Source organism: Chenopodium quinoa, unplaced genomic scaffold (assembly GCF_001683475.1).
Source record: "Chenopodium quinoa cultivar QQ74 unplaced genomic scaffold, ASM168347v1, whole genome shotgun sequence".
NCBI classification, from domain to species: Eukaryota; Viridiplantae; Streptophyta; class Magnoliopsida; order Caryophyllales; family Amaranthaceae; genus Chenopodium; species Chenopodium quinoa.
In genome coordinates, this window is record NW_018743691.1 from 1,784,975 (window position 1) to 1,857,063 (window position 72,089).

Sequence of the window (72,089 nt, forward strand, 5' to 3'; positions counted from 1 at the left end):
GTTCGCACCCGGCCACATAGCCGAGTACGTTGACCTAGGAGTTCGGGGCTAACTGCCATAACCCCAACTCATACCCATCCAAGATCCGCTGAACAGCTGGATGTAGTGGGAAGCGCAGCCCAGCCTTGATGGCCGCCTCGTAGCAGCCAAAGCAGGCGCCATCATAACTGGTACCAGTCGGCCATACGACTGTGTCTTCTGGATCCGGCACGAACACTAAAAAGCCGGGGCCCATTGTGTGGTTTGCGATAAAGCTCTCCACTTTCTCTTGCATGGCCGTGATCCGGCCCCGAGGTACCGTGCAGTAGTAGGGGGTATTTTGCTCTCGGTGAGAGGCGGATGGCTCCGCCCAATCGTCCCCCTTCTCAACTGCGTGAGAAATCCTCGCCTCTTGTAGGCGACTGTTTTTCTCTTCTGTGTCCAGGGAAGCATGGCCAGAAGAGCTAGACTCGGAATCGTCCTCTGACGAGTCCGAAGAGGACGACTCTTCCCCTCTCCCGGAGGGGCCCGCCTCCTCTCCTTTAAAAGGAGCAGGAGAGAATGTAGAATTGTCAACTGTAAAATGGGAAGGGGTCACTTTGACTCCTCCCTCAGAACTGTCGGCTTTCAAGTCGCTTTGTTTCACTTCCACATCTGGCGCCTGGTCAGATGTTTCACTAATCGGTACCCTGTGGGAGGAGCCGTCTGAGTTTGAGATCCTGGCAGTCTTTTTTGTTTTGGCCATCATGCTCTGCATAGACACAGATACAGTCGGACTTTGTATAAAGGGCAAAGATGGGTCCAGAAAAGGGCAGGCGGCACTCCTAGTCCTAGATTCAGCCGTCCCCGGTGACCGGCTGATCACTAACCTAGGTCGTGTCGTGTGCTTCCGTGGTGCCATTTCAAAAAAGAATAAAGTAAAGAGAAAATTAAGAGTAAGAGAACCGACGGTTACCTGAACGAGTGACGATTGATGAAGTTCTGAAAATCCTTTGCAGTCGGCTTGTCAGAGCAGGCGGTAGGCAGAAAGGGTCCAAAATGTCAGAGCAAGTTCAGGGGTCCGAATGTTCTCTCACAAAGTTTTCAAGTGTGAAAATGACCGAAGTCAACACTCCTTTATATAGGCGAAGTGAGAAGGCGAAGGGTCACTTCCAGAATTCAAAAATTTGGCGGGAGAATCTCTCGGCCTCTCGCCGAGTGACACCTGTAGCAGGCCGTCGCCTGTTACAGGGCGATACCTGTCACAGGTAACACGTGACCAGTCACGTGCCACCTGTGAGGGGCAAATGATTAGGGGATTTTTCCCCACCAATCACCATCTGACAAGTGGACCAATCAGGTTCCGCCATGTGTCCGTCACACGGGCCAATAGGAGCCTGCCACGTGTCAAGCAATGATCCGTCCACTATGGACCAATTACGACACGACACGTGTCCTTCCCATGACACCTGGGATAACCGGTCACCTAGGCCCAACTTCCGAGGGAAGCCCAATCAGCCCAAGGTTAACCTAAACCTAGATTGACACGTTTCCCGAGGTTATAAATACCTCCCTTAATCCTCATTAAGGGAGATTACACTAAAAACGCAGATTACACACATTAAACACTCTCACCTAGAGAGACCCAATCACTTTAATTTCCGCATTAATTACTCCTTAATCAAGTACTAACTTGACCGTCGGAGGCGGATCTCCAATCATCCGGAGCATCCGTTTGTTTTGCAGGTACAGGCGTCCGGTTCCAGTCTCGGAATTGTAACTCTCCCGCAGGACATCAGAAAACCCCGAAACAATACTTGCTAGAACAGTATTTGAAGATAAGGAATTGAAGTGTACAAAATTTTAAATTATTCTCTTGGAGCATAGGACAACTCAACAATTGAAACTTGAAAGGGATAGAGATTTTTGCTAGGTTAACCATTCCCAATTGCTATTTAAACGTTGAAGTTATCCCAATAAGATTAGGCTAGCCGACTACTAGTGTATTAGCATGCACATCGTGCTAATTTTATTTGATGCATATGGAGTTTATATTAATTTTTTCATACAATGACTTGATTTTCAAGGTATATACTACCTATGTTCCAAAATAACTCGTAACTTTAGGTATTATTTGTGAGATATAAAATATACTAAAGTTGCGAGTAATTTGGACCAGAGGTAGTCAGGGCCGTAGCTGACCCAGGGCCCACGGATAAAGAGGGCCCATTTTTTCTTAACTTTTTGTGTATAGAACAAGGTTATATACATTTTGCGTGCAGTAATAATTGTATTTTCTAATGTGGCCTGGTGGCTGGGTAATTTTCATTTAGTTTCGCAGGTCGGGTTCGAGACTCATTAGTTTCACTTTATTTATTTTTTTCTTTAATTTATTATTTGTTTTTTTTAAGAAAACTTTTTTTTTCTTATTAAAAAAAAATAAAACTTACATATACTACCAAAGACCCATTGAAATTGGAAATGCAATATATATTGTTTAAACATTTGAATTTTTTTCCAATTTGAAAGATACCTTAATTCATATTTCAATACTATTTCTATTCTTATAATTTCATTTAATAATTCATCATTTAAAAGAAAAACCCTAGCCTCTCTTTCCTCTATTCTCTCTCTAAAACCCTAGCCTCCATTGTTGAATTTCGGAGGGGCTTCCATCGGATTTACCGGTGAAAAGCCCCAATCGTTGTTTCTTTTGTGCTTTTTCTCTTGCTTTAGGTTTATAATAATTCTTCCTCTTCTAGAAGGAATATTTCTCTCTCGAAAGACAGGGTTTTTCTTCCTCTTTAGGAGGATTTGGCTCCTTCAAAAGACCGGGTTTTTCTTCTCTCTTTTGAGGGAGGATTTGCTTTTTATTTCATGGATTGCTATAGAGTTGTTACATGGGTAAAGTTTTCATGGATGACTACGTACAGTTTGATCATATTTGTATATTACACGTTAGAATTATAAATCCTTTTACTTTTCAATTTATTTTTCCTTCTAATAGTAAAGTTTCAATTGTACATAAAATAGTTCACATGGACTAATCAATATTTGACATCGAAGTTAAGTTACATAAATAGGGTCAATTTAATTTGCCTTCTGGGAAATTCAAGCAACAAACTATTAGAAAGAACAAGAAAACTTAGGGCTTGTTCACATTTACTTAATTTCAGTTCAATTCAGTTCAGTTTAGCTCCAATCAGTTTAGTTTAGTTCAGCTCATTTCAGTTCAGTTCAGCTCCAAATTTCCTTCTCTCATAAAATATATGTACTCAATTATTTTTATTAGAGTTACAAATATATGTATACGTGCACAAAAAACTAGTATCGGAATAATCGATCATACTCAGCTTATTTCCTAAAATCAATTAGGCCATTGCTACTCAATTCAATTAAGTCAAATGAGATTGGGTGTGTTCTTTTTAACTTAATTGTATTTATATGAACTTATCTTAATTTATGGATATTTATTGATACTTATATGAATTTATCTAAACTTATTGATACTTATTGATACCTATCTGAACTTAACTAACTTATTTTGTGAGAGGGAAAAGTAATACTCCGTAAGTATGTTCTTTATTATTATTATTAATATTATTTTTTATTGTTATTATTATTATTATTATTATTATTTATTGTTATTTATTAAGGTGGTTTTTTTTTCAAAATTCCCTTTACAGTTTGTGTGAATACCACTTTTTCATACTTTACTACTTGTAGTTTCATTTGGCTAGATATATTCATATTAGCCTTTGAAAGTTCCTTTTGTATTTTCTCCATATACTTTTTCTAATTACAAAACACCTTATTTTTTTTTCACAATAGCAATAATTTTTAACAATAACTATAGCAATTACTATTACACATTTGCTTATACTACACATTATCAACACTTGGTTCTACTTTGATGGGTTATCACGCATATAAAGAATTTAACATAATAGTTCTCAAAACTAAACAGAAAACCCAACCTAAGCAAATAAATCGAATTAATAACACATCTATTATAATTTAAAAATAACTACACTCCATTCGTGTTTATTGAGCTAATCGCGATGTCTCAACTAGTAAATGTAAATGTAGCATTACGTGAGATTTCATCCACTTGAACACAAGTAGTATTAACAAATTATTCAACTTATAATTCAATTGCAATTATTACGTAGTCAATGCTTCATATGTATGTACTCCCTATTATTGTATGTCTAAGACATATCCCGGCCACTTATAAGATTTTGCTTGGTCCTCATCAATGTACAATATTCATCAGGATAAAATTTATTAGCATATATTTATATAGATAAGATTAAAATTGTTATCTTTGTATATATACAACCGCAAATAATTGTTCCATTTATATGCGGATGGTCTATAAATATACGTACTCAATTATTTTTATTAGAGTTACAAATATATGTATACGTGTACGTCCACAAAAAACTAGTATCGGAATAATCGATCATACTCAGTTATTTCCTAAAATCAATTAGGCCATTGCTAAACTCAATTCAATTAAGTCAAATGAGATTGAGTGTGTTCTTTTTAATTTAATTGTATTTATCTGAACTTATCTTAATTTATGGATACTTATTGATACTTAACTTATTTTGTGAGAGGGAAAAGTAATACTCTGTAAGTATGTTCTTTTCAACTTATTAGGGTGTATTCCTTTTAATTTATTTGAACATATCCCAACTTATTTAAACATATCCGAACTTATCTGAATTAAATTGAACTTATTTTGTGAGAGGGAAAAGTAATAATGATATTCTTTTGTTCGTAAAAAAAAATGATATGCTTTTCAACTTATTAGTACTTATCTAAACTTATCTTATTCAATAAGTACCGAAAGTAATTTGAAAAAAACATAGCCTAAGTATTGAAAATAAGTTGAAAAAAAATAGCCATTGACCGTATTAATAATTGTCATCAATATAAACTATAAATTAGAGTTTTTGTTAAATAGTAAACTTAACATTGTCATCAATCTATAACTAGAAGCTGGAAAGAGTTTATTTTGCATTGTCTTTGAAATTTTGAAACATTTAATTTTACTCAACTTTTGTGATAACGTACTTATCTACTTTACTGGTCAAAAAAAAAAAGGACTTGCCTACTCTACTCTACGTTTCAACTAGACTACTCGAGTAGCAGTACTCTATGAGTCATAGATAGTGAGTAATATAGATGTTAAAGGAGGGCATAGGGGGAACCGAGGAACTAGGCGGAGACAAGGGGGTCCCCCGCTTAAAATAAAATTGGTTTTCTATATACTAGTTGTGGCACTACGTGCTACGCACGCGGGCAACAACTTGGTTAGTATATATCTAAGTATTGTTAAATAGATTTTTTATCAATTGACGTTTGGTAGGTTTAACTACTATACAAATATTTACAAAATACAAAAAAGTGGGAGAAAAAAAGTATAGACGTACAAACTGAATATATTATTTTATTTTACAATACAATTATTGTATTACATAAGTACAACTTGTTACAGAATAAATATTTAAATTTCGTAAAATCTATAATATATATATATATATATATATATATATATATATATATATATATATATACATACACACTAATCTAAATACATATATGTTATAAAAGTCCTTACATAAATATATTATACATAATATAAACTCTATATGTATGTATGTATACACACACACACATTTGATATTAAAGATAAATACATGTATAAATATAATTTAAAGCTTAAGTTTAGTAAAATTTGTTGACATTTGTTGTAAAAGTTGTTTATGATTGTGTTCTTCTAATTTCAATTGATAGTAGTTATAGTTGCCAACATCTATATTGTAAGTTTGTTGAAGAAATTTGAGTGCTTGTTTAGCAGCGTTTTGTTGTGATGGACCAATTCGAGTAGCTGGTGTCCCAATAAATCGTACATGACATGGGACATTAGGAATATCATTTATATCTATATAAGCTTTTACTTCATCGTTGGTGACAGCATAAATACCGAATTCTGCTTGAGGTAATCCCAGCTGAAGTAGTATATCGTGTAGAATTATTTTGATATTTGTTTCCAAAACTCTCCGTGGTTCATACATTATATGGTGGTTAAGAACTTAGTATTTTAATGTGATCTAATGAAATTTTTACGTATGAAGTGAATTTGCAGTAGTTATTGTTTTAAGAGAAAATCTAAGTTTCTATTTCTATTTATAGGCATACTTTAAAAATCTTGTAGTGATCTTTTATTACGTATTGAGTTTCAAACATGCGTGTCAAAACTAAAAATGTTTTATAGTACACATGTGAGACATGTATTATGTTTTATGCGTATTGCACAAGTGTCTATAATGTAAATTGTAAAATTTACACGTGTGTGTGTGTGTGGTATCTGTGTGTATTCATTTCTAATTTATTATTTTAATCTTATGTGCTTAGAATATGTTATATTAATTCTATGTATTTGGTATTCCAATAAATTGTACAGGATTTATTATATTGTAGAGTAAAACATTAAAATATGGTAAATACGTAAAACAAATGGTTATTTAGTGTGAATCTACATATAGAAGTACATATGTATTCAAACAAACATTATTTATTATATATTTAAAAGTTGAAATTGTCTAAGGAAACAAAGTTTGTACTGAAAGCGTGAAATTATATACATATATATGTTCATAAACACGTCTGGAAATTATTCTACATATAAGCTTCAATGATGCGCTTAGCTTTCCAGCGGAGCTGTTGAAATCCTTCTCCCAACATGTACGTCGTCATCTCTATGGTAAGCTCCCTGTCCTTCAAAGCTGTAATGCAACTGTCTACAAGAGATCTTTGTTCCTATAATTGTGTATAAAATGATTAATGATTCATGTAAGTTTGTTTGTAGTTATGAATGTAATATTAGTTAAAGCATACATACTTGTAGTGTGAGCGTAGCCATATGATTAGCATCATCATTTATCAGTTGTTCAGCAAGATGACCAAAAAGTGTGATTGGTATATCACCACTGTCGTCAGCAAAAGTAATATGCAGCACAGTTCTACAACGTGTATAATTATGCATGATTAAATATTTAATAGGATAAAGAAAAGCAGTGATTGTATGATATGTTATTAGTAGTGGTATATCAATTACTGTGATTCGGATGTTCCTACGTGTGGAGAGCTAAAAGCACGACAATTGAACACTAACCCTCTTTCAGTTTCACATCGTTTGCTGTAGACATTACATGCATTGTATACAATACTGCTTTTGTTTGTAATGTCAAGTGACTCGTCCGATGATCCGTACTGTTTTTCCAGACTTATACCAAAGAAAATGCAGATGTAATTATACAAAACATTACGTTGTTTAGTTTAATTTGTGTAATGAAACATACTATGTAATTTACCTCTTGCTCAGGTAATTGTGAAATTGGGATTATTAATTCAGGTTGTTGAGAACATTCTGCTGTTCTCGTTGCGAGTGAATTTTGAAGGACTCGAATTTGGTCCTTGTTGTTCACCGCCCTGTAAATCAACAGCGTAAGTTAAGTAATAATTAATACACATATGGAATTAGATTGGAAATTTGGTTTACCAATCTCGGAGAAGTTGTGCTTCTAGAGTACTTGGGTTAATTTTCAGTGAGGAAGCAAAGGTCGTGTTGAATGAACCCTCTGTAAACATATATGGCGCAGGTAGTTAGTGAAAGTGTACTTATTATGTTATAATTATTTGGCTAAATTAGAAAATAACACCTGTTAAAAGACCTAATTTTGTTTTTAACACCTTAAGATTTCGAAGTTTAATTATAACACCTGTTAAAAAATAAAAATTTTGCTTTCACCACCGGATAACAGAAACTGTGACGGAATTTTTTGGTGGGGCCCACATAGTCGTTTACCCTCCAAATTCCATCCCCTTCAATTCGAATTTATCTTCTCTGTCATTTATTACCACCCAACTAATTTTGCTTCATTGAATTTCGTCTGCAAATCTTGAACAACCAAAATTACTGCGAACATTCAAACCCTATACTGATTGTTATGATTGAGAAATTGAGTTGGAAGAGGAGGTGTCAATATTGGAGCGAAACAAGTCAGTGAGATTCCGTCAGCCATTTCCAACATCCAAAAAGCTTGGACTTTTTCGTGGATTCTGACAGCAACAGGAGTAAGATTCCAATACAGGTACCTTTCGAACCCTTTAAAGTAGTTTTCAACAAGTACTGTGTGCTGCATTATGCCATTTGTGTGGGTGTAGTAGGGTAATTTGGGAAAAAAAATTAGGAACCCTAAGAACAGTAAAATGGGGTAATTTGTAATTAAAGTTGAATTTGATTAAATTAAGTATGATTTGGTGTAATGTGTGAATTATTTAGTTTAAATCATTGATTTTGTTGACTGTTGACTGGTTTGTCATTGTGTTGGTTTAAATATGTTTGATTGTGTTGATTAAAGTATTGCGGTTGACTGTGTAATGGGGTTATCTATGTTGGTTTTTATTGATTTGCTTTGCATTTGTTTATTAGGTAGAAAAATGGCCGACAACGAAGATGGATTAATTGATATAGTATTTAGAGTAGGGGGTGCTTTTGTTACTAAACAAGTGTCAAAATCAAAGCATTTGCTTTGTTGGTGTGGTGGGTTATGTTATTGGAGGAGGGATGTGGTAGTGGATAAGATAGATTTGCATTATTTGAGGGTAGCTGCTGTGCATGGGTTTGTGAACTTTAATGTCCATGTCCCACCTAACTACAGACTTTGGTATAAAGAAAGAGGTAGGACCTTTAACACAGGGAGAAGGGAGTTAGTAAATGAAGAGGAAGTGAAGGGGCTGCTGGAGACAGTGAATGGGGAAGGGTATGTTGAAGTATTTGTGACTGTTAATGAAACATTAAGGCCCATACATGAGATCCAGGTCCAGTCCACTCCAGTAAAGGCTGAGAGAAAGGGGAAGAAAAGTTCAGGTAAGCCTGCTGTAGTTAGGAAGAGCCCAAGAATTAACAAAAATGAGCCTAAGGTGAGGGAGGGTGAAGAATCTCCTAAACCTAGATCTAGACAGGGGATAGAAAGGGTTGAAGGGGTTTCTGCTGAGATTAAGGGGGTTCCTGGTAGAGGGAAGTTGTTGAGTAAGGGGAAACAAAAGGGTAAAGCTAAGCTTGAAAGGGGTTCTGGCAGTGTGAAGGTGTTGGATAAGGGAAAGGGAAAAAAAATCTGTAGGCAAAGGATTGATTTTTGAGGATAGTAGTGAGGGCAGTGAGACTGGGAAGGAAGATGAGTTTTCTTCAAGTGATGGGAGTGAGATTGACATAACTTGGGAGCCTGGAGAGGAGGAGTATGACAGTGGGGATGAGAGGTGGTTTGTGCAGAATTCTGAAGAAATTTTAGCTAAGGTAACAAGAAGTCTTGGGAAGCAGTTTGATGTACATGATGAGGGGGTTTCCAAGGATCCAAAGGCAAGGTTGACAGATAACTTGGATGTGAATGAGGTACAACTACAAGAAGAAATTGAGGGAGAATCAGATGACCTAAGGAGCTTGGATGGTTCATCTGATGAAGAGGACAAAAGTCCATGGTTTAATGACAAATCTGACTTCTCAAAGCCTGTTATACTTGTTCATAGGCTTAGGTTTAGCAATGCTACAGTGTTGAGGAAAGCTTTAAGAGTGCATGTCATACAGAATAGGTATGAGTACTATAATTTACACAATGATAGTACTAGGATTACTATTCAGTGTAGGAATAGGTGTGGGTGCAAGTTTGACACAAAGACAAGTAGGATGCCTTTGTGTATATGCAGGGGTGGAGTGAAGTGTAGTTTCAAGATCCATGCTACTAAGTTAAAAAGACAACATACTTGGCAAATAAAAACCATGAAGTTGGAGCATAAATGTGTGAGAAGCAGGGAGAACAAGAAGGTCACAACAGAGTTCATTGCTGAGAGGTATCTTGAGGAGTTCAGAACTAACCCATCATGGAAGGTTAAGCAAATCAAGGATAGGGTGCTTCATGACTTGGGGGTAGAAGTGACCTACTACAGGGCTTGGATGGCAAGATGTAGAGCTAAGTTGATCATTTTTGATTCAGCAAGAGAGCAATATGCTAGGGTATGGGATTATGGGAAGGCTGTAATGAAATACAACCCTGGGTGTGGTTGTAATGTTGTGATTGATGGCATTGAAAAGCCTGAGCCTCCCTTGTTTATGAGGATGTTTATTTGTTTAAGGCCTTTGAAGGATGGGTTCTTGAAGGGTTGTAGGCCAATTATAGGGGTGGATGGCTGCCACTTGAAAGGAGCTTATCCAGGCCAGATTTTAGTTGCAGTCTCCAAGGATGGGAACAACAACATTTACCCCATTGCTTGGGCAACTTGTGAGGTTGAAAACAGGGAGACTTGGGTCTGGTTTCTAGAATCCTTGATGCAATGCATTGGAAGTGCAGATGGGGCAGGCTTCACCTTCATGTCAGACAGGCAGAAGGTAATATTGTTTTGATTATTGTAGTCTTATTTTATGTCCTGTTCTTTATTGTTTGAAGTGTGACAAGTAATTGTTGATGATGTTAAACAGGGACTGGTTGAAGCTCTGTCTGAAGTTGTGCCTAATGCAGAGACTAGGTTCTGTGTTAGGCACATTTGGGCAAATTTCAAGTTGAAGTTCACTGGATCAGTTTTCAAAGAGCTCTTTTGGAGTGCTGCAAGAGCAACAACATTTGTAAGTCTCTAGGTGACCTTAAATTATTTTGAATAAGTAAATGCATGATATTGTTCCTGTTCATGTACCTACTTCATGTAATAATGTTCCTGTTGTGTATAAAAGCAAAATAAGAGCAACAACAGTTGTGTATGTTATTCTTTCATGATAATGTTCCTGTTGTGGTTGTAGGTTGAGTTTCAGATAGCCATGCAACAGATTAGGGAGCTTGATGAGGATGCTTACAATTATTTGGAGAACATCCCCACTCATCACTGGTGCAGACATGCATTCAGTGACAGTTGCAGGTCCAACATGTTACTAAACAACATGTGTGAGACTTTCAACTCTGTTATCAGAGATGCAAGAGACAAACCTATCCTCACCCAAATGGAATGGATGAGGAGGTACATGATGAGGAGAAATAATGAGAAGTGGGAGGACTCCAAGGAAATAACAACCAACATCACTCCATATGTGCATAAGCTATTTCAGAGGATGAGCTATGTGGCTAGGAATTGCATAATTGAAGCTTCCAGGGATGACACTTATGAAGTGCAGCTGAATGATGACCAGGTTCTAGTTGACTTGCCAAATTGGTCTTGTTCCTGCAATCACTGGCAATTAACAGGCATCCCATGTATTCATGCATTTGCATGCATAATGGATCAGAGGGTTGATGCTGAGCAGTTTGTCCACCCCTATTACACTATGGACACTTACAGAGCAGCATATGAGCCTGCAATTCAACCTATGCCAGGCCCAAAGCATTGGGAGAGAGTGAACATGAGAGAGCCTCATCCACCAGCATTCAAATAGCAGCCTGGAAGACCTAAACAGAAGAAGAGGAAGCTAGAACCTGGGGAGGGAACATCTGCAACAGGAGGGGAGCAGGGAAGAAAGAGGAGGAAAAGTCAGTGTAGGATTTGTGGTGGATTTGGCCAATATCCCAAGACTTGCAAGGGCCCACATGAACCTGAACCAACTGAGCAGAGAACTGCAGGAAGGCCTCCTTTAAATTCACCTTGGGTAGTTGAGCAAAGGAAGAAGAGGGAGATCAAAGCTGCTAAGAAGGTATGCTGTTGGATTTGTAACTTTTCTTTTGAAATTTGTGATGAAATTGGATGTTGATACTTGTTTATTGGTATTTGTGTTTAATAAACAGAGTGCAATAGGGGCTGGTCCAAACAGCATTGGGAATAGGACTTTTCCCCAAGAGCAACCTAGCTGTGAACCATTGAGTAAGAGGAAAGGTTCACACAGTCAACAAGGGCAGCCACAAGCCAAGCATCACACCACCCCCTCTTCCAGCCAACCTGAACCCAATGCTACTGGAGTGCAGACAAGGAGGGCTAAGCTGCTGACTTCCAGACAAGGAGGGCTGACACAATGATGTTTGAATTGTTTTTCTGAACTTTAGTTGTTGGTTGTATTTTCTGAACAATCAGTTGCAATATTTGTAGCTTTACTTTTGGGTTTAGGACAAGGATCATGTTTTGTTAAATTAATACTTTGCTTTAAGGCTTTACCAGCCAATTTTGTTAGGCACTGCAACAACAAATTTGATCAACAACTTAAATGCAATATCAACTACTTAGGTACTTACTTAATTCATTTCTTTCATAATTGTGTACATTAGTTTGCTTGCAATAGTGGTTCACTGCCACTTATAAATCATTACATTACCATAATACTGTTTCATGCAATTACTAGCATTACAAGTTATACTTAATGCATTACAAACCCCCTAATAAGAAGGATCACTAATATGACCAAACTAATCCCAACAGCAAGACTAAGAACAGAGTGATCTGATCTAGCATTCCTTCCATGCATCTCTCTGTTAATCTTGTTCCTGTCAGAGTTTAAAGCCTTGCATTTCATTTTCAGCCTGTCCACTTCATTCAGCAAACACCTCAACTGTCCACCAAGATCATCAACTTCCCTCTTGTAATCACTAATTTCCCCCTTCAACAGTTTCTTATCTAACAACAAATTGTTGATCACCTCTGTTTGCCAGGTTGTCCCATCTTGTTCATCCACCCATTCAAATGCTTTACAACCTCTGCTCTCAGTTACAGGATCGTAGAACTTGCATGTTCTGAACTTACGACCAGGGTTCTCCCTTGTCCAACTGGTAAGCTTTGCAAAGGGAACACCACATTTGCACTTCTTCTCCTTTGAAGGTGAGAAACTTGTAGAAGACATTTCCTGCACCAATTTGCCATCCATAATAAGCAAAACCATTCGTACTATGAAAAAAATACAATTGAACCAAGGGAATTAAACAATCACTCCTACAAATCAAAACCCCCAAATTATTTCTACAATGAACCCTAATTTCATTTTCTCGCAAATTACAGCACAATTAACACACAATGAACCCTAACTATTTATGAATTACATGACTATTGCCAGATGCGACCTGAATTATGCATTTAAGTCAACAACATATAGATTAATTTACGCCTTATTTTTGAAAGATAAATTAGGGTTTCTAAAGTGCTATTGATGCAATTACCTGATTTGATATCTACGTCCCCCAAACAATGATGGTAAAATCAAACAATTTCGCCAATTTGTTAGTCGAATTCGCAAAATGTGAAGCAACTTTGTGTAATCAGCTCAACAATTCTACATTAGTGAAGGATGTCGTAACTATATAAAGCAGTTTGGAAAAAATAGCCGTTATTGTGGGCCCAGCTAACAGATCCTCTAACGTTGTTCCAATTTAGGTGGTGAAAGCAAAATTTTTATTTTTTAACAGGTGTTATAATTAAACTTCGAAATCTTAAGGTGTTAAAAACAAAATTAGGTCTTTTAACAGGTGTTATTTTCTAATTTAGCCTACTTATTTTTTTATATCATATACCGTCAAAAGTTGATGCTTTGACGCGAGAAACTTCTATAACAGGCATCGTATCTATAATATCAACAACATCGGCAACTTCGTTGTGAACCAGAGTAGTCCATGCTGATAGCATAACAGGTTTCATGCTACAAAAAGTAGAAGAAATTAAATGTTCCACAAGAATAGTAATAATTAAGTTAAAGTACTCTTGTATTGAAAAAGCATTTTACATTATTGTAATATATATACACGTACTTGGAATCTATGATCTTAATCCTACGCACTTCATTAGGCAGTCCGGAAGTCCTGGAGTGAGTTTCTACATTGTATATGTGAATAGCAATCTCAATAATATCTAAGGAAAAAATACAAAGAACTTAGTTGTATATGTCAATTAATTCATGTGTATTTACGATGCACCTAAAGTAATTATAATATCTGAATGGGTATTAAGTAATATTTACTTATTCGATTAGATGTGCCGACGAAATCCAGAGCCCGATTAAGTAGAACAAAGTACGAGCTTGGTTCAGGTCTTTGTTGTGTGTCAGAAATTCTTGTTGAAGAATTGATCGTCATCTGATACAGCTGATTGTCTCTAACATACATGTCAGGTATGCGAGTTATGATACAGTTGGTAATTTTGTATTCTCTGTCTTCAATAAGAAGATTATGAAACAACTCAATATCTCGTTCAAAGATCACAGCCTTCACTTGTGTTCCCTGTCAATTTCAATGTTAAGTAGTTGTTAATTATGCTGACATAATTAATATTTTATAAATTGTGTATGATATACCTGTGCGTCTTCAAAAATAAGTTGTTGTAAATTTGTCGTGCCTTCGCGAGATTTTTTTGCCGGGTGCTTCTTTATTAATGTGGCTATTGTAGTAAAATTTCGGCTTTGCTCTGTCAAATTAGCAAGAGGAATTTGTTGAGCAGCCATTATGTCGTTGTGCAATCTAAATTGAACCTACCATGCATCAATGTGATGTAAGTAAATATTACAAGTGATAAAATTATAATATCATGGTATAACGTAAGTGAAAGGAAAGATAAGTATGTTCACTCTGTGTTGAAGGAAAGATAAGTAAAATTACAATATTCCAGCATACCTTAAAATCTCATAACATACAACATTTTTAGTGTTTCTCATAACATAAGTAAAATTACAATATTCCAGCACGCCTTAAAATCTCATAATATACAACATTACAATGTTGAAAAATTATAACGTAAGTAAAAGGAAAGATAAGTAAAATTACAATATTCCAGCACTCCTTAAAATTTCATAATATACAACATTTTTAGTCTTTCTTATAATAGAAGTAAAATTATAACGTAAGTAAAAGGAAAGATAAGTAAAATTACAATATTCCAGCATGCCTTAAAATCTCATAACATACAATATTTTTAGTCTTTCTCCATCCATGTGGTTCATCCGCAGAGGGCTTTATCAATATTTGAACATGTTTACCTTTTTTAGCACGAGACAATGCAACATATAATTGACCATGAGAAAAGACCGGTTGTGGTAAATATATGCCAACTCTACCAAGCGTTTGACCTTGAGACTTGTTAATAGTCATTGCAAAGCTTAGGTTGATTGGAAATTGTTTGCGAGTAAACCTAAAAGGGTACTTGTAGGGAATAATTTCAAGCCTTAAAAATCCCACTAGCTTGAACCCCACTGTGATCATACACTAAAGTACGGTGGCGTCCAAAAGGGAAGAAGATAGAGCAAAAGAGTTGCCAAAATAGTGGAAGGGTGTCAGTTTTGGATAAAGTTTCATGTCTCATTCATATCTTTTTCGTTATAACTCGGATTTAATATTATAATATATCATTGGAAAGATAATTTCAAGATCTATCCAACCATATAAAATTTGGATAAATATTATGAGGCACGAAAATAAAATCTGAATATATTCCACTTCGTACAAAACAAGGATTCTTAAAAGGAGTAGTTTTATTCAATTTCAAACCCTTCAAAACATAATTATCAATCCTAACTCCATTAGGATTTAAAAGAAACTCCTAGAGTATTCTAAAAGACTATAATCAATCCTAATAGCTTTAGGAATGATAATTAATAATAGGCCCTCCTCTAGATCATTGGGTCGCATATAAAAACCAAATCGGGCCCAGTTTAGTATTTTAGCCATAACTTCCTCGATATTCATCGGAATTGGGCTTATAATACATCGTTGGAAAGGTCTTTTCAAACCCCATCCAACTACACTATTATTGGACCCATATCATGGACCAAACAAACTGGATTGGCTATTTTCTTAAAATAAGTTTTCAAAAACAGAGAGAAGAGAAAGAAATAAAAACTATCCGCAACACTAGACTTTCCACACTTTCGCTTCATTCCATTATGATTCGACGCGAAAGGTACTCATCACTGGGTTTTGTTTTGGGGAGACACAAATGGGTGTCTACAGAAGCCCCCACTTTGACTGAGTTTGGAGAAACGCAAGTTTTGAAAACGAAAGTCAAAGTATCGAAAGGGACGGAGAATGATTCAGAACGTTCTACGATCCTAAATCACTCTTGCAACGCCGATACCTGCAAAACTAGTGTTAGTTAAACAGATAAAAGAGTTAAGAAACGCGTATCTTGCACCGTCGACCACACGTCTCTGAAAGTAACCGATTGTTGCTGTCGCTGTTTTGATAACCTCCTGCAAGCTAGAGAATGCCATCCCGGTTGAAAATTGTTACGCCTGTAACTGCTTCCAAATTAGAAGACTGCTTCGCCTGAAACGATCCTCCTCCGCATTGATAATATTCCACATCCAAGGGAATACTACCGAAGATTGCTTCTCTTGAAACAATCCCCATCCGCATTGATAATACTCCACATCCAAGGGAATATTACCGAAGATTGCTTCTCTTGAAACAATCCTCATTTGTTTGTGACAACTCTCCACAATCTAGGGGACACCATCTTGCTGTATGTTTTGACGATCTTCCGCAATCTAGGGAACGCCGTCGATCAACGTTGCTACATCTCGAGCCTTTTCTCGAATCATAGTGACAACCTTTCCAATCATAGCAAAAGTCGTTGAAGACCGCCTCATCATGAACCACTCTTCTCATATCTTGGTGACAACCTCCACAATCTTAGCGAACGTCGTCGAAGACCGCCCATCTCGTGCTATCTTCTCAAATCTTGGGTGACAACCTCCACAATCTTAGCAAATGCCGTCGAAGACCGCCCATCTCGTGCTATCTTCTCAAATCTTGGGTGACAACCTCCACAATCTTAGCGAATGTCGTCGAAGACCGCCCATCTCGTGCTATCTTCTCAAATCTTTGGTGACAACTTCCACAATCTTAGTGAATGCCATCTTGCTATTTCGATGTTCACTCGTCTCTGAACAAAAGAGTTTCCTTTTTGTTATGTCCACGTGTCTCTGAACAATAGAGCTTTTGATGATATGATCTTCTGAATGATGTGTCCACGCGTCTCTGAACGAAGAGCTTCGAGACTTGAACGTTTGTTGCGATAATATTCTGAAGAAGAAATTTCCGAAGACCAACGTTTGTCGATCTCTAAAGCTCGCCTGAACTTTGCTTCTGCTAAAACCAGTATGTCGGTGTCTCCGTGATTAGGCGCTTTAAGCTAAGTGAGACGATCTTTCATCAGGTCGATCACTTATTGCAATTGTAATCAAACTGACTACTTAATCATGTCAAATTGCTTATAGGGGCTAACTGGCGTACCTAGGAACCCGAAACTGCTGTATGAGGTCGAAATTACCTTTCTGATGAGAGGCTTCGAGCTCTGTCGCTGCTGAAATATCTCTGGCGCCAAGAATTGACTCTGTCGCCGAACGCTGTGATAAGGTCTTCCCTGTTCTGCTACACCTTTATTTATTTTGACTATAGTTTTTTGCCAATCCCTTTAATTATCTTAGGGTTGACCTAAGGTTTAGCATTGCTTGACTCATTGACTTGACACGACTCAAGGCATAAACTTGACTCAATATGATTGACTGACTCGAGGTTGACTCGACTCAAACTGTTTGACACATGTGTTAGACTCAAATCAAAGTGAAATGACACATGTGACTCGTGACCCGTGTGTGCATAGTAATGTGATCGTGCAACTCAAAAATGCAAAAAAGAAAAAATTTTCCGTCATTTTTGTGGAGGGTACCGACTTTCTCCCAAAAAAGAAAGACATGAAAAGGAATCGAAGTGAAGTTTGAAGATGCATGTTGAATGAGCTTAGTCAAATGTCGTTTGATGCTATCTCTCAAGGTGCAAGGATTAACCCATCCTAGGCTATCTCAACTGTTGACTCCATGATGAAAGTATTTGGGTAACTTAGGCACGGAGGCTAAGTACTTCATACTTCGATGCAATGATGATTATGATTGATGAGTGATGTTGATATGACAAGGCATGCTTCAATGTTGTGTTAAGATTTCATGACAAAGGGTTCCTAAGGGAAGTATATTTGGTCATGTATTTGTGCAGTGTGTGAAAGTGACACTAAAGCTAGGCCACAAGAGCTAAGTGTGTGGAAAAATATTATTTGTTAAAAGAGTCAAATGGTGGTGACTCTTAGGCTAGGTAAGCTAATGATGTAGGGATCAAGCTCCCAAGTCTAGCTCTAAGTGAATAGGGATGAGCATTGGAGATCCCTTGATATGATCATGGTGTAAGTGTGTGAATATGAATGCATTTTTATTACGGCCGCACCTCGATGTGAGGTTGCCTACGTATCCGTTAGGAATCAGGCTGAACGTAGCTCTAGCCGAACCTCGCACAAGTGTATGTATACCTCAAAAAGGTCTTTTTAAGGGTTGTCACGTGGTTAGGCTAAAGGTTATAGAAAAAAGGGATAAAGGCTCAAAACCCTAGATAAGCCCCCAAGGTGTGCAACCTTGCTTTTGAATCTTTATATTTTTATGCTTGAGTTTCTACTCTTTTTTAGCTTTTTTTTTTATTATCTTTTGCTTTAGCATTTATTTTATTTTTAATAAGTGTGGGTAATCCCGATCATGCGGTCTATCACTCACTTGGCATTCATGTTTCTCAGGCACGGTACCGAGCACTCGATAAGAGACGCAATCTGAGACGTGTTCTTATCGAAGATATTTTCATGTCAAAGACATTGGAACACTTGCCCTTTTGTACACTTTTATTTTTTTTTTTTGCTTTTTTTATTTATTTTTTGCTATTTTAATCTTTTGATATCACTCAAACTTTTTTTTAGAATTGCACAAGTTACACACCATCCCATCCCAAGGTTAGGTAGATGTAGGTTGAAGAAATGAAAGGGTCTATTGTTAGACGAGGCTCAAAGTGGTTTATGAAGAAAAGATTGTAAATTTGAAAGGTGAAAGGAGATATGATGTGGCTACAAGGGGTGCCTTAAATCATTGGTATACCTTGTGCTTAATTCGACTATTTTTTTTTTTTTTTTTTGCAATGTAATGAAATGAAATGATCATATATAAGGAAATAAATGCTCATTTTATTAAAAGAAAATAAAGAATCTACAAAATTAATCTAAGGAAAGGAAAAGGTGCCTATGCTAGACTTATTGGGGAAAGAAAAAAAAATGAAAAAGAAATAGAAAAAGAGGTCACGAAATCTTGTCGTTGAAGCTCGACTCTTGTCTTGTGTTGTTTCCTTTATCATCACTCGCTCTTCTTGTTAACTAGAGGCATGGGAAGCTTGTTATTATCAATCAAATGTTGGATAGCCTCCTTTAGCTTCCAACAACTCTCAGTAGTATGACCCTTACCTTGATGGTACTTGCAGTGTTCGTCTGGATTCCAACTAGGCAATCTCTTTTCAGGTGCGGGATCTTGAATAGGTCAATGGGAGTAATGAGTCCTTTGGCATGGAGTCGATCGAAGGTAGTATTGTAGCTCATCCCAATGGGGGTGAAGTCTTTCCTTAGTTGCTTCTTAGATCCTTGGTTATCTATGGCTAAAACTTCACTGAGATCAAAGGTACTAACATTGTTACTAGAGTGGGCATTTTCGGAAGAAGAAGGATTGTCGTTCTTCTTTCCTTTCCAGCCACCGTGGTTACTATTGTTAGTAGCTTTTTGCTTTGCGAGGTCATCTTCGATTTCAATTCCGATGTCATGAACGTCCTTGAAAGTATTCAAATTGTGTTGATATTTTAAATGCTTCGAATATTTTTCTTAGAGATTCTTGATAAACATCCTCACAGACTCCTTTTCGGTGGGGACCTCAATCATCTTAGCGGAAGTTTCCCTCCATTTATTAAAGAAAGAAGTAAAGCCTTCATTCTCTTTTTGTCTTAGCATCTCAAGTTGTCTATGGTCGGTTTCAACTTGAATATTGCACTTGTACATATCAACGAAAGCGTTTACTATCGATTCCCAGGTAGAGGTTTTCTCTTTGTCAAGGGAGAAGTACCATTGTTGGCAAACGGTTTCAAGAGATAGTGAGAACAGAGAGGGGAAAACCTTCTTATCGATACTCTTAATGTTTATTATGGTTTCAAAAGCTCTTAGATGAAAGTAAGGATTATCTGTTGCCCTGAATTTAGGGATGTCAGTGGCGTTGAACTTATGCGGAAGAAGTTCTTTGTCCAGCGAGACCCCTTGTGATGTAAGCCCTTGAAACTTGTAGTCGCTAGACAGCTTGCTTAGACTCTCTTGCATGAGGTCCATCTGTTGTTGCTTCACGGGATCATCGATCTTGAGTGCGAGAAGCTTCAGTGTCTCAGTCACGGTAACCAATTGGTTCCTAAGATCATTGACTTCTTCTTGACTTGCCATTATCCTTTTAGCCTTCCTCTTTTGACGAATCAGTTTATCAAAAAGTGAGACTTGAATAAAGGTATTGTCCTTGATTAATCGCCCTTCTTTCCTCGACCAAGTACTGTGGAAAAGGAATTTGGGGATATTCATTGTTAATTATTTAACTCAGACTCTAGTCAACATGCAATGGAAGGAGGATGTGAAGAAAAATGGAATAGAATGTGAAAAAGAATGATGGAGGTGGAGGGATATGAAGAATTAGGAATAGAATATACCCCCAACTTAAATGACGGAAAAAAACCGACTCATGCATGAACCTAAGACATGGTCATGGTGATGTGTACTCAAAGTGTATTCTAAGACTAGTGAATGTAGGTGACATGTTAGGACTCTTGTCATGACCATGTGGCTAGACTATGTGACTAGACTCAAGCAAAGACTGAGTTAAGACTTCACGTATATGCATTAAACTGGACAGACTGTGGTATTTTAGTCATAACTTTTTATCTGTGACTTTGATTTGGATGAAACCAACGCCACATTAAAGATAAACCTTGGGGCTACAGATCCATTGGTTGTACGACTCGTAGTTCTTTCTAGAACTCCGGCTATAACCAAAACAAGTTGACGCTTGTGCAGTATACGGGAATAAAAATCCGGGTTGACTTAAAGGAACTATGACTCGATTTTAGGTATATTTATTAGCTCAAATTAATTAATTAATTAATTAAACAAAGTCTTTTAGTCATTAATCAGTTTATTTAGTCTTAACAAAAGTCAAACAAACGGTTAGGAAAAATCACATAGAGTATGCACAACAAATAATGCACAATTAGCCAAATAGGCACAATATGATGCAATGAGTTTGCAACCTAACCATGGCTCTAGTTCTCTAAAGTTCGGGATATGGTTTAGTCAATAGAGGGTCAATGGTTAATTGTCCAGATGCACCGCGCGGAAGCCTAACCGTGAAGGGTTGGCGCGAGTGGATGGGACACCACGAGCTTTAGAAAAAACTCGCTTCCATGGTTTGGTGAATTCAACATCTCGGATGTACCCTTTGTTGCACGGAGCGTTCAATCGGGTAGATGGAGCATGAATTCCCAGAGGGTTATGTCCATATGTAGAACACATATGGGTTTCAGAAAAGTGAGAAAAAATTCAATCAGGAAGTAGAATCGAGCAAACAATACGAAAAACTAGTCGAAATTAGAACGCATATTTCTGGCTCGGTATTAAGGGAAATTGGTGCCAGCAATCAGAGACTGGCGCCAAATTTTAACTGTAGCGCCTGGTGCCAATGCTGGCGTCTGGAGCTACGACTAAAATTCTGGCGCCAAGCTCTGGCCCCTGACACTACTTCCCACATGCCTCAGCAGCTTTCTGTGCTCGATAAAATTTTCCAGTTTTGCGCGGTGTTATTTCGGTCCTAGTTGTGAAAGATATTTCTCAAATTTCCTACGTGTAAAATCCTATGTTTTTAACTCATTACGGATGGTCTTTCCAATGAGATTTTTTTTATGCATATGACAATAAAGTTAATCAAAATTACGCACATGAAATACTTAGAACTTTTTGAGTCTCATCCACTCATTCTAAATCATTGCCGAAAAAAATTCAGGAATTAAAATAGAAATCCTCCCCAGTGGAGTCGCCAAAAACTGTAGGAAATAATTTCAAGCCTTAAAAATCCCACTAGCTTGAACCCCACTGTGATCATACACTAAAGTACGGTGGCGTCCAAAAGGGAAGAAGATAGAGCAAAAGAGTTGCCAAAATAGTGGAAGGGTGTCAGTTTTGGATAAAGTTTCATGTCTCATTCATATCTTTTTCGTTATAACTCAGATTTAATATTATAATATATCATTGGAAAGATAATTTCAAGATCTATCCAACCATATAAAATTTGGATAAATATTATGAGGCACGAAAATAAAATCTGAATATATTCCACTTCGTACAAAACAAGGATTCTTAAAAGGAGTAGTTTTATTCAATTTCAAACTCTTCAAAACATAATTATCAATCCTAACTCCATTAGGATTTAAAAGAAACTCCTAGAGTATTCTAAAAGACTATAATCAATCCTAATATCTTTAGGAATGATAATTAATATTAGGCCCTCCTCTAGATCATTGGGCCGCATATAAAAACCAAATCGGGCCAGTTTAGTATTTTAGCCATAACTTCCTCGATATTCATCGGAATTGGGATTATAATATATCGTTGGAAAGGTCTTTTCAAACCCCATCCAACTACACTATTATTGGACCCATATCATGGACCAACCAAACTGGATTGGCTGTTTTCTGAAAATAAGTTTTCAAAAACAGAGAGAAGAGAAAGAAATAAAAACTATCCGCAACACTAGACTTTCCACACTTTCGCTTCATCCGATTATGATTCGACGCGAAAGGTACTCATCACTAGGTTTGGTTTTGGGGAGACACAAATGGGTGTCTACAGTACTTGTCCGTAGCTGATGGCTGTAATGGGATCCGAGGTATAAAAACACGTTGACCGCAATGATGTCCCACAGTTATCTCAGCATCAATAACATTGGGGAAAAAGGCTCTGCATACTATTCTGGTACCGTTGCATAAGCCTGATGTTGGATCTAAGTTTCTAAGAAAAATTATTGGACTGCCTACCTTTAAAGTCAAATGATGAGGCGGAAGGCCGGATGGGCTAGGCTATTAAGAAATTCAGATGGATATTGTTCGGATGAATTATCTATGCAGCTGTCGAAACTTTTGTACTCATAAGCTCTTCCTGGCTGTTGGTGCACTAAAAGAGAATTTATCTTTGTAGCATGTTCATTTTTTGGAGTTAAAATAGCTCTTTTTGTTGCAGTCGAAGAATCAAAAGTTGTCTCCGAAATATTAGGGTAGATGCTTTTTGCTAAGAGTTCCAGAGATGAGTCTTCATTGTCATATGGTATGACTAAAGGTTTAGGAAGCTCTATATTTTTCCCATCTTTATAAGGGGGCACACCATTTCCAATTTGTAAGACAAGATTACTAAAAGTTGGGTCATCGATTGCTCGCATGTTTTGAGTTAGATGGATTTTCTGGAGTGCGTACCATAAAGGAGACATCACAAAACTCGTTGCAATAACCTCATTCAGACTTCCTTTAGGTATAACAGGTAGCACTTGTCGGAAGTCACCGCCAAAAACAACAACTTTTCCACCGAATTTCAATTTGTTTGAACAGTCATCTTGTAGCAATCTATCAAAGTACTCAATTGTTTGACGCTTTGCCATTGGTGCTTCGTCCCATATAATAAGTTTTGCAAGACAAATAAGTTTTCCTAAAGCACTTTGTTTGGAAATACTTGGACTTGGAACCTCATCAACATCTAAAGGTATTTTGAATCGAGAATTTGCAGTTCTACCTCCAGACCGACCAGATGCAGCAATACCAGAGCTCGCAACTGCTAAAGCAATCATTTCTTTTGCTCTTACATTAGCGAGTAATGTAGAATATAAAAAAGTCTTTCCTGTACCACCAGGGCCGTCAACAAAGAAAGTTGTCGGCTTATTATCAAGGACTGCATTGTAAATTATGCTGTAAGCAATTTTCTGTTCACTATTAAGTAAATTGACAGGATTTATTTCTTCGGGATGAATAGGAATCTGGAGCTCTTCTTCGATTTCTTTCATTCCTTTCGCTAAGTCATCTTCTTCAAGCTCTAACAATCCAAAATTGTAGGTGTCAAAAGACTTTCCCATTGACTCAACAAGGTAACAAATGCTTTTTATAGTTAATTTGCGAGCCTTTTTTTGTTTGAAGGGAAGTTATGGTTATAATCTTCAGAAAGATATGGGTAAAATTTTTCCCACAGGCAGTTTGGATCATCGGGATTGCAGTATACCAACAATGTAGCAAATAGTCGTCGTAAGGCAAAAGGCATTTGACTTTGGGAAGCTTCTTGTAGGCACTTATCTATAGAATCGTCTGCTTCGAGTAGACCTCATTGAAATGCTGCTTCTCGGAATGAAGAATATCTTACGTTGTTGAAGGTCAGCAAATGATCAAAATAGGTTAGACCACGAACACTTGTGAGTAGTAACCGCAAATAAAAACGTTCACCTTCTGCTAGATTTGCATGTACAACACGTCCGATCGCAGTAGTTGTTGTTTGACGGCGTCGCCAAATTTTTTCACTTTTTTTGGCACGCCATGTGTAATGTTGAGGAAATTCTTGGTACAGTAATGTGCGAGCAAAGCTATCAACTTGATTCATCTAAAAAAAAGCAGTTAGCATAGTTCGTTGTCTGCATGAGTCAGATGCAACAGTCTGTAACCTTTCTTGTGAATGGAATGTCACAGTTTGCATATTTGGCAAATATACTTGCAGAGAAAAAACGTTTGGATGTATACCATTCAGCGGAAATCTGATAATACGCCAAGCAGCTTCTGGGGGCGATATCCATCGCGCAATCTGAAAGGAAGAGATTTCATCACCTATGCTTATGTTGTCGGGATTAGATAAAGCAAAAACAACCCGATCGTGACCTTTGTATATATACTTATACAGATATTTAACTGCCTTTATTGTAGAGCACACTTCTACATTTATATGGCAGTCATATTTTGCTGGTAAATACGGATTATATGGTATTACCCACCTATTATCAAGTCGTACTCTACGTACCAAATATTTTTTTCCATCATTATGACGTCGGTATATAGGGTATGAATTATGACCTGTCGATGTCGTTTCAGAAAAGCTTCGAGGGTAATGGATTTTACACTTTCCATCTCGCATGTATACATTTCCAGGATTATCATTTCCACAAGGGCCATGCATCATATGCTTTAAAACAGCTTCATAAAGATGAGCGTTAGTCTTTTGTTCGGGTACCTCTGCACAGACATGCTCATCGTATTGGTCTGAAGTTCTAATCTTAGATGTTGAATCTAAAATGATGAGAAAGTGTACATGTGGTAATCCTCTTTTTTGAAATTCAATTACGTAAACATATGCTGCAACCTCACCAAATAGTTTCTTTTGGACAATATCTTTTTTCAATTCTGCTAATTTTGCGTGGAAAACTCTTGCTATTTGATCAGGTCTGTTTTGCACTTCCTCGTGAGGTAGCAGTTCATCTGCAATTTCAGGCCATGAAGGGTTGCAGGTCATGGTCAAAAAAATATCAGGTTTTCCGTAGTGCTGAACTAAAGACATCGCATCAAGGTATATGCGCCTCATATCTCGTGGACCACCAATAAACGAAGGAGGGAGAATGAATCCATGCCTAGTATTTAATCCATGCGATACGCCGGTGTTTAAGCTGTCGAGAATACCTTGGTAAAGTCCAGCTCTAATTGTGTCTTGGTTTTGACGAATAAAATCCAAACACGAAGTTTTGATTTTGATGTACATATCAACAATGTACTGTTTAATAAGCGCCCACATCGCAGAAGAAAGGAATTATCTCGTATACGGATCTATAATCGGTAGCAATAATACTCTCTACAGGAAACTTTTTTTTCAGATGTTGATGAGTGAATTCCTATATAAAAATTAAAAGATAAAAAATAAGTGGTGTTTTTTTTATTGATTAAAGTGAAATTTTTCTCGAGTAAATTATCTAATAGCCAAACCTTGTTCTTCAGCTTCTAGAAGATCATCAATAGTTTGGACAAGAACTTCATTTATCGGAAATGTGTGACATTGTTGTCTTCTTAGATATTTTGTTTTATATCTATATATCTGTCTATGCCAACCAGTTTGGCCGTAGGGAAATAAAATCGCATACTGTAATGGATCGTAGCATCCGTAGTAATGCAGTATACGATGGTGTGCACCTGAATGTGCATGAACCACAATATCGCGTTGCAGCGGAGCAGACGTGCCTGCATCTTCCAACCAACTTGCTTCCACTTGGGAAGAAGTAGGTGCATTGTGAGTACGTTGGTCTTGATCTGGATCAGATCGGATTATAATGTGACTTGCGTCAACCATATTAACATCTTTAAGTGACCGAAAAAATTGAGCATACGGATTTAGCTCCATTAAGTGCACTAATTGGCCGATCACACGTGGATCAAGATCCGTAAAAATTGATACACAATGTCGGTACTCAACATCTGTGTCATAGAAATATAGCTGCAAATATCGCGGTTGTTCATCATTTCGACGTATATCATTTATGTTATGATATACTTGCCCTTGGACTCTAAATGTGTAAATACCATGATGTCTTCGTGCTAATTCTTTATCCTTCTTCACACCCAAAGATGTAAACGCAAACATATTGTTGTACAGAATAATATATTTACGAAAACTCTCGGAGCTGCTGTCCAATGACAGAAATAGGTTATGCAAACTATCTGGCATATGGTTAGGAGCAAGTCGAATCTCCCCTTGGTTGCAACATAGGTTAATTGATTCGTCCTTAAATAGCTTTGCTCCACAATACTCACAAAGCGTAGGCACATGTAGAACGTATGCATATTTTGGAGGTCTTTTCATGTTGTTTGTTCTGATTGTATTTGACATATTCAGTATTTTAAAATAATAGGAAAACAAATTAAACAAAAGCAATGCATAAGAATATATGTTAAAAATTAAAATAGAAAAAACAGACACTTTATTTTGATCACTCCAAAAAGAAATGCAGGCATATAATAAAGGGACGGAGAGAATATAATTTTGAGTGCAAAGCAAAGCTTTTTCTTTCTAAGAATTTATATGATTGAGGGTCATTTATATACATTATATTGTACTTCTAATGTTTCATGATTAATTTATAGAATAAGCTCAAGATAAGCACTTATCTAGGAATATATTAGAGGTGCACTTGTATAACTATTATTTTTTAAAACTTTATCAAAGGTGCTTTAGGAAAATGATTTTACTGGAATTGTCTAAATATTCCGTATTAATTTAAACAGATTGAGGGATTATTGTGGTCATTGGATGTTGTCATCTTCGACTTGTTTGACGGTGGTGTGGAAGTAGATTACAAGTTATGCCTTTAATTCGCAGTCTCCTATTTTAATTCAGAAACTTATGCTCCATATACGAGTAATTATTATTTGTATATGACCAAATTAGATGCTTTTGCACATTATTTATGTGACTCGTGTTGGGTATTAAATTATTTATTGCCTTTTCTTTATTTGTCCGAAAAAAAAGCAAAGGATCCCAATGGAGTTTTGTCTTTCGCTATTATTATATCCTAGAAAATGACACACTTTAAAAAAGAAATGTTGATATAAGATACTCGCTCCGTTTTTAAGTACTTGCTCCATTTTAATTTTTTGCACTATTTATTTGTCCTACTTTGACTAATGTTTGTGATTTATACATAAGAAAAAATATAGTCTCGCGGGTACTTGTTGGAATCATCTCAATGAATAGATTATTAATTTTCAATTGTTAGAATTTATACGTATTGATAATTAAAATTAGTGATTAAATATTAGCATCGACATACGTGTCCAAGAGAAATGAAGCAAGTATTTAAAAACGGAGGGAGTATGAATGAAATGGAAAATATGTGAACTAATAAGTTTGTAAGTATTTTTTTTTTTTGGTAATGTAATACGGTTAGCTATTTTATAAAATCTATAGTTCTCTGCTTGAACTTTTCATATAAGTTGTCACTTTATTACTCCCCTTAGTTTAATTATAGACAATTTAGTTGAATTAAATAAAGTAAAAGGTAAGTGGGGTAGTTGGAGTATTAAAAAATTGAAAAGGAAAGATAGTAAGGTTAATAATTTATTTAAAAGTAATGACTATGACAGGGAAATTACAATAAAATAAGTACCAATGGGTTTGGCCGGAGACCATGAGAGGAGAGAGATATAATATCTTACTATAGTTTTTTTTGCCAAAAAAAGGAAGTGTAACACTTATTAAAACATATACGTAGTGTATGTAAGACATTTAGGTGATCAGATACGTGTAAAGTAATTTGAAGTATTAGTATATGCACGTACTTTAATTATTCATGTAAATTTTGCTTAACCTTGGTCGTTGGCCCATTTTGGAAATTAAATTATTTAATGTTTTTTTTATTTGTTTGAAAATACAAAATAAGCAAAGGGTCCCAATGGAGTTTTGTCCTTTGCTATTATTCTACCCTAGGAAACGGCACACTTTAATTTAAAGAGGAAATATTGGCATAAAATGTCAGATTGCAGACATGTGATCAACGATCTTGTTATTAATATAAGGACAAAGAATAAATAACTAATAAATTTATGCTGTCAACTTTTATTTGTGCTTTTGTTTTCGTATAATATGTGTCTTGTCTATTAAAAAAATTTCTTTTAAACTCGATTTTTTTTCTTTTCATTTTCCTGTTTTCCGTCTTTCTTATATATTAGCCTACATTTAATTTTATTTTCAATATAAAATACCGGAATCTATAGTTTGCAAATTGGTAAAATGATAATTCGATCATAGTTATTAAGTTTGTTAGTGGTTTTTTTTTATTTTTTATTTATTTTTTATTTTTTTTGGTAATATATAAAATACGTTTAGCTACTCTTTAAAATCTATATTTTTCTAGATGAATTTTGCATATAAGTTGTCACTTTATTAATTCCATTAGTTTAATTATATAAATTTTGGGAACTTGTTGTACAATTTGTCTTCGAGTAATGCACTATATTGTTTATGATCGTATACTAGGACCATGCATGCATCGCTTTCCGTTGTAATAGGAATGAGTGGAGTATTTCCCATCAGTTTTCAAAATTGTTTCATACACTCTTCCTTTCCAATTCGAGTATTGAGTGAATGCATTAAGTGAGTTCATCCTTACACAGTACTTGACTCTAAAATCACTAGGCAATAGTTGGAAGAATAAGGGGAACATCACTCCTTCCTTCTTTCCTTCTAATCAAAGCATCAACAATAAGAAACTTTTTTCCTCACCAGGCGGCAAGAAGTTACTCATAAACAGCCATGAAGATAAAGCACAATGCAAGCTTCTCACCAAGATTTCATGTTTTCTTCTTCTTTTGTTTCAAACCCTTTCCCCTAATAAGTCTATCATAGGTTCTCCTTATCCTTATGTCTATATGCCATGTTTTATAAATGAGCATCTCTTTCTTACATTCGATCATGTGATTGGCAAAAAAAAATAAAAAATAAAAAAAAATTACCGAACTAAACACAAGGTACACCAATGATTTCAGGTACCTTTGCAACCCTGTCATTCCCTGTTAACCGTTCAATCACATTCCATTTCTTCATCAACCACTTTGAGCCTCGTCTAACGTTTGACCTTCATTTCTTCAACCCACATTCACTTAACCATGGGATTGGAAGATGTGTAATTGTATAACATTCAAAAAGCAAGTAAAAAAAAAAAAGGCAGCAAAGCAACAATAAAACAATGTCTAAAGGTAAGTGTTCCAATGTCTTTGATATGAACACGTCTCAAATTGCGTCTCTCATCGAGTGCTTGGTACCGTGTCTGAGAAACATGAATGCTAAGTGAGTGATGGACCGCATGATCTGAGATTGCCTACATTGATTCAAAAGAATAAAAAAAAAGATTCAAAACAAAAAAAATGTATGAAAAATAAAACTTGCAAAGTCTAATAAACAATTGCATATCTTGGGGGCTTCTCTCGGGTCTTGAGCCTTTTACCCCTTTCTTCCTTAAACCTTCAGCTTAACCACATTACAACCCTTGAAAGACCTCTTTGCGGTGTACACACACTTGTGCAAAGTTCGGTTAGAGCTACGTTCGGCCTGATTCCTAACGGATACGTAGGCAACCTCACATTGAGGTGCGGCCACATTCATATGCATGATCGAGTCGAAGAATATCCAATGCTTAATCCTATGACCCTACCCATTTAGAGCTAGACTTGAGGGCTTGAACCCACATCATTTAGCCTACCTAGCCTAAAGAGTCATCATCTTTGACTCTTCTCACATCTCTTTCCATCGCCATAACCCTTGCAGCCAGCCTTAGTATCACATTCACACACTTCACTCACACATCCATATTTGTATCATCTTTCCCTTAGGAACCCTTTTTCATGAAATCTTATTTCAACACTGTGCATGTTTCATCATCTTTCAAGACAACATTCATTAAAAGAAACATTGTATGCTTGCTTAGCTTCCTGACCTGAGCAATGTTTATTGTTTCACGGATCGCATAATGTGCTGAGAAACATTTATATATCAATGATTTTTAATCATATAAAGCATATCGTTCTTAGCTCCTTGACCTAAGCAACGTTCATTATGCAATAATCACTTCATCTGTATACGTGCTTAGCTTCCAGACTTAAGTGACGTTCAAGATCGTTTCTTTACACCATATATGATGCTTAGCTCCATGACCTAAGTTCATTCATCGTGTCACATGATGTAATTGTCCTTAGCCTCCTGGACTAAGGACATGCATCATGCATACATTACTTTCAAGAAAAGCAATTCAATCCATGCGATTCATTTTGTCTTGCTCAACGAGGAACTTCAAAACTTCTTTCCTTTTTTTTCGTGTCTTTTCTTTTGGGGAAGTTTAAAAAAAAAACTTTTTCAAAATTTTCTCATCGAGGGAAGTTCAAAAATAAAAGTTCATTTTTCACATCTTTCTTTTTCGGAGAAAGTCGGTACCCTCCACTCATGATAAAAATTGACGGAAAATTTTGCTTTTGAATCTTCATTTGTTTGTGTCTGCACACACACATATACATACACACACTCACAAGTCATACACATGTCATGTCACATCAAGTCAAACTTGGTCAAGTCAGTGGTTAAGTCAATCACAATATATACGAGTCCATTGGCAAATTTATTTTTGCAGGTCTCATCTACAGCCCACGTCCAGGGACAAGCGGACCATCTACAACCCACGTTCGGGGACAAGCGGACCATCTACAACCCACGTTTGGGGACAAGCGAACCAGTTACATCCCACGTTCGGGGACTAGCGAACCTTTTACAACCCATGTTCGGGGACAAGCGAACCAACTACAGCCCACGTCCGGGGACAAGCGGACCATCTACAGCCCACGTCCGAGGACAGCGGACCATCTACAGCCCACGTCCGGGGACAAGCGGACCATCTACAGCCCACGTTCGGGGACAAGAAAACCATTTACAACCCACGTTCGAGGACAAGCGAACCAACTACAGCCCACGTCCGGGGACAAGCGGACCATCTACAGCCCACATTTGGGGACAATCGAACCACCATCATTTCATGACGCAAGGTTCTCGATACACAGAGACATGCAATCTCATCATATGTCGACTTTCCTCAAGCATGGAAAGTGTTATCCAGTGGATTTCTTCAAGCATAGAAAACCGCCAAATTCCTTTGTCGGCTTTCCTCAAGTATGGAAAGTATTATCGGTGGGTTTCTTCAAGCATAGAAAAACACCAAATTCATATGTCGACTTTCCTCAAGCATGGAAAGTATCATCCAGTAGGTTTCTTCAGGCTTAGAAAACTACCAAACTCGTCAGTCGGCTTTCCTCAGGCATGGAAAGCGTTTCAACAAACGTCATCCGGTGGATTCCTTCAAGCAAAGGAAACTACAAAACTCATTTGTCACCGATACACCGGTGTCAGATAAGCATTCTATCCCTTTACTCTTTTATCTGTAGAACTAACATTTTTCTGTAGGCATCGACGTATATAGAGTGATTTAGGATCGCAGAACGTCTTAAATCATTCTCCGTCCCTATTGACTACTTTGACTATCGTTTTCGAAACTTACGTTTCTACAAACTCAGTCAAAGTGGGGGCTTCTGTAGACACCTAAAAATGTCTCCCCAAAACCAAACCCAATGATGAACAACCTTTCACCGCCACTATTGGTCGGGTTGAGTATTTAATCTTGAAGTGCTTAAATCCATGTTTCCATTTCATAAAACAACCCAAATCCTAGCCCATTTCCCAAAACCATAACTTATTTTCCTCTTTTCGTGCCTTTAAACCCAAAATAATTCATTTCGTGTCCTTTAAAATCATTCATTTTGTGTCCTTTTTATAAAAATGTTTAATCCAGTTTATTTTGGTCCATAATCTGGGCCCAATGATTAAATATTTGGATGGGTCTTTAAAATATCTTTCCAATGATTTATTATAAGCCCAAATCCGAGTTATAACGAATAAGTTATGACCAAAATATTAAACTAGCCCAAACCGAACCTAAGCTCACCTTACCTACGACCCAATGATCATGTGGAGGGTCCAAATGATTTAATCTAATTCCTAAACCAATTAGGATTAATTGGAAGCTTCTATAAGTTTCTAAAAGATATTAATTATCCTTTTTGAAAAGATAAGATTAAAGAGTTTGAAATTGAATAAAACTTTTCTTTTTGAAAGTCCTATTTCTATCTGAATTGAAAGACGTTAAAAGATAGACAGATATTATTTTCGTGCCTCATATTTTTTATCCAAATTTTATATGGTTGGATAGCCCTTGAAATTATATTTCCAGTTATATATTATAATATCAATTCCGAGCTATAACGGAAAAGATGTGAATAAAATGTCAAACTCTATCCAAAACTGATACCGTCTCACTATTTCAGAAATATATTTTATTATACAAAATATTTTAATCTTATTCTAATTGGGTTGGAAAGTAGACTTCAAGATCTTTCCAACGATATCTTATTCATCTTATTCTGATTTCTGGATCAAAAGATATGATAAAAACAAAAACCGCAAAAACTGTTGTCTATCGCAAGAGTTTTATCCGATTCGGATTCTTATCTTTTCTTGATTCTCCGACCTTCTTTTTTCTCTATAAATAGAGGTCATATCTCCCCTTTTCCAATCATCAACAATCTTGATCATCAAATAATTCTCTTCTCCCTCTTTAGCCTAAACACTAGCCATCCTATTTTCTCAAAATACTTTCCCTAATTAAGCACTCCAAGGAGTTCATACAATACCCAAAGTTCTATACTTAAACCAAGGCGTGAAAGGTATAATTGACTGAGGGTTTGGACCAAATCAACTCTACTTTAATTTAATTTCCATTTGCTTTATATTTTTATTGAAGTTACTAACAATTTATTCATGATGTAGCAATTTAAAGGAACGCGCAAAATGTGAGTAATTAATTAATTTAATTACTTTTATTTTATTTTCTTATTGCTAGTATTATGATTAGGTTATTTTATATTTGATTTGACTAATGTTATTATTGTTAAATTGCTTCCAATATTAATGTTTATTTTATTGTTATTGATCATTATATTGCATGTTTAAAGGGAATATGTAATTGAAAATCACGCCTAATATGATAATTTGGACAACCGGCTTAGGTTCCTTTTTAATCTTGTTATTAATTGAAGTGATCACGATATTTTAGAATTATGTGCTGCAATAATATTCAACCAATTTAGAATAATATTAGTTTGGAGCAAATTGAATCTTTGTTTGCATGCCTTTGAGATCGCAGGAATCACTTTTCACTATAAGAATCGAGTAGAGGCCAATACGGGCGAATGTGACTCCATGACTCACTTCGTACCATCATCCCCGATCCTCCTTTCGTGGTTCTGAACCACATGGAGTTAGTAATCTCATGGATTATGAATGGGGTGTAACCTTCACGGGTCAATCGTTGTTGCCTATCGTTGTCCCTTAATCGTGGTTGCCTTTTTATGATCCGTGAATGGTTTACAAGTTCCTTAAAAACTTGTTGGCGGCTCCCTACTTTCCTTGTCCCTAATCGCATACGTCAATTCCCACTTCCTATGAGTGCCAAGCATATTCACCACATGCTTTTAACGTAGGCACACTTCGAGATATATATATATATATTCCTTTTTTTTTAATAAACCTATCATTAAAGATGAAGAGGTATTCATTAATTGGGAAGTAAATGATTAGCCAAGTAGTCATTACTATTGGCAGTAATGATGAAACATGGGTCATCCGTCTGATTCAATTTTTGTATAGATTATAGGCTTGTAGCTATTTGTACTTGTATTTATTTCTATTTTGACTAATCTCAGTAGTCAGAGTATTTTTTGTAGTTGCATGCAACACCTTTAATCTATAAAATTGTAGTAAGCTCTCTTTTCTATTTTTCATTGTCTTCCCAACTTAGGCACCTACTTTGTCTTATGTAAATACCTTTATAAATAAATAAAACAAAAGGTCTTTCATTTAGAAATCCCATACCTTTTTCAAAATCATGCAAATCATCATACTCATGAAATTATCATTTCAGTATAAAAATGTACGACCCCAAAAAATATGTTCATATTTTAAGTGTTATTTTGGAAGCTAAAAGTAGTACGAATCTCTGCTGTGAATCAAGAATTGGGTAGCTTATTACTGTTAGGAGTGAGTTTTAATTTTAATCTTATTTTTTTAAACTTAATTTCTAAGTTTTTAGAAGCCATGTTTTTCTTTTCGGTAATTTTATAGAGTTGCGAACTTAGATTTGAGAATGTAAGCTTAGCCGGAAGTCGACGGTAGTTAACTATAATAATTATCAACTAATATTCTCCCATATGCTCATTTGGAGTTTATTCGTAAGAGGTTGCAGGAAGAGCTCAAGAAAGGCAAGGGTGCAGCTCAGGTATTGTTAAATTCCTTCTGTTTGCATACGTTTGTACTTTTTTTCTTTGTTGCGACTTTTAATTTGAAATAATATATCTATGTCGTAGAAAAGCAAAGGCAAATTATTATTCCGTTTACATTTATTAAATTATGTCCACTTTCTAGTTAACTGCTATTATGCACTAGTAGAAAAAGGCTCATTTGCGTCGCTCATTTATAGTGTATTTGCGTCGCTTCTATGAGCGACACAACTGCTCGCGACGCAAATGACTTTTAAGTCATTTGCGTCGCTCCTAGGCGCGACGCAAATAAGAGTCATTTGCGTCACTCCTATATAAACAAGTGACGCAAATGAAAGTCATTTGCGTCACTTGTTTATATAGGAGTAACGCAAATAGCTGTTCTGAGCAACTTCTTGTTTTTAATTTGCGTCACTTGTTTATATAGAAATGACGCAAATGGATTACTAGACAATACAAAATCGAGTTATTTGCGTCACTTGTTTGTTTAATGAGTGACGCAAATGATGTGAATTTTTTTTTTTAATTATAATAATTGCTTGTATATGTTTGTAGTACTTGTTTCCCTTGGTAGCGGTATAACGTAATATGCTAACGCTAATAATTGAAATTAAAATGCAATATTAATGAATGCAAATGTAAATTTTTGCAGAGTTTCCTTTGTATTTAGGCCTACCATAAAATTGGGAATGACGACATTATATTAACAACCTGTCCAATAAGTTTACATCTCAATATCATTGACATTATACTCATAATCCCAACACCTATTAACCAAATTCATTCATGTCAAGCCTATAATCCAAAACAAGAGTCCAACATTTGCTAAGTGTAAATCTAAAGTTCAACATTACATATAAAATACTCTGCCCAAATATCTCGAACCTCATTCATCTCCTCCTCGGTATGAAGTGTAGTTCTTGAAAAATCCTATTAACACAACAAATATACAAGAGGAAAGTTTAAATTCAAGATTGTTGCTAACATCAAATTGTATTTATCAAACAAAAATTAAATATTTGACAACTCATACCTTAATAAGATCCTCACTGCTATTATGATGTTCAAGTATTTCGTACATATAACTCGTGACGTAGTAGCCACACTCACGTAGATTCTCTTTCTTGTGATAGAAAACCAGGCATACAATCAGCTACAAACGCAGCATTGGAATGTTTCTCACTTTCTCAAGGGTATCTACATGGAGCATATACTGGCAATCTAATAATATTCATACAATACCTGAGTTCTCTATACAAGTATACAGACCAAAAACCTAATGAAAATATAAATAAATATGTGAACATCATCCTAATCATTATATTTTATCAAACAATAAGGCATAAATAAGATAAACTCAATGATTATAACTGCAGCTATTCTAAAAATTTCAAGCACAGAGAGGGTGTTTCAATCTCTTTCTTGCATACGAATTCTTAGTTGAATCATTAAATGTATGCAAACAATTCAAAATGATCGTTAAACATAGAAAAGGGAAGATACACAAATATATACGTACCCCAGTAGAAAAGGTCCTTGGGTATTGGCTGATAAGGGATGGTAGCAAAAAAAAAAAAAAAAAAAAAAAACTCCAAAAAAAACTGATGTTGTTATGCTGCATGCCAGAGATATCAAATTAATGCAATCAAATGTTACAATGTAAAATCCTTACATGAAAGTTTCAACAAAATATGTAAACATATAGTAATGATAAATTGACAAAACATATAGTAATGCTTTTTCTCGGCCTCTTCTTTTTTACAGGGAGTTCTTCAAGTGCAGCTTGTGTATAGACAACATATAATGGAATTATAGCTTCCATTATTGATTAAATAGAATGAAAAAACCAGATTAATAAGGCAAAACAGAATCAAAATTGACGAAATAATTATACAAAAAAAAAACCAGAACAATTAAAAAATGATAGAAATAAAGTCACATACTCAGATGATTAGCACAGATCATAAGAGTTTTAGAGTGCCGCATAACCAATCGAACTTTCCCAGAAACCTTATGCTTTAGAAAATTCACTGTACTAGTATCCCTTTCTTTCCATTAATTTCCTTCTTTATCAAATCTGTAAAGATTCGCTTATCTAATAACAATTCCAAAACACAAACAATTAGAAATAATAAAACATCACATTAACCCTAAAAAGCCGAACATATCCCTAAATTAGAGAAAAAATTCAAAGATTGAATCAATAAATGCATAAAAAACAACAATTGAAGAGCACCCAATTAAAAATAACACAAAAACCTAAAAATTAGGGAAAAAAAAACCTGGGATTGTGGCTAAATTCAACCATTAAATCAACAAAAATCATAAAGAAAACAAGGGTTCAAATTTGTTGGGGTTTTAGGTTCGAATTTCTGCTCGAATTGGGGGGTTTTTGGCTCGAAAATGTTCAATTTTTCTAGGGTTTTCAGGGTTCGAAATTGCTAGGTTTTTTTTTTTGACAAATGCAAAGGAAAGGAAACTAATACAAACTAGACATTGTAAAACGACATTTTCTAGCTATGTCGTTTTCCCTTTTCACTTGATCTCTCGGAACCTTTAAGATTGCACATCTTCGGAAGGAGGCCCCAATTTCCTTAATCTCCTTGACCAACCAGGTAATCGAAACATCCTTACCAATGTCATCACGTAAGTTGTTAAGAAGGGAGATGGAGTCAGAAAGCAGAAGAATACTAGTTCTCCCCTGTGCTCTTGTCCATTTTATTGCTTCCAGACAAGCCCATTCTTCACACTGTAGTACCGATGAATTTGCTCCACTAAGCCCTCCTTCATACCTCATGTTAGCCGCGTTATTCCCAACCACTGCCCATCCAACCCCTGCTCTCGAAGTTTTCTTATCCCAAGAACCATCTACCTCCACTATAAATCATCATAACCCATCCTATCCCTTCCCAACTGCACATGATTGAACCCCGGGGGAATGATAGAGTCCTTATTCCTAAACCCCCTATTGTCCCTGTCTTGGTTGTCCCTATGGGTGAAGACCTCATGGTCTTGCATTGCTTGGCGTATGAATTCCTCGACCAAGCTTGCATTCCCATTTGCGTTCTTGAAACATCTCGCATTCCTTGATTTTCAAAGCCCCCACAAGGTTGCTGTAAACAGAGGAATACGAGTCCCATTCTTACCATCCTCGCTATGAAAGAGCAGGATATAGCTCTGAATCCACGTCCTCATGGAGCTGGAGTCAGTAGAGTCATGGCTAACAGGAAGAGGGGAATTTCCCCAAACTTCCTTTGCCAGAGAACAAAACCGGAATAGGTGATGACAATCTCCCGGTTCCGAGTTACCGAAATCACAAGTCTCCTCGACTTGTAGCCCTCTTCTTGCTAGATTGGCCTTTACAACAATACTATCATGAAAGATTCTCCAAAGGAAGAATTTCCATTTTGGTTGTATGTCTAATCTCCAAATTAATTTTACAAACCTTTGATCCCTGTCTGAAAAGAAGGATTGACTTAGCCCCGCATCCTTCAAGAGATAATAGTATCATGTTTTAACCGTATACCACCCTGAGGGGTGGTATTTCCAATAGATGAAGTCGTCATCCCCTTTGTGTGGAAGTTCCATAGCCAAGATAGCTTTTGCACTATTCCAATCGAAACAACTCCTTACCTTTCCTGCATTCCAAGCTCCCGTATTCCAATCAATAAAATCTTCCACCTTCCAACCTAGAGCATCACCCAAAACTTGGTTCGACCTAACCGTTGGAATCTGACCATCTACCCAAGGCATGCTGATAGCCTTAGCTTCTCTTCCATTGCCAATCTTCCAAGCAAACCCATCCTTAAACCTTTTAGCAATCCTTTGAAGGCTTGATCTTCCCAAGGATGGGTTTCCTATACTCACATACGACCTAGCCATACTACACACCCCACATGACTGAATTCCTCCATACACTCTAGATATCAACAGTTGAGGATTGAGGTGCATCCTAGATGATTGCTTGAACAATAGCGAATCATTGAGGGCAGAAGTACCCCTGATCCCCTGACCTCCCATACTCTTTGGAGTCTGGATGACCTCCCTACTGACCCAGTGCATACCTTTACCTCCTTTGTTGGACCACCGGAACCGCGTAATAAGAGAGTCTATCTTGTTGGAAATGCCTTGCGGGAGTTTAAGGCATTTCATCACATGTGCTGATATACCAACAAGAATTGTGTTGATGAGAATTAACTTTGCCGCCTGTGAGAGCTTGAGAGAAGCCCAAGACAACACCCTATCAGATACTCTATCCACCAAGACTTGGAAGGCCAACCTCTTCTTCCCCTGTATATCAATTGGGGCCCCCAAATGGATACCCATATTCTCCGTTTCTGGCATAGAAAGAATACTCTTTAACACTGACCTTTTGTCATTGTCAAAACCGGGAGAGAACTTGACCAAAGACTTCTGGAGATTTAATTGCTGCCCTGAAGCTTTCCCAAATCTAAGGAGGATATCCTTAATACATAGACACGCTTCCTCATCTGCCTTAAAGAACAACATTGCGTCATCAGCAAAGAAAAGATGAGAAATAGATGGGGATCTTCTTGAAACTTTTAGACCTTTGAATTGATTGATATCCTCTGCAAGTGTGATCATTCTCGAAAGAATATCCATACAAAAAATGAAGAGGTAAGGGGAAAGAGGATCCCCTTGCCTTAGACCACAGTTTGGAGTAAAGTGCTCCGTTGATTTCCTGTTGATGACTGCTTTGAAGCTAACCGTCGAGATACACTGAGAAATCATCCTTATCCAATGGCTAGATAACCCATAGGCCTGTAGCACCTTTAGAAGGAAGATCCAGTCCACTCTATCATAGGCCTTTGACATGTCAATCTTGACCGCAGTGAAATTCGAACCTTTCTTCGAATTAATCAAATGCATAAGCTCGTGACTTAACAAGATATTATCCTCCATATACCTACCTGGAATGAAAGCATGTTGGTTTTCAGAAATGAGGCCTGGAAGAATATTCTTTAGCCTGTTGACCAGACACTTGGAGATGCATTTATAGATCGTGTTGCATAAACTAATCGGTCTGAGATGGCTTGCTAGTTAGGGAGCCTTAACCTTAGGGATTAAATCCAAGAGGGACTGGTTCCACTCCTTGAGCATATTACCTGTCCTCAGAAATTGTTGCACACTCTCCACCACTAGCTCTCCAACCTCGTCCCAGTAAACCTGGAAGAAATTTGCTGTAAACCCATCTAGCCCTGGAGACTTCGAACAATGCATACTAAAAATTGCCTTTTTAATTTCCTCCACCTTAAATGGTTTATCCAACCTTTCCCTGTCTTCCATTGAAATTTGGGGAATATCAAGTTGTCGAAGGAGAAGATCGATTTCCTCTCCATGACTCTCCGTGTGGGGTGGATTGAAGACCTCCTTAATTGACCTTAGGATTACATCTTCCACCTTCTTTTGACCTTCAACCCAATCATCCCTATTATCTCTTAGGGTCAGAATCTCATTGTGGGCCTGGCGTTGCTTGACCTTCCTATACATTGTGGGGGTCGGGAGATCCCCCATTCTAACCTAGTTTGCCTTCATTCGTTGCTTCCAAAAGCTGTAGCAAAGTTGACTTTGCGGCACTTTAAGATTAACCTATTGGATATAGATATCCCCATCCTGAACTGACCTAATATTTGTTGCCGAGCCTTGTAAATCTTTAGTCAACTTTCTCCAATTAATCCCCCAAGTTTTTTTTATTTTCCAAGCACCAAAACTGAAGCCTATTTCTCACACAACCGAGCTTACGTGAGAGTTGAAACATGGAAGAACCTTGAACTATTTCCTTCCATTCCGTTGTCACAATTTCCTTTACTTCCGGGAAATTAAGGCACCAATTCTCAAGTTGGTAAGGATGATTAGAGATGGCCTCATTAGCTTGAGAGAGGTAAGTAATAGCTGCATGATCCGAGCAAATAATCGGTTCATGGACAATTTTCCCCTCCGGAGAGTGATGGAACCAATCCTCCGTGATGTAAGCTCGATCAAGTCTCTCAAGGATAAGGCTATTCCCCTCCCGTTTATTACTCCGAGTGTTCCTTGGCCCCGAGAAGGGAACCTCTATGTTACTACCGAACCTCCAATCAAGGAAAGCATCAAGGCCTCTTATTAGAACCGAGCCCCCTAGCTTGTCACTTCCACTTTCAACTTGATTAAAGTCTCCTATAACTAACACATTCTTGAACTCATCCAAGAACCATTGTAGAAGTTCCCAAACTAACTTTCTATTTTCTACTTGAGGCTCACCATAAAAGAAAAGGACATACTTAAAGCTTCCACTAGATTCAACAAACTTACAAAAGATAATGTTTTTGGAAGAGTACAAACAATCTACTACATCATTGGACCAACTTAAAACTAACAAACCCCCAATACACCCATCCGAATCCCAACCAAAAGTGGATGTAGGAGCCAAAACACTTAAAGAAGAAGTCGCATCAACAAAATCCATCTTTGTTTCCGAGATGAACATGAAACTAGGAGATTTCGAACGGTAGAGCCACACTAAGTAGGGAATTATAAGAGAGTGTGGATCATTTAAACCCCTACAATTCCACGCCACTACCTTCATATCTCCTTTGGGGGATGATCTGGTACAGCCGCCTCACCCTTCGATGCCGATATTGCCGATTCAACAATTGCCATTTGAATATCAATATCCATGTCATCCCTCACTTCCCTAAAAGCCGAAGTAACCTCCTCACTCTTCTGCCTCTTGAACGACTTTGATGAAGAAAAAGAGATGTCTTGTGGCCGCTTGTTCTTACCCCTCATTCGGAGATCCCCATCGATCTCCACTCCAAATTCCCTTGCCATATCGGGATCATAAATAGCCTTTGAAGCAAACTTGCCTTCCCCTATGCCATCTTTGAGCCAAATAGAAAACCCACCCTTCTCGGACCATCTGTGAAGCCTCTTTAGCCTTTTCCTTCCTACCCACTCAAAATCCGATTCGCTAAACCTAATTGAGTCCCCATCACAAGAATGCGGGTAGTGCCCGATTGCCTCCCCTATGCGCTTCTTATCATTAGCACTGTCATCATAGTTAAATAAATCAGTGAAATTAAAGGAGCTAAGATGTGATACCGGGGTGTTTGGAGGATCAAACTCCACAAGAGGGAGATTTGGGAGACCCCCCAAATCTGATGGAGAAAGCCGAAGGAAAGGAGGAGTGGTAATTCTCGCCGCTCGATGGATAGTGTGAATCTCTTCCCTCCTTGCACTTCTAATTCCCAATGACAATATGGTGCTTACTTCCGTTATACAAGCATATTCCTCATCCGGAAGTTGTTCCACCTCCTCAAATCTTCTAGTTGCCATGATTGAAGAACCTTCCATCCCTTGATGCGAAACATTTCCAAGGGGCACCTCTAATCCCCTATTATTGCTTCCACCATTTCTTAACAAACCAACCGAGTTACTTTCAAATTCAATGAGCGAAGCTCCCCACTTCGAGATGCCAAGAGTGTGAAAAAGAGATCTCGGCCCACCACCATTCCTAGCCGCCCCTTGAGCTAATGATGATTCACCAACCTAGAAAGTTGAGCCGGCAAATAAGCGCCTAGCTGGTGGTCGGAAAGCACTCACCGGTTGCTCCCTTTCCACCCTAGCAGCGACGGGTTGAACTAGGCTTAACCAACCGCCCCTAAAAACTGCCTCAGCATTCTCCTCACGCTGCTCAACGTCACGAATAGTAGCTTGAGTATTCCCTATATTAGGGTTACTCACATTAGGGTTTGGCACCCTTTCCATAGCAAACTCGGCATATGGGTCCCCTGCTAACCCCAACCGACGGCCGGGGAGAGATGAAGCTCAGGCGTGACCCGCTTCGTATCCATCTCCACAATTCCGGATTCATCATTCGATAAACCCTCTTCCCCTGTATGATAATGTTCACTACATTCACTTTCCTGCGAAGAAATCGGATCATCATATTGATGACCCTCCTCGAAGCCCCAATCTTCTCTTGGCACCCTCCTGTACAATGGAGAGTCCTCCGGGATCTCAAACTGACGGAGGTCGATCCCCGAATTTCGAAACCTATACCAATCTGGAAGACGCACGTACATAGTTAGAGTAGAACGGGTATTCGGCTGGCCCGTAAAGCACTCTTATACCATCAGCCTCCACCTCATTCAATCGTCTTCTAACTCTCCTTCGCGCAACCTCAACGTGGAGCCTACACCGATAGGTCGAGTGACCTGCACACCCACAAGATTTACAGAATTTGAAGATACCTTCATACCTCAAATACACCCACATCACCTTATTTCCTTCCAAAGGAATAAAGCATCCCGGAATGAGAGGGATAGAAAGATCGATTTGCATACGAGCCCTTAGTTCAGCATGAATAGGCAGATCACTACCGTCATGATCTAACTCTTCAATGTACCCAACATGTCTGAAAATTTGCCTTGCCCATCCTTCGGTGAGATATTCTAGAGGGAGTCCATACACCCTTACCCACACCATAGTGAGGATAAAACTCATGTACTGTGGCGCAAGATCCACTTGATACCTTCGAAAATTAATTAACCGCCCATCGAATATTGATGTATTAGCATGTACAAGAATTTCTTGATCCCTACTACTTCAACATTCGAACAAGAAATAAGGGCCCGACCTATGCACCCTTATCTCCCCCTTCATTATCCAATGACTATTTACTATGTGTTTTACATAGTGCTCCGAGGGAGGGCGTGGTCCAACAAACAGACCAATGACACTTAAATTAAAATCAATCGTCACATTGTTAATACAAAAATCAGTAGGGGTGGGAATTAGAGGTCCCCCCTTAGATCTTGATTGTTACGATCCTCCTGATCACCAGGGGTATAGCCATTAAAACTCATTGATAAGACAAGAAGAATGAGAGGGAAAAGACAAGAAAAGAGTGAAAGACGAAATTAAAGAGAGCAGAGTTAGAAATTAAGACGAGGAGAAAAAAATAAAGAAAGGGGAATGAGAAGATGAGAGATGGAGCTAAACAGATCTGGATTGTTTCATTTATAGCAGAACTATAGTTCTTGGAATATTAATCAAAAATCACGCATGGGGAGCAAGCACACAGGAGGAATTAAGCTCTAAATCATAGCCGCCTCTACCTATTAATTGCTGCACCAGTGAGAGGAGAGCATTAACTGCCTTAATTGTATTGGTTGCGAAAAACGAAGAGTTCTCAGCAATATTGGAGGGGTAGAATAGCTGCTAAAGGTTAAATCCTTTTAGTAAACCCGAGGAAAGATTTAAGAGCAGAATTAATCCTCTAGAGAAGACGAAAAGGAGGATAGGAAAATCCCAGACACAAGTAAACTCCTATGATCCTATCACTGCAAGAAATTAAAATGGATAAGCTTGGAAGAATAAAAGGCAAGCATGCACTCCTTGAAGGAGGAGGGACGAACCTAGCTGCGCTAGAGAAACTCACAGTGTAGTGAGAGAAGCTCTCAAAATTTTAGCTCATAATTGCTAGGGGTTGAGGTTGGAATTTCTACTCGAATTGGGGGGTTTTTGGCTGAAAAATGTGTGATTTTTCTGGGGTTTGCAGGGTAATTTGCTGGGGGTTTATACACCGAACTTCTGCTCGAATTGGGAGGTTTTTGCTCGATTTTCATGGGGTATTTAGTGTTCGATTTTGCTAGGGGTTTTGGTTCGATTTTGTGCTCGAAAATGGGAGATTTTTTGCTTCGATCTTTCTATTTTTTTCTGGGGTTTTGGTTTGGTCGAATTGCTGTGTTGAATTTAGTTGTTGAAGGCAGCAACAAATTGGGTAGCAAGAGTATTATTTTTTTTAGGTATATCGAATTTGGAGGCAGCAGCAAATAGCGAGATGGGTAGAAAATTTAGAATTAATTACTAACCTATACTTATTTGCGTCGCTCATTAATTAAAGAAGTGACACAAATAACTTAAATGTAATGATGTGAATAAACTATTTTCGTCGCTCACTAATTAAAGAAGTGACGCAAATAACTCACAAACTTATTTACGTCACTTGTCTCTAAAGGAGTGACGCAAATAAGACTGTTATTTGCGTCGTTCTAATAAATAAACGCGACGCAAATAACATAAAGCTAAAGCATATAAGGCTTTTGTGTCGCTTCATAGCTAATGAGCGACGTAAATAACTTATAATGAAGCTAAAATATATCATTTGCTTCGCTTGTTTCTACGATTGACGCAAAAGAAGCGACGCAAATGAAAGTTTTTCTACTATTGTTGTTTTCATTGGTAAACTAAGTCATAATCGAATTCGCAGAATGTTGCAAGCTAACAAAGGGAGATAGTTACTCTTTGATGTCCGATTTTTTGTTTTATTTTTGTAATTAGTTGGTGCTATTGTTTTAGCCAATTAAGGTACAAGTTTTTGTTTTTAAGAACAAACTTGCACAAATTCTATCCCTTTAATGAGATGTGTAATTATGCGACATTTTTTTATTGGTCAATTAAAGAATATGTCATTAGAGGGGAAAAACCAAAAGATACTATCTTAATATTCAAGTGTAGGAAGAGGTGGGTTCAAGTCGGTAAAGTAGTTGGTAATTGTAAGCTTTATGTCCTCATCTTTAGATTTAAAAGAGGGTACTCTTTGATCCATTTGCAACTTTTAAATATACCCTTTTTTTAATGGAAATCACACTTACGTAGTTGATAATTGTAAAGTTATGTCCCCATCCGTTTTTATATTGGTACTAAGAAACCATTTACAATTTTTAAAATGTATGACCATGCTTATAGGTAACAAATATCCATAGAATACATACATAATTTATTTCCGTAGCTATAATCCAAAAACAATATTATAAATATAATAACCACAAAATGAAGTTAAAAACTTACAACAACTGGATTTGTAGGATATTCAGTTACAGAATTTCTGCGGTGAAAGCCTTCAATATATAAAGATCCCTCCTACATAAATGAAATGATACAGTGTAGGAATTAAAACATTTCGCCGGGAAAAAAAAAAAGGTTTTCAAACATTCCATGGTTTTTGCATGTGCAAAGTTAATTATTCTACTTTGCTTTTATTTATTTCTAAATCATCACCTAAATCTATTTCTAATCGACCGAGGATGTCACTAATTTGGTTTCATGTCTTAACCCATCTTATAAGAATAATTAACAAACTTGTAATATAAATATGTATACTAGAACCATATTAATCATAAATGTAAATTTTAAACCATCTAAAAAGAATATTTAATATAGTGTTACAATAACTACGGATACTAAATCCATATAATAGCTTTTTAATAATACCTTCTTGTCTGATGATCAGTGTAACAACCCGAACGACAAGAAATACAAATGTAGTATCACACGATAATTTGACGTATGAAAATATTTTAGAACGAAGATGGTCATCAATTCAACAAGAATATACACAGTCAAGAAAGCCAAAACATGAACAGTAACTTGATAACTATGGTCATCAATTCAACAAGAATATATGCCAAAAGATGTACAGTGTATTGATAACTATATGTATGTATACAAAGGAAAATAAAGGAAAATAAAAAAGACAACATTGGACAGTATTTTGATAAGAATTCAGCAAAGTCATTTAATTGTAAGATAAATTCAATATACTCTTGCTAATTTTGTTCATTATTATCTAAAGTAATAAAGTGAAAAGGTAAATTCAAATTACTTTGAAGTTGACGCACAATTAATGACAATATAAAAGATAGTATAAAGTGATAAGTACGGGTCATTTAATGTATTTTTGTACTCCGTTAGTATTGTGTTTAGATGAGGCAGAATATAAGAAAAGGAAATAAAAATTACTCCCTCCGTTTTTAAATACTTGCTCCATTTCTATTTTTTGCACTATTTATTTGTCTTACTTTGACTAATGTTTGTGATTTATACATAAGAAAAAATATAGTCTTGTGGGTACTTGTTGGATCATCTCAATGAATAGATTATTAATTTTCAATTGTTAGAATTTATACGTATTGATAATTAAAGAAAGATTAGCATCGACATGCGTGTCCAAGAGAAATGAAGCAAGTATTTAAAAACAGAAGGAGTATCACCAAAACATAGCGGGTAAGAAACAAAAGCCATAATTTTTAAAAACAAACAAAAATAAAAATAAATAAATAAAAACAAAATCAAAAAAATAAAATACATACCTGGACACGTAAAGATGGTTGTCATGCAATTGATAAGCTTTTTAATTGCATAAATACCATCTGTTAATATTATGGCTCAAATTTGCGAGCTTTTTAATTGCATGGATACCATGTGTCAATATTATGCCTCAAATTTGCTACACATATACACATATACTCGTATTTAAGAGTGTCATCGCATTCGAAAAGTTGTCTATATTATTCAACATATGATATTTACATTTAAATTTTAAATAGATTTCTAATACTACATGCTTTGTATTAATCTCTCGTCGGCATAATTTGTTGTGACATCGTTACATCATTTTTCTGCAAACCTACTCAAATCCTAGGATGTTCCAATTTAAATAAATGGATTTATTTTACAAACGTTAAAAAAAAAATAAGAAGAAAAAATGGAAAATATTAACTTTCTTTTTTGTTAAAAAAAAAAGACGAAGACCAAATAACTATATCTATCTTTTATAATACTAGGGCGGTACCACGCGCGCGTTGCGCGCAAGGCAATGTGGTGTTCCTAGTGTGTGAGATCAGACGTGTGATTTCTTTTGGCTAATTTGCAGTATTTTTTTAGATTATTATGAAAAAATGTAGATCAATAGGTGAACATACATGTTGATAAATTGAATTGCATTAATAATTAGTGATTGTAGATTTTTTTTAAGTGTTAAGTGTATAATTTATTTATTAGGTTATTAACTAAGTCTTTTTTGAATGATTGAAGGTTAAAAACTCAACAAAACTCATGTTACGAAAGCGAAAATCAGTGTTTTTGTATGAGAAACAAATTAAACCTTAAGATTGAAGAATCGTGTCGCCTTCACAAAATTAAATTAAACATGATTGGACAGCGGCCAACAAGACTTAGCTTTCTCCCTAGAGAGTTGCAATTTTCCGCCGTAATTAAGAGTTTTTTTACAAGTTCTTATTAGTCATTGTTAACTTGGGTGTTGCTATTTTATACTCATGTAGTTATTTTAGTTGTCTTTTTGGACTAATAAGAAAAGGGTAATGCTATACATAGACCTTAGGGCTATATATAAGCATTGAATTTACTCTTGAAAAATGTATAAAGTTAGGAATTCATGACAAAAACACGCGCAAATCGGTGTAATTAGTGTGTTTTTGTCATGATTTTCTAAATTTAAACAATTTTCAAGAGTAAATTAAATGCTTATATGTAGCCCTTAGGGCTATGTATAGCATTTTCCATAAGAAAATTATGGACATATTCTCTTATTTTTGCTTGTTACGAAGTACCTTTGATTTTTCAAAAACAATTCTTTATTAATTGAATACAACCAATCCAATTTCATATAATTTTGCTCAAATCCTTTCCATTACACTCACAAATTGGTGCCCAACAATTTCCTTTTAATCTAATTCAATCAATTAAACCTAATGCTCACACATCAACTACACACGTAACATTCCTTTCTTAAAAAAGAATTTAAAAACCAATTGGCTAAATAAAATATCAAATATACGGCCTCCTATTTTGTATATTCATATAATAATCTACCATTTCTTAAATAATAAAATCTCCATGATATAAAAATGAAAATTATCATAGTATTAAATAGAAATGACTTATTTAGAGCTTTCCCAATGGTGATAAAATTCGTATATAGAGCAGATTCCACTCCCATCCACGCAGCCAATACTTCCAGAACCATGACAGAGAGATACCCCTTGACCCGTTTCACCTTAGCAGCCACAATTACGCCCCTTTCATCCCTTAACACTGCACCTAAGCAAAGTCAAGGTGACTGATTATTATGCATCTCCTTTGTTCCTTTAAAACAGTGAAAGTTTTCAGAATACCAAGAAAACTTTTAAAACATTGAAAACTATTACACTTAATCCAACTCACAATATAATTCCACAAACCAAACTAATTCAAGCAAAAACATAAATATCATACCAGCAGCCATAAGCATTTAGACTCGTTCGATCACTTGAATAGAAAACCATCACTGTAAAAACCATCACTCTATCCCCAATTTGACTTCCCACTTTTCTTTTCAGGATGTAACCAATAAAATTCCTTATTTCGTTTTTAAAGTTGAAAATTTACTCTCTTTCTATCTCATGATTCACATAAATCCTTTTATTTTCTCTCTTAACATCAATGCTTAAGTGCTTCATCCTACTTTTCCATCTCTATCCAAAATCAATTTTCCCTTTGACTTTGGACATTATTATTATTTAATCTCTAGGCGTATGCCACTCAAAATGGAAAACTAAATATAGGACACAGTGAGTATGGTTAAATGGCCAATAATCGAATACAAGATGTATTGGTCAAGCCTTATTAGTTTTCCAACAGTCTAAGTCTTAACTTATATTTCTTGACTTAGGGACCCTTACATACATATCAATTGAAATGGCTAACAAATTAAATAAATAAAAATAAATAAATACAAAGCAGACAAAGGACGACCCAGCTGAATGACCCATATAACAAGTACGCCGCATCACCACAACTTGTAAGTTGTAACGCAACACCATATTAAAGTATGTGCCACTATAATAATTTACCACAATGGTTATAACATCAACAACTTAAAAGTTAAAATCATGATACAAATAAACTGCCGGAATGAGCTGTAAGAAACTCAAAAGAACTTGCACATAACAAATGGAGATTTACAGAATAAGCCACCAAAAAACTAATATCCAGCTTCCTTTATCATAAGTAATAAATGTCTCTTCTTCATTAACCAAAATAGAGATCAAATATACCTGTCCAAGAAGAGCGGGAACATTATCGGGATCATCATCAAGTACAATCTTAAATGTATTAAATGCTTGCTCTACATCACCTTTAGCTAGTGAAAGTTGTCCTGCGGCATCAAAGATGATAAAGAGTTCACCAATAAATCATCATCACCTTAATACTCTCCTATATTATCAAGAAAATTAAACAATAACCCAGAAATTATTCAATCATGTAAAATAGAACAGAACAATTGAAAATCACAGGAATGAAGAATAGTGCACTACGGTAGAAGTGATAAAGGCGAGAAATTGCAAGCCAAGCAAGTTTTTTAAGATAAAAAATGCCAAGAAAGCATTTAATCATAGGATAAAAGATGTAAATAACCCCCTATCAAAGAAGATATCATCAATTAAATGGATTCAATGACACTCTGTCACAATTCTGAAATCCAATCCTAAGGTAATGTGGAATAGAACTACTGCATTTTTTTACTTGCCTCTTCCCATTACCATTAAAAAATAAAATCTCTTCTAACACATATTTTTCTTTGAATCCGCATCAAAAACCATATTCTATGTTCACCGGAGCAAATCAAACCATATTGTATGTACATTGTACACCGGAACAAAACACTACCTTTAAAAACACCATTATAAAGGTCGCTATTATTGCCAATATATACCACCTTAATTTTCAGGATCTAAACCATGATTGTCAATCATAATTGCATTTGGAGAAAATCTATTCAATAATCCATAATTTATAATTTCAATTAAAATAAGAAACAAAATCCACATAAATTGCAACAACAATAATCATACCTTTACAATTTTGAATTTGAATGTGACGGATGAGAGAAAATACGGGGCTCCGAAGAAGACCCATTTGAATGAGATGGGTCCAAAGGTGAATTGAATGATGGGGTTCTATTTGAGAAACAAGATGCCCGCAACTGTAATCGGCAGGAGGCGAGTTGACTCGGTGGTTGGTGGTAGCAAAACGCCGAGTTTCTAGATTGCGGTGGTGGCGCCTGCATCTTACAAATTTCCCATCAAATTAAAGTAAATTAATTCATAAATTAAATTTTAAAAAAATTTGGAAAAAACAAAAATTAAAATTTAAAAAATACCTACCATGAGATATATCTCATACATAAATTTCAACAACAAAGCTTATAATTAAACTATTATGGAAGAAGTTCAAAAGAATTTAACAAACCCATAAATTAAAATTTTAAAAATAAATAACAATGAATACAAACCAGTAGAATAGTGAGGAACTTGAAAAGCAAGCATGCAACAACAAGATCTCCAGGTTCAGCAAACCAGAGCCGCCATTCAAGCGACCACCGCAAGAAACGCCTTCACATTCGGCGGCTTCTTTCTTAACCACGCCATAATAGTATGGATCTTCTATCTCTGAGGCCTCATCTTCTCTTAATTTCTTCAAAATTTGGGATTTATCCCTGAAAAATTAAGGTTTTTTTGAAGTATAGAACATTATAATTGAAAGAAAAAAACTTTGAGTTGAGAGGATGACAAAGCTTTTGCTGGCAACGCATGCATTAGCTCTTACAAGATAGAGAAAGCTGAGAGAGGAGAGAGCCAAAGAGGAAAGCAGGAAGCTGAGAAAGGAGGGAGGGACGCAGCCCGCAGGAGGCTCATAGAAGGGTCACAATCAACTCACTGGCAAAAAACATTAAACAAAGCCACATTGCTTTCTCACACATGCACCCCACACATGTGAGCACTATTCATAAGGGAACAAGTGAAACATTTTAAGGGTTGTACATAATATAAATAAAAAAAAAAAAAAAGTTGATTTAGGTGCCTGGTATGGTAATTTTAATAAGTGGTTAGTACGTGTCTTTGTAGCCTATGGAGGAGGGGGTGTTTATAAATTATAATAGTATGAGAAATCAATTAGCCAACTCAACAGTAGAATAATTTTATATACAAATAACATACCTCGTATAGTCCAAATAACTATAATTAACTTTTGTTCCAAAAAAAAAGGGACTAAATGATGCAACTTGCAGGTCATCAGGTGGGGGTTTGGGACTTGAGAAGTTGAGATGAATTTCCTCAAAACAAGTTACTGTACCACTACCCTTTAGCCCCAAACCAACAATTCTCTTTTCTATATAGTATAGATGTATATTTTTTGTTGCAATAATAATCAAATTGGTTAAGATGCTAAGGGCTCTGTAACCAAAAACTTTCTCCGTCCTTCATCCTCTTCCCCTTTCCATCTTTTTCTCCCATCTCCGTCCTTCATCTTTGTTCTTCTTCCCTTCTTTTTCTTCCATTATCACATTATGACTTAATTTCTTTTCTCGGTATGGAAACATTGGCAAGTATTCCAGCCGAATGGCATGAAACTACAGGACTCGAATCAGAATTTGAAGTCATTTACGAGTTTCATTGGGGTCAATATGCATTAGAGCATAAAGTGACCAGCAAGAGGTATCCCGTACTATGTTCAGTGAGCCATTCCCACGTGCCACGAGAAGGCGACACTACTTTTAACGGCTATTGTAGACAATATGCCTTTAGGGATACGTTTACCACTAGAAGACGGATTTTTGAAGCCACTTCAGTGGCTGAAAATCTTAATCATGAAGCTCTTTCCTTCTATCACAACAATGCATTTGGTGATGATATAGCTACCGACCAATTATTGGACGAAAATTGGGGTAATATAGAAGAGTTCTTTCGTCCAGCACAAAATGAAGGTGTTGCTTCTAGCCTCTACTACAAGCATGTTGCGACTTCGATTCCTGATCAAACCGCTAAAGATCTTACAGTAAGTTTTAATTAATTTATATATTTATTTATTTTGTTGTAAATTTTAGGTTTTTTTTTTATTTTTTTTTATTTTTTTCAATTATATGGAACGTTTTCCTTGAAAATTGTTTAAACAAAAATTTATTCCTACTTTGCATTGGTTTATTATTTTCAATTATATGGAACGTTGCAAACTAAACCCCAGGTGCATTCTCCAAGTCTGTCCCGGTAAGTGTCGTCATATGGTTGTTACCGTCAACCATGGTTAAGAGAAGGAACATCCATTGAAATGTGGTAATGGACCGACGTGCATCCAAATAGAAGGTTCATAACAGTTGACCAAATCTGTTGGGTGAAGAACACCATTCGTACAACCTCGACAATTTCCCACTGCAACAGAAATGCACCCAATTGTCAGTTTTATGCTAGATATAAATATACATATCAACTTCTAGTTAGTTTGCAAGCAATCAAGATTCAAGATTGAATGTAAAAACACAAACCAATCCTTACCAGGGCCAGAAGGATCCAGAATATCGCACTGAATCACAGATAAAAGCCGGTATGTACCATAGTCTTCTTCAATTACATCAGCATAGAATAACTTTGGTGAACCATCATCTTCATCATCTCTCTCTCTTTTCTTAGCCTTAAAGTTGTAATGAAAGCGTTTCCGGGGCGAAATGGGGAAATCCATATGCTTGATAAGCTCAACCAGTTCATAATCATAATCAGGCCCCTTAAAATCAACCACACCAACAATAAAAAACCAAAACAAAGAGATTACATACACATCAGTGAAATTGAATGCATATTTCAAGATAAATAAAATTATGTTTGCAAAAAATATAAAATAAAGACCTTGGTATCTCTGTAATGATTCAAAACGTCTTGGCATCTGAAACGATGATGGTTCTCCGTCACCTCTAAAACTACTTTGTTGTCATTAATCGCATCCGGCTCAAACTAAGCCGGTGGAATATCGTCGTCACTGATACACAATTGGAGATTTCACATTACTATTACTATTACTATGACTATAATTGTTATGAATAATACTTAGCAAAATTTCAACTCCTAAACAAAACACAAACACAGGTGAAGCAAAATCACAACACCAAATTTAATGCAAAAATTCATGTCGTTCACTCTAAACGCTATTTTTGAAACAAAAAGCCTTAATTGATTGTCTACAATTTTTGTTTGCATTTCATCACATGAATAGTTATTCGATATATGAATATACATGAATCTACTAATATCAAATTTCATTAATTTTATTGTTAGTAGAATGTTTTAGTCAACTTAGTTATTATTATTCTCGTTTTATTTTCAATAACATAACTCTCTATTCAACGCAATACCATAGCATACAACATAATATTATATTTTAATCAAAGTTATTCAAGTACAGAACACAAAAAAGTCAATAATAAGACAATTTAAATCAATGGTATGGAAACAATAGAACAGCAGCGTTGTTGTTTAGTGTTTACTACTGTATAATATTAACAAATCAATAAATAAATTAAAAAAACAAATCCATATAAAATCATATATCAGTTGAAGATCAATTATTATAATAAAAAAACAGATTATTGTTTAATTTTGGTTTGATTTGGTAAACATATTATTACAAAGAATTTACCTTGGACCACACTTAAAAAACCACTCCTCTGAAGCGCTGAAGCCGGTTTCTTCTTCAAGATAAACTTTATCTCCAAATCTATTTATATTAAAAATAAAAAAGTTAGCAAAATTATATATAAAAATAATTAATTAATTTATAATACAAAGAAAAAATTTACCTTAGACGGTTAAACGACGATGCATGTTTAGGAGAAGCAGGCCTAATACAAAATTAAAGATTTCACCTTATTAGATAAATAAAGTTCGGGAAAACATACAAATTATTACTTGTATTTTTTTTGACAGTTTACCTTTGAAGCTTATAGGACGATGATCCATCTCCTTCTGATGAACCAGATTCAATCACCTCCGCCATTCGAATCGGATATCTGAAGGAAAGCATATGAATCAGAAAAAAAAACTCTAAATAATTATTATTTAATCCACTAACAAAAGAAAAGAGTAAAGAAGTAATTAATTTAATTAATATAAGAATCAAAATTACCTTAGGAAAGAGCGATAGATGGATAATAAGATAGAGAGGAAAATGGGTTGGTTTAGGGGAAATTGCTTTTATAGGGTTTTCTTTTTCCCTATTGCATCTCGACCCTACACGCGTCATATTAATCAAAAGGAGTAGTGGAATACGTAGCAGGTAGCACTCCGTACTGTGGATGGCAACGGGTCGAATTTGGATCGGATGACCTTCACCCGCATCCATCCGCACCCGCCATCCGCTCCATCCGCTCCACCCACCGCTCGCTTACCCCATCATCCATATCCGATCCACCCATCATCCGCGGGTGAAACGGGTGGATCGGATGCTAAACGGATGAAAGCTATTAAACTTGCAATGAAATTATAGTTTACCGAAATCATAATTTATTGTCGGAAAACAAAAGCACTACAACCTTCAATAAATGTATAATATTACAGTAGTACACCAACTAGGTGTCAAATTACTCAAATATGTCAATAACATAAAAATGAACTAATGACTAGAACACAATTACAGTAGCAAATTAGCAATGAACTTGCAATGAGCCAAAGAGGTGAGATTTGTCATCAAGTCCCTTTTTTTTCTTCAAATATCCATGAAATCGTCATCATCCTACAAGAGTACAAAAAATGTAATTAAGACCATATAATGAATATTAACACAGAATTTTTTTTAATAAGTTTTGATTATTACCGAATCCAAGTCAACGACCTCGCTACCACTAAGTCCACCACCGCCACTGCTCATATCTAAAGACTCTTCATCTTCTAAAATGGTAGCACAAGCTTGAGCATTTTCCAAAGCAAGACCTTCATCATAAGTTCATAATCGAAAATATACAATTTAGTACATACTACTTTAATGGGAGTAAAATATTATTAATAATAAAACATAAAAAAAAAACAATTAAACATCTTGTTACCTGAATACTCTCCTTGAATCCAATTTTGCAAGCACATCAAAGCCTCTACGGTGTTTGCATGAAGTCTTGAACGATGAGGACTGATTACTCTACCACCCATACTAAATGCGCTCTCAGATGCAACGGTAGATGCAGGTATGGGCTAGAATGTCTTTGGCAATTTTTTGTAATGTCGGATATTTGAGTTCAATATGCCAAAATTTCAAAATATCAAAACCCTCACTCTCCGGATAAGCATCCTCCTCTAAATAATGGTCTAACTCAGACCTCACATTTACTTTCCTTGTTTTGGTTTTCTTAGCCTTACTCCACTTATCTCCACCATCATCATCATTAGAGTTAATTGAAGAAATAGGACGTTTTCCATTCACATTATTTAGATTAGAAGTTGCCATACTCCTAGCTTCCTTCTCTTGATACTCATACAACAAGTCATACAACAAGTTTTTTACCCTATCAATTTCATCTCCAGCCTTATCATAATATATGTCATTGAAATAAAACTCTACACACTCTAATTTGTTCCTAGGGTCTAAAATGGCAGCAATGGCCAATATCCCATTAATATTAGACCAATACTTTTCAAATTTATCATTCATATTTTTAGTCATATCCCTGATAAGTTGACTATCACTTAACAACCAAGACCTCAATGCAAGTTTAATTTCACAAACTTGGCGAAAGAACAAATTAGAAGTAGAATATTTTGGCCAGAAAAAATTTCAGTCATTTTGTGAAACATTTTTAACTTTTCACAAACCTTTTCAGCAAATTCCCAATCCATTTCAGTAGGAAGTATAAACTTTAAACGAGGATTTTGACGCTTGATATTACTAAACACATCCTTATAAGGTAAAGCACTAGTCAGCATTAAAAAAGTTGAGTTCCATCTTGTTTTGCAATCTAAAACCAACTTTCTACCCTCTTCTCCTTTAAAAGATTTCACCTTATCCTCAAACATTTCAACTCGTTTTGGAGTTGCTGCCCAAAAGGAAACACAATCACGTATCCTCTTAATTCCATCACCAATTACATCTAGACCATCTTGTACAATTAGATTTAATATATGTGCACTACACCTTAAATGCAAAAATTTACCCTTCAACATAAGAGATTGTTCATTAAAACGAGGGCTCAAAACATCAAGCATAGCATCATTTGTAGTACAATTATCAACCACAATAGATGAAACTTTTTCAGCAATATTGTACATGTTCAAAGTGTCCAACCAGACTTGAGCAAGAGTGTCTTTTGTATGTGGACAAGGCACATAAGAAAACCTAAATAATCCATATAAAACACAATAAATAAGCCCCAAAACAAGCCTAAATTAACCTTATAAAACAGTAAAAACAACACCAAACTAAGCAAGATAAAAACACAAGCTAGCCATATTAATCACAATAATCAGCAATTCGGCATTAAAAAAAAACACACAAATCAACATCTTATCAAAAGTAAGAGTGAATTACCTCAATGTTTTGTTGCGCAATACCCAAAAGTCATCAATATAGTGACATGTTACAGCCATGTAACCTTTTCTTTGATTTGAAGCTGTCCACATGTCAGTAGTGATAGCTATTCTCGACCCATTGCTCTCTAATGCTTTCTTTAGACTCGCCTTTTCACTCATAAACATCTTCATTATATCAGCCCGTAATGTATTACGCGATATTATCTTGAAATGGGCATTTAAACTAGTCACAAACCTCCTAAAACCAATGTGATCCACTATAGACAACGGATACTCATGCATAATTACCATGTTAGCTAATTCCCTCCTTGAAACTTCTTGGCTGAAGTTATCATTTTCAACTCTAGCTGACCCATCAGATTTGCGGTTGACACTCAAAAGCTTTTGTCGAATATTGACCTTTGAATTCTTTCTAGTACACCTTAAATTTATGTGGTCCTTAAGGTGTGATGTTCCATTTTTGGTTATTGCCGACAAGATATGATCACAATGGAGACACTTTGCTTTTGGCATACCATTTATTGTAATCTTTTGAAAATGTTCCCAAACCATTGAAGTCTGTTTTCTTGCTTTTCTTGTGGATGTCTCACTTTCATCGGGTTGAGAAGACATGTGTACAGATTGTGAGGGATTAGTATTTGGTTGACGAGGTGGAGGTGGTGGTGGAGTAGGTGATGCAGTAGGTACAGTAGAAGGATTTGATGAGGGGCATGAAGAATCATAGTTATCATAATCATACCCACAATCAAGATCATTATTATCACCCATCATCCTATAACAAAAGTATAAAAAATAGGATTAATATCAAGTTCAAACTAGCAGCTTTAGCAAGAGTACAACATGCATAATCTCACCAACTTTTTTAATTATCTTTTATTATTTACTAAAAGAATTGGGGAATATTTTCCTTGATTATTCACAATAAGCAAGTCAGAATATATACAAGAGAATGTCGTTCATTAGGCGTGATACTAGCCTAAATACCTAAGTATAAAAAATACGTACAAAAATATCTACACGATATATATTTAACATTTACAATGCTATTCAAATTTAAAATTAGGCATAAAAGTTGAAGTTTTTAGATCTAAAGTTGAAAACATCAGAAACGTTAATACAGAAGAAGAAATAAAACAAATTTCAGAGCTACTACTTATTTGAAAATTTTGAATGCAACTATGTACAAATTAAATACATATAAAAAAAACTAACAATCTTTAATAAAAAAAATGGTTAAATCGAAACACACAAACATAGAATCGATTCTTGGATTATAGATTTATAGATGGTGTGTCAAAAGAACAAATTAAAATAGGGAAATTAAAAAAAAAAGGTATAAAATTATACCTTAATCGCTGGACGTCGTAGGTGACTAAGGTGAGATGGAGTCGCAGGTGGAGGTGGAGTCGCCGATGAGGGTTGAGTCGCCACCGGTGAGGGTTGAGTCGCCGCCAGTGAGGGTGGAGTCGTCGGTGAGGGACTGAGGGTGGAGCCTAAAGAATGAAAGGTAGAGAGAGAGAGTAGACTGTAGAGAGAGATTGAAAATGAAAGAAGGTGGCTGCTTGAAATTTAGATTAGGGTTTATTTAATTTCAGGGCATTTTTTTTTATTATAAAAATTAAACGGGTGGATGATAAACGGGTGACGGATCGGGTGACGGATGACTAAAAGTTCCACCCGAATCCGACCCGATCCGTCATCCGTTTCATCCACCACCCGCCCTTCATCCGTATAAAGTCGGGTTTTCATCCATTTAATTAGAGCGGGTGGAGCGGATTACTGGATATCCATATAAAATTGCCATCCTTACTTCGTACTTGTTCATGCTTCTTTCATTCCCAATTAAACGTAGCTAGACCGACCTATCAAACTGGACTCCCGACCCATTTTTTTTCGTTTTCAACACAATTTTTAAACACTTTAACCCGGACCCACTTAACCCGTAAATTGGCTGACTTGATTTAAAGGATTTTTTTTTGGGTAATGCTATATGCAGCCCTTAGAGCTGCATATAAGCATTTAATATCTTTCCCTTATTAGTATTAAATTGGGAATTTATCAACAATTCACGAGTAAATCGGTGTAATAATTGTATATTTATTGTCAATTCTTTCCACTTTTAGCTTCTTATAAGGGCTGCATATATCTTTTTCCTTTTTTTTTCAAAAACTAACACAAATGGGTTGTTCAAAAAATATAAAAATTTCTTATTCAATTTTATCATGTTGTTTTGTTTAATCCATTCAAAAAAAAAGTTGTTTTGTTTAATTGATGTTTAATCACGTTTATCTTAGGGCTAATAAAAAATTAAAGATTTCACCTTATTAGATAAATAAAGTTCGGGAAAACATAAAATTTATTTTTTGATAGTTTACCTTTGACGATCTCCTTCTGATGAACCAGATTCAGGCACCTCCGCCATTCGAATCGAAAATCTGAAGAAAAAAACAAGAAATTAATCTCTAATTAATTATTAATTAATCCAAGTAGAGTAAATAAGTAATTATTAATTAATTAATATAAGAATCAAAATTACCATAGGAAAGAGTGATAGTTGTTTAGGGGAAATTGCTTTTCTAGGGTTTTCTTTTGCCCTATTGCATTTTTTCGTTTTCAACACAATTTTTAAACTTGAACCCATTTTAACCCGGACCCACTTAACTCGTAAATTGGCGTGGTTGGATCAGGGTTGTCCTGTTGGCTAACTTGGCTCAAAGGACTTTTTTTTTTCCAAAAACTAACACAAACGGGTTGTTCAAATTTCAAATAATTTCTTATTAATGTTATCAATTTGTTTTGTTTAATAGATGTTTAATCACATTTACCTTTTAGATTCATACACCTTCGCCATTTGAATCGGATTATCTAAAGGAAAGCATATGAATCAGGGGGGAAATAAAAACAAGAATTTAATTTAAGTGTTATTTTATTATTCACTAACAAAAGAGTAGAATATAATAATAATCAAAATTGTTAAAGCTTACCTTGGAGATTGAAGGCCAAAGGAAAGAGCAATGGAATAGAGTGAAACTGAGCCACGTGAAAAAGACAATAAATATGCATGCTTCATTTTTTTTATAGCATGCGTGCTTAATTAATAAATATTTGTAAAATATTTTTTATAACCTTAATTAGTAATAATTGGATTTTAAAAATAAAGTTGTTTTGTGAGTATAAGAGTAATATATACATATTATTTAAATCAAGCATTTGCTCAGGCAATTATCTAGTAATTAAATATAATTGCTCCAGATGGGACGACCCGACAACTCGTATCCGAGATCCGTGAAAACCCTATTGTCCAGCTAAGTACCTACACATGAACAAAACGGGTAGGAATTACCTGCCTCGAGACGAGGTTGAGCATCTGTTGCCTTTGTTCGTTTGAGGTGACCACCACCTCACTCCATCCCGGAATTTGTAGTTCCTGGCCAACCGTTGGTGGTTGTTGTTGCCTCAAACCTTCACCCCTTATGGTTTTAGATCTATTGAGTGCCATTTTTGTAAGAATGGAGGAATTTGAAGCTTTCTCTCTCTTAGGGTTTTGAGAAATTTTGAGAGAAAGTGGTAGAAATTTAGTGGAGATTGTAGAGAAAGATGAGAGGATTAAGAATATGTAAAAATATTTGAGTTTGGATGGAAGAATTGGAGGAGATCTTGGAAAGAGAGTGAGTTTGAAGGTGTGAAAATGGAGGTTTTAGAGAGAGAAAGTTTGAATACAGAAGATGAAGGAAGGAGAAAATGAGAAAAGAAAAGGGGAGAAAGAATTAAAGGGACAACTGGTAATAGGCGCGCCCGATCGAGTGAATTTTCATAAACCCAGAACTCAAGTTGCGCGCTCGATCGGGCGAGCTCAGCCCGACCGGGCGCGAATACGAAGCAAATTTTCTCCCTTTTACTCGCCCGATCGGGCGAGCTTCGCCCGACTTTTCTTTCTCCTTCACTCGATTTCTCAAAAAATGCGCCCGATCGGGCGAAATTCCCTCGATTTCCAGCTTCAGTTGCGCGCCCGATTGGGCGAAAATATGGCCGATACAAGCTCTACTTGCGCGCCCGATCGGGCGAACCTCGCCCGATCGGGCCCGTGCCCAGCTCGGAACATTCTCTTTTTTTCTAACTTTTTCTCTTTAAGTCTCCATACTTGTTGATTCAATACCTGTACAAAACACTTGTAAAAGATAAAATTGCACTTTCCGCGCCTCTTTAAAAATTAAAATAAAATAGAAGGAAAACTAGTCTAAAAAGCAAGAAATACGGGTTGCCTCCCGCAAAGCGCTGGTTTATCTAGGTCTCACACGACCTTCTTACTACCTTGTAGCTCAGGATGGAAGCGGAGTTAGGAGGGTTTCCTCTACATCTCTAACGGTAGCGCCCTCATGATACACCTTCAATCGTTGGCCATTTACCTTGAACTCTTCACCTTTATCATTGACCAGCTCCACCAAACCAAACTTGTTCACCTTAGTGACAGTGAAGGGACCGGACCACCTAAACTTTAACTTTCCTGAAAAAATCTTTAATCTAGAGTTAAAGAGTAGAACCTTGTCGCCCGGTGCAAACTCTTTTGGTAGGATCCTTTTGTCGTGCTACTTCTTGGTCTTTTCCTTGTAGATTCGTGCACTATCATATGCCGACAATCTAAACTCATCTAAATCATTGAGTTGGAGAAGTATTTTCTTACCCGCGACCCTAGAATCCATGTTAAGCTCCTTGATTGCCCAAAAAGCTTTGTATTCCAATTCCACGGGAAGATGACATGCCTTACCATATACTAGTCTATAAGGAGAAGTACCAATTGGTGTCTTAAATGCGGTTCGGCATGCCCAAAGTGTGTCATCTAGCTTCATACTCCAATCTTTCCTTGACTTGGCCACTACCTTCTCTAGAATCGCCTTGATTTCCCTATTAAAGACCTCAACTTGACCACTAGTTTGAGGGTGGTAACTAAGTTCGGTTCTATGATACACTCCATACTTATTTAGGAGGTTGTCCAATTTTCTTTCATGGAAGTGAGTACCTCCATCACTAATTATAGCACGTGGAACACCAAACCTTGGAAATATGATCTTCTTGAAGAGCTTGATGACTACCTTGGCATCATTTGTTGGTTAAGCTATGGCCTCGACCCACTTGGACACATAATTGACGGCTACAAGTATGTAACAATTCCCATTGGAAGATGGGAATGGACCCATATAATTAATACCCCAAACATCAAATATTTCAACTTCAAGAATCCCAGTTTGGGGCATCTCATGTCTCCGCGAGATGTTGCCAGTCCTCTGGCAAGAGTCACAAGTCTGCACAAAAGTGTTAGCGTCCTTAAACATTGTGGGCCAATAAAAACCCGACTCATTAATCTTGGCCACCGTTTTGGTGGAGCCATGATGTCCTCCATAAGGTGAAGTGTGACAACTAAGAAAAAACGCCATGAACTTCCCATTCGGGAACACACCTGCGAAATAATCCATTTGCACACTCACTAAACAAAAAAGGATCATCCCAAAAATAATTTTTTACACCAAAAAGGAATTTCTTTTTCTGTTGGTAGGACAAGTCAGAAGGTAGAGTACCACCCACTAAATAATTGGCAAAATCAGCATACCAAGGGTTTTTCTCTACAACTGCATACAGGTTGTCATCAGGGAAAGAATCATCAATAGGGAGAGAATCCTTACCCTCATCATACCTGATCCGCGACAAGTGGTCTGCCACTACGTTCTCTGCATCCTTTTTGTCCTTTATCTCAACATTGAAATCCTGGAGCAAAAGAACCCAACGGAGTAGCCTAGGATTTGATTCCGCCTTGGCTATCAAGTACTTCAGAGCTGCATGGTCAGTAAAAACAATAACTTAAGAACTAACAAGATATGATTTAAATTTTTCTAAAGCATAAATCATAGCAAGAAACTCCTTCTCCGTGGTGGCTTAATTGACTTGGGCCTCATCCAAAGTTTTAATTGCATAATAAATAGCATGCAAAACTTTGTTCTTTCTTTGTCCGAGCACGACTCCTAGTGCAAAGTCACTTGCATCACACATAATCTCGAAAGGAAGATTCTAATCGGGTGCACATATGATGGGTGCCGATATCAAAGCCTGCTTTATCTTGTTGAAAGCCTCAAGACACTCGTCAGTAAAAATAAAAGGGGAATCCTTGAGTAAAAGCTGAGTTAGTGGTTTAGCAATTTTTGAAAAATCTTTGATAAAGCGACGATAAAACCCCGCATGACCTAAGAAACTTCTAACTCCCTTAACATTAACTGGGGGAGGTAATTGCTCAATCACAGAAATCTTAGCCTTATCTACTTGTATACCCTTATCAGATACAATGTGACCCAGAACTACTCCCTCTGTCACCATAAAGTGACATTTCTCCCAATTTAGAACCAAATTGTATTCTTCACATCGTTTCAAAATTTTAGCAAGATTTACTAGACATGCATCAAAAGAAGAACCATACACGCTAAAATCATCCATAAAGACTTCCATAATAGACTCTATGAAATCAGAAAAAATGCTCATCATGCAACGTTGAAAAGTAGCGGGGGAATTACATAAACCAAAGGGCATTCTACGATATGCAAAAGTACCATAAGGACATGTAAATGTAGTCTTTTCCTGATTTTCAGGGTGAATTGGAATTTGAAAAAATCCCAAATACCATCCAAATAACAAAAGAACTTATGATTAGCTAACCTTTCAAGCATTTGATCAATAAAGGGAAGGGGGAAGTGGTCTTTTTTAGTGGCGATATTTAATCTACGATAATCAATGCATATACGCCACCCTGTAATAGTTTTAGTGGGAATCTATTCATTTTTATCATTTTTAATCACAGTCATCCCACCCTCTTTAGGAACCACCTGTACAGGACTTACCCATTTAGAGTCAGAAATAAGATAAATAATATCTACATCAAGTAATTTCATAACCACTTTCTTAACTACTTCCTACATGTTAGGGTTCAACCTCCTCTGGGGTTGAATACAAGGCTTGTGATTGTCCTCTAGGTGTATCCTGTGCATACAAAAATCAGGGCTAATACCCTTGAGATCATCAATACTGTACCCTGTTGCCCTTTTGTGGGTTCGAAGAACCTCTAGAAGTTGGGAAGTTTGAGGGTCATCGAGTGCAGTACTAATGATCACAGGGTATTGTAGGGAATATTTCAAGCATCATAACCCCAATCTTGAACCCCACTGTGATCATACACTTAAGTATGGTGGCGTCCAAAGGGAAAGAAAAGAGAGCAAAAGTGTCGCCAACAAGTTTTAGGAACTTGTAAACCGTTCACAAGGTGAAGGTTACACCCCTTAACGATCCATGAGATCGTCAACTCCAAAAGGTCTTGAACCAAATAGGGTTCAGGGATGAGGGTACGAATCCAATCTACAAAAGAGAGGACTCGCTCTATAAAATAGACCTCTACTTTATTCTACTCGTATTCATGTGCGCTTTTTGACTAACATGCAAACATTAGATTAATCCTAACCCTGTTTAATCTATGTTGGTTGAATATTAATGCACAAATAAATCTATTATTGGCGATCACTTGAACTAAAATCATATTAGCCTAAACAAAATTATTAATTATCTTACTAAGCGTGATTTCAAGTACAAATTCCCTTTAACATGCATAAAAGGCGTGATCAAGCAATAATAATAATAAATATCAAGCAACAGAATAATAATAACCATAATAATCATAACAATAATAATAATCATGATAATATTAATAATAAAGCTTAATAATAATAGCAAGATCCTAGGCATGATACTAACAAGATTAATAACAAATCCTAGCATGTCACTAAGCATTAAAGATCAAAGCTTTAAACCTAACAAGGTACTAACATGATATAGGAAAGAGTAAAGGCACCCTAAACATGATTCTAGAAAGCAATAAAAACATCCTACATTGAAATTAAAAGGGAGTAAGCTAATTACTTATTTTGAAGCCTCGTACCTCTTTCTAATAACAAAATACACGCGTTAGTAAACTTCAATGAAAATAATAAATCAAAGAATTAAATTAAATTAATTGAAAGAAAGAGTTATAAAGTTTAGGCTGGATTTGGGACCAAACCCTCAGAAAAGTATAAACCTTTCACGTCTAGGGCGAAGGCAACTTCGAACTTGGCTAGGTGTTTCTAAGTCTTGTGAGTGCGGTATTGTGTTTGTAAAAATCTAGTTTAGAAAAAGAGAGAAAGAAAGCATGAATTGCTCGAGAGAGATATAGAGAGAATTGGGTGATTGTGAATGAGTAAAAACGGAGGTTCAGGACCCTATTTATAATAAAAATAGTCCGGAAAAGCATAGAATTTGATAAGGAATAAGACTACAAGCTTTCGCCGCAAAACCACTCTGTCGCTTGGCGACAGGCCTATCTTTTGGCGAAAGCCTGGTTTTCACGCACTTTCTACGCGGAATCCAATCTTTAACCAAATTTGATCTATGGAATCCGTACAGAAGCTAAAATCGTATTTTAATAAAATAATATTATTTTATTCCAAATAAAACTCATCATAATATAATTATTAATTCTAACTCTATTTGGATTGAAAAGAACCTTCTAGAGAATTCTAGAAGACTATAATTAATCCTAGTACTTTTAGGAATAATAATTAACATTGGGCCCTCCTCTAGATCATTGGGCCGCATGTAAACCGGGCCCAGTTTAGTATTTTTGCCATAACTTCCTCATTATTATTCATCGGAATTGGGCTTATAATATATCATTGGAAAGCTCTTTGAAAGCCCCATCCAACTACACTATTATTGGACCCTTGTGAAAGACCAAACTAAACTGGATCGGCTATTTTTATAAAATAAAGTTGTTTTAAAAAACAAAGAGAAATTTTTTTAATAAAACTAAACCGCAACACTTAACCTTTCACACTTTCACTTCATTCGATTATGATTCGACGCGAAAGGTATTCATCACTGGGTTTGTTTTTGGGGAGACACAAATGGGTGTCTACAGAAGCCCCCACTTTGACTGAGTTTGGAGAAATGCATGTTTCAAAAACAAAAGTCAAAGTAGCGATAGGGACGGAGAATGATTCATAACGTTCAATAGCTGGTTCCTACAAGCGCCTGTACGGTGCAACGTACAGTCGTTTTGTAGGAAAGAACATGATATATAAAAGTAATGAACATATAGTTATAGTGAAAAGAACATACTATTAAAATGTAATGAGCATATAACTAAAGTAAAAATAACATACTATTAAAATGTAATGAACATATACCTAGAGTGAAAAGAACATATTTGCACCAAAAAAATACATAAAAAGAACATATGTTTATGTTCATTGATCAGTCAGTATAATGTACTTTATTTGCAACATAAAGATCATTGCTTAATGTGAAATGTTTATTAAATTTTGTCTTCAAATTAGGGTGGTTATATATAGATAAAATTTATTACATAATATTATCATGTTCTTTATTAATATTGCAGATGTTCTTTAGATATGAAAAAATATATAAAATTGAATGTTCGTTACAAAACAACTATATGTTCTTTACAAAATAACTGTATGCTCTTTACAAAATAGTTACATGTTCTTTTTGCTTTTTTTGGCTGTACCAAGCAAGGTACAGCCGCCTGCACCTAAAAATTTTCACATAACGTTTGGCGATCCTAAATCATTCTTGTAACGCCGGTACCTGCAAACTAGCGTTAAACAGATAAAAGAGTTAAGAAACGCGTATCTTGCATCGCCGAGCACACGTCTCTGAATTAACCAATTTTGCTGCATTTTTGTTTTGACGACCTTCCACAAGCTAGAGAATGCCATCCCGCCTGAAGACTGCTACGCTTGTAACTGCCTCCAATTTCCGCTGTGATAATCATCCGCAAGCCAGGGAACACTATCGAAGATTGCTTCACTTGAAACGATCCTCTTCCGCTTTGTGACCATCTTCCACATCTTAGGGAATACGATCGAAGATAACTCTGCTTGAAATCACCTTCAGTTGTCGTGATAATATTCCGAAGAAAGTTATCGAAGACCAACGCTTGTCGATCTTTTAAAGTTCGCTTGAACTTTGCTTTCGCTATGCCAGTACGTCAGCCTGCTTGTGAACCATTATGTTGGTGCTTTTGCTGTTTATGAACCATTATGTCGGTGCCTTTGTAATGAGCCAATGTTTAGGCGCTTTAAGTGAAGTGAGACGATCTTTCATCAGGTCGATCACTCGATTTAATCGTAATCGAGCTGATTACTAAATCATGTCAAATTTCTTAGAGGGGCTAACTGGCGTACCAAGGAACCCAAACTGCTGCACGAAGTCCACATAACCATGTTATGGAGCCATGTACTCTGTCGCCGCGTTTAGGGCTTTTCGCCAAGCGACAGACCTTGTCGCCGCGCGATATACCTGTCGTTTGGCGACAGGGTCGGGTATTTTAAATATCCGCCCTTTCTTCTTCATTTCGCTGTTGCTCTGCTTTTTCGCATTGTCTCAAAAATTTCGATCTCTCTTGCTCATTTCTTAGCCGAATTCGCTCAAACTTGTTGCAAATCGAAGCTCATCACATCTATTTTCCCGATCTATGTAAGTTTTGCGCAAATTCACTCCGGTTTTTGATGAATTGTGTGTTCTTGTTCACGAATTTTTGAAAAATTCGAAACTTACTTTGCTTAATTTGCTTTGTTTGTTGAATTTCATGCCATGAATTTGCTTGAGTATGTTTTTATATTGCTTTGGGAGTATTTTGAGACTTGTTTGACTCAATTTGGTGAAGAAACGAACGATTCACCATTGTTGGACCTCTCGAGGTCGTGAAGAACAATGTGACCCGTTCTTTGCATTTTTGCTAGCTTTTCTTGTACAATTCGTCACAATATTTGCCATAGTATTGCAAGAAATTGCTTGGTTGCTTGAAAATGCTAATTATGCTTAGGTTTGAATTTGTGCTTTGTTTTAGTACTACGTACTTGTAGGGAATAATTTCAAGCCTTTAAAATCCCACTAGCTTGAACCCCACTGTGATCATACACTAAAGTACGGTGGCGTCCAAAAGGGAAGAAGATAGAGCAAAAGAGTCGCCAACAAGTTTTTAGGAACTTGTAAACCGTTCACGAGGTGAAGGTTACACCCCTTAACGATCCAAGAGATCGTCAACTCCATAAGGTCATGAACCAAATAAGGGTTCGGGGATGAAGGTACAAATCCAACCTAAAAGAGATTGAACCTGCCCTAATAATAGACCTCTACTTTATTCATATCGTATTCATGTGCGCTTTCTGACTAACATGCAATCAATAGGATTAACCCTAAACCTGTTTAATCTATGTTAGTTGAATATTAATGCACAAACAAACTATTATTTGCAATCACTTGAATTATAATCAAATTAAACCTAACAAGATTATTAATATCTTATTAAGCGTGATTGCAAGTACCAATTCCCTTTAACATGCAATAAAAGGTGTGATCAAGCAATAACAAATAAATATATCAAGCAACATAATAATAATCAATAATCATGAATAATAATTATAATAAATAATATCATCAAAATAAAATATTCATCATCAAAATAAAATAATCATCATAACAATAATAATCATAAATAAAATAATCATTATCAAAATAATAATAATAATAATAATAATAATAATAATAATATTCATAATCATCATAAATTATAACAATTATAATCATAATCATGTTCATGTTAATATTAAAGCATAATAAAAATAGCAAGATCCTAGGCATGCTACTAACAAGATTAATATCAAACTCTAGCATGTCACTAAGCATTAAAAATCAAACCTTTAACCCTAACATGATACTAGCAATCATAAATATTAGGAAGAACATAGGAAGCATCATAACAATCATATTTAATATTAAAATTACCCTAGACATGATACTAGGAATATCTTAAGAACAATGTAAATATGATTTCTACATCATAACATCAATAAACCAATTAAAGTACTTACTTTGATGCTTCGTACCTCTTTCTAATAACAAAATACACGCGTTAGTAACTTCAAGGAAAATAATAATGAAACAATTAAATTAAATGATTGAAAGAGAGATTTGGGACCAAACCCTCAGAAATTACTCCCTCCGTCCCGGTTTAGTTGCAACGGTTTGACTGACGTTGGATTTTATGCAAAGTAATTGACTTGTTTATTATAATGTATGTAAGTTGGTAGTGGGCATTTTTTTATTATAGCTAGTGGAAGTGGGCCATAGCATTTTTCTGTGGGGGGGGGGGGGGGTGGGGTGTGCTGTTGGAGTGTTGGATACACGTGCCATAACATGTGAATCCAAAAAATTTGATTCCTTTTTTAATTTTTGCCGGCAAACACCATCACCAGAATTCACTTTATAATTTTTCCCTCTTGATTTTTTTGGTGAAATTTCAAATATTTTTGTACACATCCCCTTTTTGAATTTGGAGCTTCCAAATTATGGCCTTTATATATTGAACCATAATAAATGCTTCTTCTTTATTTCAGCTTCACCTGTAGATTACCAAAAAAAAAAAAAAACACAGCAAATAGAGAGTAAAGAACAAACAGAGAAAAAATATGGGGGCGGGGGGGGGGGGGGGGGTTTGGGGTAGAATTAGAAAAAATGTCGTAAGTTTTTTCTTCTTCAGTTTTCACTTAGATGCAACTAGTGTAGAGTAATCATGTGCATTTTTAGAGAGAAAAGAGAGCTTACAAATGATGCAAGAACCAGAATTGCTAATTGGTTACTAGTAAAAAATTCCACTGGAAAGTTGAAAAGGGGTACCGTGAAAGAAGCATCAGAGCTTTTTGGAGTGCATCGAACCACAATCTAAAGAATTTTTAAGCAAGCAAAAGCTCTATGGCAAAACGGTGATGCAGTCAACATGGACTCTGAAACCCAAAAGGGTTGGCAAGAAAGGTAAACACATTGACTTAAGTAAAATTTCTAAAATTCCATTTCACAAAAGGGGCAACATTAGGGCACTTTCAATAGCATTAGGTGTTTCTAAGAGCACCATTCATAGGTTGATCAAAAGTGGTCAAATCAAGCCACACACAAATGCATTGAAATCAGCACTTACAGAAAATAATATCATGGAAAGACTAAAATGGTGCCTCAAAGCCATTGATCAAGACAATGGTATGTTCAACGATATGTACACCACAATCCATTTAGACGAGAAATGGTTCTACATGACAAAAGGGACACAACGTTATTACCTACTCCCAGGTGAAACACAACCTTATAGAACGTGTAAGAGCAAAAGATTTGTCACAAAAGTCATGTTCCTATGTGCCGTTGCTAGGCCACGATTTAATGTAGAAGGAGAATGCATTTTTGATGGGAAAATAGGAATGTTTCCGTTTGTCAGGTGGGTGCCAGCAAAAAGAAGAAGCATAAATAGGCCAGCAGGTACATTAGAGCTCAAACCAGTTACCTTAGTCACAAAAGAAGCTTATAGGAACATGTTAATCAGACAAGTGATCCCAGCAATCATGCAAAAGTGGCCAGATAACGATCAAGGTCCAATCTATTTGCAACAAGACAATGCAAGACCTCACATAGAAGTACAAGACAGAGACTTCATGGAAGCTGTGCAAAATTCCAACAAAGACTTAAGGTTAGTATTCCAACCTCCGAACAGCCCAGATATGAATGTGTTAGACCTTGGATTTTTTAGGGCGATACAATCCCTCAAGGATCAAACAGCCCCAAAAAACACCAAGGAGCTGGTCAAGAATGTTAAAAATGCATTTAGGGAGTATTGTCCAACTAAAGGGAATAGAGTGTTCCTTAGTCTCCAATTGGTGTTAATTCAAGTGATGAGAGTAAAGGGGAGCAATAATTACTTGTAAAAACATGTTGGAAAAGAAGCTTTAGAGAGATAGGGACTACTTCCTATTGTTTTCTCTCCATCTCCAAGTCTTGTAGAAGAATGTTTGGCATACGTTGAAGCAATGCAGCAGACAATTTGAAGTGATGAACTTGCAACTTTTGGAAGCTAAAAAGTCAAATGATTAATTTTGTAAAGTTTTTGAAAGCATAATTGTAAACAATCAAAACTAGCAGTAGATTAGTGGAGAGATATTATATGAACCTCCCTAATACTTTTGTAAATTTTTTGTAAGCATCAATTATTAATGGGAAGATCAAGTACTAACATAAATTAGCTTGTCAATCAATTTACAGAGTACCTAATTCATTTACTACTACACCACCAAGTAAACAACACAATAACACTACGGAGTACATCTTCTAAGAGTACTCATTTTTTTGCCTAACAATTACTCCGTACAACATCACAAGCACTAGATTATACTCCGTACTTAATGGGAACATCACAACATGCATAGCTTACCAACATCACAAGCAGTAGATTAATACTCCGTACTTGATGGGAAAATCAAATAAGAATAACTAACACAATAATCCACCACTATTCACTTCCAGAACTATCACCCATCATATGTCGTTCAATAATTGGGACATAACCCTTCAACATCTGAAAAATGTCTTCTTTTGATACATTACCTTTTCTTTTTCTAGATTTCAACTTACCTTTCGACGTCCGCTGCTACATCGAATTAGCTTTGGAGCTACACACACAGGAGTGGTAGCCACTTCACGTTCTGGAGTGTCGGGAACAACCCACTCTCCGTGCTCTACCAAAAAAAAACGCACTTGGAAGAAAACCGTTCAGTGGAGTAGTCACTTCACGCTCTCGAGTGTGGAGAACGTCTGGCGGAGTTTCAGGAACTATTGAAAATGGTTCTTCAGAATCATCGACCCAAATCCCAATTACATCAGAATTGGGGTAGTTGAATGAGTCTTGATCTTTGTTTTTAGCTAAATCAGGATTAATTTGATGTTTTTCAGTATCATCCATGAGATTTTTTCTCAAATCTACAGTAATTTGTTTCATGATTTGGGGAAGAAGATGAATGGAAAGAACCTTGAAAATGGGTTAAAATAATTTGGAGTGAGAAAGTGAAATAATTTGGAGTGAGAAAGTGGCGTGTGAAATTAGATCAGGGGGTATGGGTAGGGGGGTGGGGGGTGTAAATTTTTTATCATTTTTTTTACAAAAGTGAAATAATAGTGGGCCATTGATATTTGAGATAAATATTAAAAA

General features: G+C 36.1%; 5 protein-coding genes across 5 annotated transcripts; 2 read left to right on the forward strand and 3 right to left on the reverse strand.

The window, feature by feature from the left end:
• Positions 1-8,944: 8,944 nt before the first annotated feature.
• Positions 8,945-11,446, forward strand: LOC110683864. Its single transcript, XM_021860272.1, has 4 exons — positions 8,945-8,955; positions 9,121-10,414; positions 10,505-10,648; positions 10,820-11,446. Exons 1-4 carry the CDS (start codon positions 8,945-8,947, stop codon positions 11,444-11,446), a joined length of 2,076 nt encoding a protein of 691 aa, XP_021715964.1.
• An 11,448-nt stretch (positions 11,447-22,894) lies between these two features.
• On the reverse strand, positions 22,895-23,968 carry LOC110683866. Its single transcript, XM_021860273.1, has one exon. It carries the CDS (start codon positions 23,966-23,968, stop codon positions 22,895-22,897), a length of 1,074 nt encoding a protein of 357 aa, XP_021715965.1.
• A 515-nt stretch (positions 23,969-24,483) lies between these two features.
• On the reverse strand, positions 24,484-25,659 carry LOC110683867. The gene has a single exon (XM_021860274.1). It carries the CDS (start codon positions 25,657-25,659, stop codon positions 24,484-24,486), a length of 1,176 nt encoding a protein of 391 aa, XP_021715966.1.
• A 29,951-nt stretch (positions 25,660-55,610) lies between these two features.
• Positions 55,611-60,470, reverse strand: LOC110683868 (zinc finger BED domain-containing protein RICESLEEPER 3-like). The gene is made up of 7 exons (XM_021860275.1): positions 60,315-60,470; positions 59,956-60,001; positions 59,797-59,836; positions 59,347-59,406; positions 56,970-57,743; positions 56,258-56,777; positions 55,611-56,075 (listed from the first exon to the last, which is right to left on the reverse strand). The coding sequence occupies exons 1-7, from the start codon at positions 60,468-60,470 to the stop codon at positions 55,611-55,613; spliced, it is 2,061 nt and encodes a 686-aa protein (XP_021715967.1).
• A 9,358-nt stretch (positions 60,471-69,828) lies between these two features.
• Positions 69,829-70,812, forward strand: LOC110683869. Its single transcript, XM_021860276.1, has one exon. The coding sequence runs from the start codon at positions 69,829-69,831 to the stop codon at positions 70,810-70,812; it is 984 nt and encodes a 327-aa protein (XP_021715968.1).
• Positions 70,813-72,089: the final 1,277 nt, after the last annotated feature.

What these genes read in the sequence shown, in the direction of transcription:
- LOC110683869 (XM_021860276.1), top strand. Translation starts at nt 69,829, where the DNA reads ATGCAGTCAACATGGACTCTGAAACCCAAAAGGGTTGGCAAGAAAGGT.
- LOC110683868 (XM_021860275.1), bottom strand. Translation starts at nt 60,470, where the DNA reads ATGGCACTCAATAGATCTAAAACCATAAGGGGTGAAGGTTTGAGGCAA. An exon ending in TTTGGCCTTCAATCTCCAAG is followed by an intron (nt 59,837 to 59,955) that starts GTAAGCTTTAAC and finishes GCTTTCCTTTAG; the next exon opens with ATAATCCGATTCAAATGGCG. An exon ending in TTGCGCAACAAAACATTGAG is followed by an intron (nt 56,778 to 56,969) that starts GTAATTCACTCT and finishes TGGATTATTTAG; the next exon opens with GTTTTCTTATGTGCCTTGTC.
- LOC110683866 (XM_021860273.1), bottom strand. Translation starts at nt 23,968, where the DNA reads ATGGGAAAGTCTTTTGACACCTACAATTTTGGATTGTTAGAGCTTGAA.
- LOC110683864 (XM_021860272.1), top strand. An exon ending in TCATGTCAGACAGGCAGAAG is followed by an intron (nt 10,415 to 10,504) that starts GTAATATTGTTT and finishes GATGTTAAACAG; the next exon opens with GGACTGGTTGAAGCTCTGTC. An exon ending in CTGCAAGAGCAACAACATTT is followed by an intron (nt 10,649 to 10,819) that starts GTAAGTCTCTAG and finishes TTGTGGTTGTAG; the next exon opens with GTTGAGTTTCAGATAGCCAT.
- LOC110683867 (XM_021860274.1), bottom strand. Translation starts at nt 25,659, where the DNA reads ATGTGGGCGCTTATTAAACAGTACATTGTTGATATGTACATCAAAATC.